General features: G+C 33.3%; 2 protein-coding genes across 2 annotated transcripts; one reads left to right on the top strand and one right to left on the bottom strand.

The window, feature by feature from the left end:
• LOC105171119 (cellulose synthase A catalytic subunit 2 [UDP-forming]) lies at positions 13276–21915 on the top strand. Its single transcript, XM_011092143.2, has 14 exons — positions 13276–14088; positions 14949–15144; positions 15274–15485; positions 15584–15683; positions 15776–15959; positions 16707–16973; positions 17269–17614; positions 17790–17927; positions 18551–18676; positions 18805–19017; positions 19101–19371; positions 19739–19935; positions 20011–20361; positions 20963–21915. Exons 1-14 carry the CDS (start codon positions 14002–14004, stop codon positions 21545–21547), a joined length of 3273 nt encoding a protein of 1090 aa, XP_011090445.1. The 5' UTR covers positions 13276–14001; the 3' UTR covers positions 21548–21915.
• On the bottom strand, positions 53986–61613 carry LOC105171120 (protein LIKE COV 2). Its single transcript, XM_011092144.2, has 7 exons — positions 61298–61613; positions 58995–59047; positions 58787–58896; positions 58030–58197; positions 56949–57046; positions 55068–55194; positions 53986–54404 (listed from the first exon to the last, which is right to left on the bottom strand). The coding sequence occupies exons 1-7, from the start codon at positions 61421–61423 to the stop codon at positions 54295–54297; spliced, it is 792 nt and encodes a 263-aa protein (XP_011090446.1). The 5' UTR covers positions 61424–61613; the 3' UTR covers positions 53986–54294.

Consider the following 72089-nt stretch of genomic DNA (forward strand, 5'->3'; position numbering starts at 1 on the left):
AAATACCCCTTATAACGGATTGTGATCTTTGTTAAACGATCTTTAATTTTAGGGGGTATTTGTATTTTTCAAACTACGATGGAGTATCTGTAAGGAATTACACTTTTCTCCCCGTGAAATTTGGTGTAATCACACGTAAATTTCCTGTGGTTTGAAAAATATATATAGTACCCCTAAGGTTTGCTTCCACTAAACAAATAGGTTCATCCGTTAGTCAAAATGTAGCACCCCCTTCGCTACGAGGGCTATATCTACCCTAAACGTCATACTTATCCCTGTATTAATATATATAATGTATATATATTAATACAGGGATAAGTATGACGTTTAGGATAGATATAGCCCTCGTAGCGAAGGGGGTGCTACACAAAACTCACTAAATTTATCAATATTAACAAAAAAAAATTGAATAGAAATTAATATTTGACCTAGATTAACTTAATGCAGGTCAAACAATTTTTTGCCCATTAAACTATCCTTATAACAATGAAGATGGACCTCCTCACATGCATTAATACGTGAAAATATATGAGGGTAATCTGAACGTAAAAGATTTATTTGACCTGCAATAAATCAGTAATAAGTTAATCAGGGGTAAGTATATATTTTATTCAATTTTTGTTAATATCAACATATTTGGTGAATTTTGACAAAGGGATGAACTTATTTGTTATACGGATGAAAACCTTAATGGTGCTGAATATAATTTTTCAAACTAAAAGCGGTTTACGTGTAATTATACCAAATCTTAAGAAATGAAAGGATAATTTTCTGTATTTGAAATTATATAAAATTTTAGGAGAGTCTGTTATAATTTATGGTAGATTATAATGATAAATCAAAAATTATTAAACAAAAAAAAAAGATAGAAAACACAACGTTGGACATCCAAATATAATTTTCAAATTCTTTTTATTATTATGCCAAGTAATATATTTTTCTATAAAAAAAATATTACTTGGCACAATTATCTTGATTTTTTTAACTAAAAAATAATCAAGAAATAATTATAAATTAGGGATAATTATACTCTCATCTCTTGATGTTTGGTATAATTACACTTAAACTCCTTTTGATTTGAAAAATTATATTCAACATTCTTGAGGTTTATTTCCGTCTAATAAACGAAACCCTCCGTTAGTAAAATCCATCGAATTTGCTGATATTTAACAAAAATATTGAAAAAAAATAATCTTCGGCCGATTAACTTATTACAGGTCAAATAAATTTTTTATGATTAAATTACCCTCATATGTGTTCATGCATTAATGCATTTGAGGAGGTATATCTTTACTGTTATGAGGGTAGTTTAGTTCGAAAAAAAATTACTTGACCTGCAATAAATCTATTGAGGGAAAATATCAATTTTTATTTAGTTATTTTGTTAATATCAACAAATTCAGTGAATTTTGACTAACATAGGGACTTGTTAAATGCAATCAAACCTTGTGTGTGCTAGATATAATTTTTCAAATCACATAGAACCTACGTATAATTATACCAAATCTCAGAAAAAAAGAGTGTAATTATCCCTAAATTATACTCAGATATCGTCCGTTGTTTTCGAATTTTTTATAATTAAAAAAGACCTATTGGTTTTTCAAAATATGTCATGTATACATCATCACAGTTTATAACGGTCTTTGTTGACCAGTATATATGAAATTATAAAGTTGGGGCGAAAAGATGGAATCTTTATGTGTTTTGTGGTGGCAAATGGCAATGCAACAAAACAAACAACACAAAATTGTTGCTTTATGTAATTAAAATGAGTTATTAATCTCACAAGCACATGGGCTGTGGTCAATTTGGCACATGGAATGAGGAATCCTTTGAACAATTTGCCTAAGAAAATGGGCCCTTGTGGAATTTGCCAAAACTTTTTAACAATTTTATTTTAATCTTGTTGCCCTACAAAAATAGATTGATCAAAACATTCCTTAGCTGTTTGATAAATTTTCACTATAATGAATGATGGGGTTGAGTTGGTAGAGAAAAATATTATATCGAATTCTGGTAAACAGATTAGAAAATGAAGGGTTTAATTAATTGTTTTGTTATGAGTTGAATGCGTATCAGATAGTTAATCGTGTTCAAGTTGCAGTTAATTATATTTTACATATGTTGCTCACTTTGTCTTGTTTGAAAGTATACTTAATGTACATATATAGGTGATGTTGGTTGTTTACTTACTGAGTTACAAGCCCATTCCTCTGCTAATATTTTTCAAAAATAGATCACGACCCACCGCGAGGACTAGGTCCAAATCTTACATTTCAATCAGGTCGGGCCAGAATGCAGCTCCTTTCTCACCTGTTACTAAAGATAGAAATTACCTTGTGGGATTGTGCAAATATGAATTAGAAATGAGGATGGTGTGTGAACTAATTACAATAGTTGTATTTTACAGTATTTGGTAGACATATGTATAATCTCGTGATTCAAATAATAAATTCGCTAGTATTGATTATGAAATTACGTGTATATATATTTCGTGGGGACTGTACTATGTTGGTATTTAACTGTATAAACAAGGTATACTTTAAGTATAATATTTAAGGAAGATATAATCATAGTGTCGTTAGAGGTTGCTACAATTAATTACCGTCCAGCACAGATCTCACAACACAAGAATTTGTTTCAGTATCGGTACCTGTAGCCACTGCAGATATAATATTTAATTGTAGTTAATTATCATGATTAAAAATAATTAGCTGTAGTAAATAGACTAGGGCGACCCAACATTTGTTACTCGTGATTTTTACGAGTATGGCTAAAACATTTAACATAATGGATAAAGTAAGTTTTTGCATTAATTTTATTTAATAACGGTTAATAATAATTATTTATTATGATTTTTAATCTGTACCCATTAAAATATAGACAATAGTAATTTTTAATATAAAACTTGAAAATCAAAATCAAGATGAAGGATTTTGCCATCTTCTCAAGATTTTCATAAAATAATTTATAAAGTCCAATACTTGGACCAATAGGAGTGAAGGGTTTTATTTTTTATTATGTGAATAATAATTAATCATTTTTGCTTGTACTAAAAGTTGTTATTTTGATTGATCCTTCACTATTACGATTTTAGGAGGTATATCTATATACAATTGGAGTGCATGACATGTTGTCAAAGCCAATCATGTTGCACCACGTGTGATTGATTAATCATTTAATTAATTTTAATTTTGACTAAAGTACAAGCACATTAATTATAATTATAGTTGGATTTGGTCTTTTCAAGAATGATTATTATTATTAGCCTCTTTGCCACTTGTCACAAGGGACAATAACCCTAACAAGAACCCACCAACCATAATAATTAATACAATACTTTATTATTATTATTATTATTATTATTATTATTATTATTATTATATATGAAAATCATAATTAACACTACACAAAAAAAGAAGATTAATTAGCATAAAAAAATATAATTAATTATATTTTGCTATCCAAACTATAACCATTATTGCACTCCAGCATTTAAATTTTTTTTTGTGTCAACTTACCATCTCAATTTTGCAAAATTTTGCACTTTGCTATTTATAACTATTTTTTATCAAAAATTTTTGTCAAAAAAATATTATGCAGTGCGCATATGATATTTAAGTATTATGTGATGTGATATTTTTCGTATATGCACAGCATGTGATATCTTTTTGCAGAAAATCAACAAAAAAATAATGGTCATATATGGTAAAGTACAAATTTCACAAAATTGAGATGGTAAGTCGACGAAAGAAAAATCAGATGCTAAAGTGTAAAAACGGGAATACTTCAAATGACAAAATATAATTTACCCAAAAAAATAAAACAAGTGATAATTTTAGTACTATCACTAATTAATTATATATATTTAGCGATTAAAAGAACTATGTTTTATCAGATAAATCAAAATTTGTAGTTTTCAATAATAGTTATGAAATTATTAACAAGAATGGGTGATAAAAAATTATGTATATACCATTAAAGATAATTACTGATACATATACGGTGACGACTTAATTGTCATCACTATAATGTTGCTACTGGAAATGTATCATTAATTATTTATAATGAAAATTTTATATATAATTATTGTCATTATTAATATATATAATAACAAAATCAAAATTATTGATATTTAATAAACGTTTATAGTGACAATAAATGATAGTTTGTTATTATCATTTTTTGTTGTAGTGGCACTGCAATAAATTATAATATTAACGCATATTAAATAATCATATTATAATTGTCATTTAAAAATATAGGGAAAAATATTATTTTAGTCCGTTAAGTATGCCTAATTTTAATTTTAGTCCAATAATTATGTTCATTTTTATTTAGGTCCAGTAACTTACGGAATTGCTTACTTTTAGTCCTCTGGCAGATTTTCGGACAATTTTACCCCTATACAACTTTTGAAAGGCAATTTTAGTCCATATGCACTCATAGGGGTAAAATTATTCGAAAATCTGCCAAAGGACTAAAAGTAAGCAATTTCGTAAGTTACTGGACCTAAAAAACTGAACATAGTTATTGGATTAAAATTAAAATTAGATATAGTTAGCGGACTAAAATAATACTTTTTCCAAAATATACAATAAATGATAATAATCTTAATATTGTTATATTATAAAATGATCAATGTATTGTAATTAAACATATGTCGATAATTGTTTATGATAATAATTTTATGCATCATTTTTTTTGGGCAGTAAAATTACTACTAATGATATTTTTACACAAATGTTATCACTATTAAAACTATAAAAAAATATAATAACAAAATAAACATTTTTATCACTTAATCACTAGAAAAAAATTTATTATTGGCTATAATATTGATGGTTATGGCTAAAAACTGTAGTAAATAACTGTTATAATAAAAGCAACGCCAAATATTTTAGGCACCTTTGCAAAAACCACGGTCAACAACTGTTGCATGCTTTTAATTAATAATTATTCATTACAGCTATTTATTATTAATCATGATGATTAAACATAATTAAATATTATATTTATTGTTGTGAATAAATATAGATAGTGACAATTCTGGTATTTTTATTTAATTTTTTTTATCACTAATAATACGTTCATATCTATACTTTTTATTGAATATTAAAAGCTCAAAATTAGCAATATCACATAATTATTTAAAATATTGAAAAATAAAAAATAATAATTTTGAGATGTATAAAATATTATTGTAAGTATAATAATTACTTTCACATAGTCCTCTTCTTTTGTAATATATTACCAAGCTCATATATAGCACCTTATGCAATCATGAACATAAAGCAAAAAGGTAGTGAAGATTTTTAATCATGAATAGTTAGACCAATTTTATTATTATTTAATAAAAAAAAGTATATAAGCTCTATTTTTCCCTCAATTATGTACTATGATTAAGATCGAACATTGCACACTCGAAATATGGAGTTTGAATTTTTGTTAACGCGTTTGATGGAATTAAAATATATATCCTAACTTATGTGATGATTCTCACGTGGTTAAATTCCGATTCTTGATGATAATAAGTCAGTTATAGGGATTCTGACTGACACGCCTGGCGTATGTGGAATCATCCACGACCGGTCCATACGGTGTCATCTCTACTTTTTCATTTTGTCACCTAAAAGTATATCACCAAAAAAAATATGACGTTTCACTATTGTTATTACCATGTTTGAAGGTAAAAAATCGTGGGCGGATACTAATTAACCAACTGCGCAACGCTATTAGCCGTTGTTTCTGGAAGCGGCGCTAAAATATTTTTATTAAGGCTTTTGATGGAACTAAATATATGTCCTAACTTATGTGATGATTCTCACGTGGTTAAATTCCGATTCTTGATGATAATAAGTTAGTTATAGGGATTCTGACCGACACGCCTGGCGTATGTGGAATCCTCCATGACAGGTCTATAGAGTGTCATCTCTACTTTTTGATTTTGTCACCTAAAAATATATCAGTAAAAGAAATATGACTTTTCACTATCGTTATTACCATGTTTGAAGGTAAAAAATCATGGCGGATACTAATTAACCAACCGCGCAATGCTATTAGCCGTTGTTTCTGGAAGCGGCGCTAAAATATTTTTGTTATGAGTAACACCATAACGAATATCGATTAACGATAACTTAAGTTTTCACACCGCTTTTTTATTAACGTGATAAATAATATTGATTTATTATGAGTTGTAAACCTTATAAATTTGTAGCACAAGGAATAATCAAATTTTTATAATGTGTGTGTATATATATACTCAACTATTTATTTGCATTAACATATTTACATTAGCTATTGTTATTACAAATAAACATACTGCCGTCCAAATTATACCTCAAGATTATTATTTTTTTTTTTTGGTAAACTATAACAATTTTGTTTAAAATTTAGCATAATTATAAATATTTTTTTATTATTTAAAAAATTATAAATACTTCCTGAAATTAACAACTGTTTCTAACAAACACCTCCTCATGACAATTCATCATAGTGGGTATTCGTTAGACGATCATTAATTCTAATAGGATATTTATAATTTTTTAAATAATTATAATAAATTTTAAAAAATTTCTTTGTAATTTATTTTTTTTGGTAGTAAAAAAGGAGCAGCACATTTAATGTGAATATCTAAATAAAGGCCCTCCCAATGAAAGAACTGAGCTTTAGTCAACTCTGCAAATTGATAGTGTCATGTCACTTTCAATTTAATATGAACACAATAATTTCTTTTCTTATCTATTTACTTAAAAAAAATAAAAGAAAATATTTTATGTGGTAATGTATATATTTTCAATTTTAAAATTAGTCTTATCATCATAGTGAGATAATTTTAGGGCACATTGAATTTTCTTTTTCCAATATTTAATTATTTCATGTTTTTCACTAATAACCTCATTTTATTGTCAGTTTATTACGGTATTTATTATAAGACAGTTGGGCTTTTAATATTCATTTTATAACCGACTTATGGTGATTTATGATTTGTTTTAATCATATTTATTCTCAATTTACAATATGTTTTAATAGCGTCATATTCAATACAACTGTCATATTTTTTCATCTATATAAAGAGGTCGTCTGAGATGATTTGAAAGGTAGAAGTTGCGAAATATTTTACACTCCCACAAGTATTTTAGTATTTCAGCAACGTGAAAAAAGATTGGTTCCTAGTCTCCTTGTGGCCGTGCACATGGGATGAGACACTGTTGGGAACTAATGGGATTTTATCCTGGAGTTATGGTTAGTAGCTGAAACCTGCACGTAGGGAGGCAATCATGACTTTAGGACAATGACAAGTATCGTGACTCTCCATCAGTGCAGCTTTTCTAGTTTGTAAGTTTATTTCATTTATTTTCTTGGTATATATAATTGTGATATTATATATATATATAATGATATTTGATTACTGAAACCGAATCCAAGAACTCTTTTTAAATTCGGTATGTGATGAGAGAGATTATTTAATTATCAAAATACCCCTGCCTTTTAAGGCATTTTTATATGTATAGTTGACTGTATTTGACCAAGTTTGACCCATCTTGACCAGGTTGAAAGTCAATTCTAGTGGTTGCCTTTGGATCAAGTGACGTGGCAGCATCCCACTAGAGCCACGTGTCACTCGCCCATACTCTACTGCTATAAATAGTTTCATTTATGATTATTCAAACACGCATTTATTACTGTTTACAGCCCTTTTCTGGTCTCCTTCGATCTCACTTTATTTTCGACCTCATATTTTTCGACCCCACATTTCTAACTTAGGTATCGGAGGGCCATCGCCGAGGACTACTCGGCTAGTCTTACGTTTGCTTTGTTCTCAGGATCCACTAACAGGTAGCTCGAAAGAAGAATCTAGCGACCCGACCTTGGAATTCCTTTCTTTGACCCGATTCTGCGACCCGATCCAAATTTTGTGCAACCTACATCAGTATGGAATTTCGGAATATCAAATTTTTGATTTATTGAAAGTTTAGTCAGTTAAATTCAATTTTGTGGAAGGAAGACCCCAAATTCTAATTTAAATGGCAAGTATGGTTATTTTACAATTTTGCCCCCACCATTCTCATTAAATTGGAACCATATTTTCAATGGACTTCAATAGAATAATAATTATCCACCATCCATAATTAATTTAAATGTGAGCTGATTTTAGCTACATCAATCACAATTACTACCTCAACTTTCATGACTTTATTATGTATATGTGATAGGGGGTATATTGTGAGTACACAATAAAAGGACGTTAATACCCCTCTACTTAAGGAAAAATACCATATGTGCATCAGGATCCGCACTCATCGGTTTGGGTCGGGTTAACCCGCTCCTGTAACCTGCAATCGAGCCCGTGGATGGCTTGACTATACTTAGCTAGAAATTATGCCACGTGGACCAGACAAGTGGATACATTTGATCTTATAAGTAAATTCATTATACTTCATTTACGATTGGACACATTTTATTGCAATTCGCCATCATTAAATATCTCAAATTTGATTATACTTTCTCGATTTTGAACTAACTTAAGTTTCGAAAGATCTTAGTTGACAACCTTCCAGCAAGCCTAACGTTTCATTCTTTTCTCAGGTTCCGTACTTTATTTGGGATACCATTGGGGCGATCTTGTCATTCAATCTGAATTAATATAATATATATGACATTTTATTTTAGAATTATAGAAAATCAAGATCATTAATATTGACATGTATGCTAAATGAAAATAAATGTAATTAAATTATTAGGAAACGAGCCTTTATCAACTTATAGTTGAAATATATATATATTTTTAAAAAAAGTATTTTTTATTTATTTTAATTTTTGAACTATTTATATTAAATTAATTTTAAGCCAAAAATTATAAACAGTCGCCAACTTTTACAACTTATTAACAAATTGTGAATTTTAACCTTCTTTTTCAAAATTATATCAAAATTATATAAAAATTATGGGGACTGACACATTTCCTAATACTTTATGTTATATTTCTAACACAAATTTTGTTTGTACGTGAAAATTTATACATATCCACAAAATATAGCAATATTTACTTTATATTTCTTAAAATAGTATGTATTGATTGAGTCGATATATTACATAATTATTTAATTTAATAAAATATTAATATAATTATGATATATGTATATTTTGAAAAGTTTATTTTATATTTGTATTAAATGAATGGTATGATTATTCTTTACTAAATTAAAGACAAAAAAGTTCTGTATAATCAGTCATGTGTTCACTTATACGTATTATCGAAATAGGATATATTCTATTAAGTATTTACTTTGACCACGTCACGTATTTTTTATAGGAAAATTATTTTTAAGCCCTTGTTTATAAAATTTAATAGACAAAATAATAATAATAATAATAATAATAATAATAATAATAATTATAATAACAATTATCATCATTATCACTAATATTATTATTGTTATTATAACTATTATTATTTATTATTATTCTATTATAATTATAATTATAATTATAATAATAATTATTATTATTTTTTTATTATTAAGTTAAATTTCAAGGGTAAAATGATCATTTATATTTGGTGCAGTCTTGGGACTAATTTTATATCACCTCCTAAGGTGGTATTAGTTATTCAAGTGGAACAATAATTAATACAAGACTTTGATTTTATACCGGGCCCTCATAGAACAACCGCAATTGCATAATTAGTTATGAAAGAATTGATTTGTATAAAAATAATAATAATGAGGTTTGAATTCGCAGTTTTATAATATTACAGAAGAATTATAATATTTAACTATAGTAAATTGTTATGGTTAATAATAAATGATTGTAGCAAATAGTTATTGATCACGACCATACAACGATTGTTGGCCTTTTTGCAAGAGTGAAAAAGTCATGACAAATATTTTGACTATGGCTTTCAGCCACGGCGAATAATTTTTTTATGGTGGAAAAGTTAGTCTTTTACTCGGTTTTATTTAATTATAATTAATAGTGGTAATTTATCATGATTTTTAGTCATAGCCACTAATATTAATAGTAGTTTTTGAAAAGCTTATAAGATCCTAAAATAAAATATTTTTCATATTATAAAGTCTTTAATTAGAAAGAAGTTACCTTCACCGATAAAAAAGCACACTCGTATTTTTGTTATCACTTTTATCCTTCACATAATTGATGTTTTTTTGCAAAATAAAATTATCTTTTCATTTTATTTTAAATTCTACTATTTTTATGATATTTTTTTTGTCATTATTGCAGTACGGAGTGCTTATTATACAAACACTCCACATCTTACAATCTCTGATATTTTATTTATTCTCAATATTTTAAGAGCTTATTTTAGAGTAAAACTCAATATATTTAAGTTTTTATAACATCTTATAAGATGTAGGAATTTATACTATATTTTAAATAAGGCTGGCAGATGCTCTAACCTTTATTTTTCAGTCCACGCCACTTGAAATTTTAAAAAATAAATCAAATTATCAGATACTTGACTTGATATCAATCGCTTTAAAATTCGTTAAACTAGGATTATTAAGTATAAAAATTATCGAGCATCTATTAATTGGCAAAATCGTCAGTAAACAAAAAGTATAAAAAAATAAATTTAATTGTTTTTCAATTAAATTAGCTTGATTTTGGTTCAAACAAATTAGTTAAAATAATAGAGTAATTAACAAAAAAATAGTTCTTTGAATTTAACCCATTAAGTTAAAATATGACCACATTTAACTTGAATATCTATACTATTTATTAAGTACGAGAAAATTAATGTAACCATCTTTGTTCGACAAAGCGTACATTAACTAAAATACCCTTCGAACATATTTTCCTAAACAAAAAATATTTTTTTTTAATTTTTTCTATCGAACCATTCATGCACATTTAAAAAAATTAAGAAAAATATTTAAGAAAATATAAGTTTGGTAAATTATTTATTTACTTTTGTTTGTGTTGGGAATTTATCGCCACAGTGAGTGCACAAAGAAATATAATTATTAAAGTGGAATACAAATCAATATAACAATGATTACAGACAGTGAGAAAAACAACAATGATATGTGATTTTGGCTCAGGGAGCTAGATTCGGTGAGAAAGTCTACAGTTACAAAGGCCGGCAACCCAACTGCCAGTTGCTGAAACCCACTAAGAAAAAACAACCACCAAGACTAACCCATACCACCAAAGCACATATCGCTACCAAAACACCATCGAACCACTCAGGTTTACCTCTATCTTTTCTACAGATTATTTCTCTTGTTTTTCTCTCATCTTCTCTTCCTCGTTTTCTTCCCCAAGGAAGTAAATAAATAAAGGGAAGTCATGGATCATGACACAAGAAACCGAGAAAGAGGGAAGAAGACGAGGAGGGTGAATATCGGCTGAGAAAAAAAAATAAGAAGGGAAGGGTTTCAGCCAATTTAAAATGGGAGCCAGGTTGGGTGTTGGGTGGATCGTGTCGGGTGAGGCCAAGTCGGGCCTTTCAGGTGGTGGTTTGGGGTTGTGGGCTTGAGCCTACCAAATTTGGTCATGGGCCAATTTTCCAACAGTCTCTCTTTTAAATAAGAATAATAAGTATTCAGATTATTTACAAGCATCAATCGTGGTTTTGCTAACTAATAAAAATAAGGGTAAATTACAATGAGTTTTCATTATATTTAATATAATTATCAATAATATTTTATTGTTTGAAAAATTATTAATACCTGAAATGATATAATCTTTTAACAGAAGTATAAAATTACCAAATTTTCCCTTACGATTATAATCAGGGTATTAATAATTTTTTAAATAATAATAAAATATTTATAATTATACCAAATATTAGAGGAACTCGTTATAATTTATCTTAAAAATAAATCCTTGCTACATAATAGTATTTCTAGTATATACATATTAACTTAAAAAAAAAAAAAAGACCCGCAATACTCACAAACAACAGTCGATAGCGTCGGCGTACTATTTTTTGTATATGACCATTGAACTCCAAATTAGATGATTTAAAAAATCAATACTATTATACCAATTATTTTGTTGTGTTGATAATATTTTAAATTAGTTTTTTTTATAATTTATTAATTTATATATTTTATTTTTATTTATAATATATTTTAAAATATAAAAAATTATTTATTATATACCCACAACAAGAATGTGCGACCAGACTTAATAATACGTATATATGCGTACACTCTACACGTGACATTCCGTAGTCTCAACGTTTTCACTTTTTGCACACAGACACACACTCACTAACCCAGTGATGTAGGACCTCTTCACGCGGTTTCCTTTGCCCATCTCTCTCTCTCATCCCACGCGTTTTCTTTTCTCCCTTTCTCTCTCTATATCTCACTTTGTATGTATATATATTTATGTAATTAAATTTAAATAAAATTTGCCGTATTTCTCGACAAAAATTACGCAGAAAATTTTGTTAATTGAAAGTGGAAAAAACAGTAGAAAATCAGAGTAAGTGCCCTCAGACAACTCAATCAAATTCAATTTTACAAGAAACAGACAATTATACCTTAATTTATAAAAATGAAATGAACTGTTTGTTTATCGACAAATCATGTCTTTAAATTTGTTCCCGTTGGTGTAAGAATTATATTTGTCCAGATTCATGATGATGTTCAGGATCGATTAATGTTTTTAAATTTTTTAAAATTTTTTATTCATCCGATCGACTTTTTTTTTAATTTTCTTAAGAAAAATATAATAGGGGTGGGATTGATAATTTCAAATTTTTATTTAATAATTATATAATTTTATTACATATCATAAAATGTTTTTAATTTTTTTATAGTAAAAAATATTCATAAATATATTAAATTTTTGAGAGGATTTGTTAGAATTTATTATATTAAGAAAAACAAAGAAATAGAGTGTGAGAGGAGCAGAGATAGAGGAGATATACGGCACAAAGACATGCCTTAGCTGGATTTGTCAAGTCGAAGGACCATCATCCTTTGTTCTTTCCGTCTCTCTCTCTTTCTCTCTTTCTCTCTTTCTCTCTTTCTCTCTCTACATATACATACAGAATAGTTATAATTAATGTGTGTGGTATATATATATATATATACATACAGCTTTTATTACTATACCAACTCCGGGGTGGGGTGGGGACAGCTCAAAGCTAGCAGCCACCACCTCCTCCACCACTACATTTTGGGCCCCATTATTCACACACACACAACACACACTCTACTTTTTTCCTCATTAATTTAGAGAGAGAGAGGGAGGGAGAGAGGGAGGGAGAGAGAGAGAGTGATTTGTTTGTTTTTTGGTTTAGCCATCTTACAGAGAATCCAAGTCCCACCCACCACTGCCTTTTCTCTCTCCTCATATCTCTATCTCTCTCTCTCTATCAAGACAACAACTTCAAAAAGTCCATCAGTCCTGTCCAGCCATATTCCAGTGCAGAGTTAGCTTGTAAAGAAAACTATATATATATATATTTCTTTAATTATTATTATATTTATCACATTGACATTTTTCAAGAAACACACACTATCTATAAACCTTTCCAGAGTATTATATTTTAGTTTCTTTTTCGTTTTTTTTTTAATTTCTTTTTCGCCAATGTTCTGCTTTTTTACAAATGCTTTTCCCAATGTGGGGATTTGGGGTCGCTGGTTTCTTCTAACGGGGTTTACATTCGGTGCTCCAACCCTCAATTTTTAGGGCAAAAGTTTCTTTTTCTCAGGCATTGTGTTTTAAGGTTGAATCTTGAGGTGGGATTTTGTGTATCTCAACTCAAATTTTGGGCAACAAAAAGCTGGATTTTTTCCAGCTGTTTTATGGGCATTGAGAGCTAAATCTTGAGTGGGTTTTTAAGTGTGATTGCAAGATTTGTTCATTTTTCTGCAAAGAATTTTGTTTGCTGTTTGGAACTGAACCAAGAAGTGTGGCTTTCCGAAGCAATCCCCAGTTGGGTTTCTTCATTGAGGAGGGATTGAGTACTAAGGTGGATAATTTGGGGTATTTCTTGTGGAGTTTTTCTTAGTGGGAATGGCGATGAATACAGGAGGGAGGCTTGTTGCTGGTTCTCACAATAGAAATGAGTTTGTGCTTATTAATGCTGATGAAATTGGAAGGGTGAGTCTCTTGATAAACCTCATTTTTGTTTCTAGTTTCATTCGTTTGGATGCTCATTATCACTTTCCGGATTTCTTGAAACCCTTTGTTTAGATTCCATTGTTAGCCTTGTAGATTGATAGGTGCGGAATTTGGTTGTGATTTTCTGAAATGGTGTATTGCTGCTTGTAGTTTAATTTTATGACTTTGAGAGATGGGCATGGATATTTGTTCTTCTTTTCAACCTTAAACTTAGTTTTTGACATACTTTAGCTCGAGATTTATGTAAGAAGGTTGTTATTTGTTCATTGGCGAATGGATGAAATTAGAATATTTTGACCCTCTGCACTTCATTCCAAATTCAGTGCTTCATCTCAGCCTGTGGATGCTTTATGAGATTTATTTGAGACTAATATGGCCGAGCAATTTCTCTCATTATGATTGCTAGATGCCTCTGAAAATGATCCTTTCTTGGGCACTAGTATCTTTTAAATTCTTCTACAGAGGTTAAGAACTTGATGCTGGGAGCTTTTGTGGACTTTTGATGCGCTGATTACTCTTGCACCTTTACATGAAAGCAAAAAAGAAAAATTTCATGATGTTTTGGTTACATATCTGCATATATGAGAACAAATGGTAAATCCAACTTGGTAGTGCGGATGAAGTTTAAGAATTCAAACTAAATAATTAATTGGTTTTTAGGAACTATATGATATGTGGGTTTGTTACGTTATTTGGGAGCAATGTTTTCACTTAGTTGTTCTTTTGAAGTTTTTGTCCTACGAATGGATAAAGAAAAGCTATATGATTTGCTTTATGCCAGCCTCGTAGCATTAGAAAAGCTAATGGATATTGAACTCCTATTTTTTGTTACTTTATAGATCAAGTCCGTACATGAACTAAGTGGGCAGACGTGCCAAATCTGCGGGGATGAAGTGGAGATAACTGTAGATGGGGAACTCTTTGTTGCGTGCAATGAATGTGCTTTCCCTGTCTGTAGAACTTGCTATGAGTATGAGAGGAAAGAGGGCACTCAGTGCTGTCCTCAGTGCAAAACCAGATACAAACGCATCAAAGGTCAGTGTCTCAGTGTTGTTATATTTGCGCATGGTCATTGTTAACTAGCTGCAACCTTGCTGTGTCGGCTTATATGAGTGTTTCTCGGTTGAGTTAAAATATGATTGACAAGTTTATTCTGTGCTCTAGGTAGCCCTAGAGTTGAGGGTGATGAGGACGAAGATGATGTTGATGATTTGGAACATGAGTTTGATTATGGGGACATTGAGGCTTCAGGCTTCACACAAAGTGCAGGTGCTGTAACATCTGGCCACGGTGGTTTGGCTGGATCAGCAAAAACGTCAAAACAGGATCCATCTGCCCAGGGTCTTGAGATCCCTCTTTTGACATATGGTGAAGAGGTAATGGAAGAGTTTCTCTCTCTCTCTTGTTGTATGTATGTGTGTGTGCTACATTGCATAGGTTTTCTGTGGCTTAATTGTCTTCTAATCACTTCTAGGATGCTGAGATTGCGTATAATCAGAATGCTATCATAGTACCCCCATTTGCCAGTCATGGGAATGGAACTCATCCAACTCCGCCTGGTACAACAGCACCTTGTAAGTTGTTTCTTCTGAACAGATTTTTGAACTAAAATAGTATTTTCAAGCTTGCTTATAATTTTTATTGGGTAAAACTTTGGTTGCACTAGTGCATCCACGACCTATGGTTCCGGAGAAAGACATTGCATTATATGGCTATGGAAGTGTTGCATGGAAGGATCGTATGGAGGAGTGGAAAAAGAGGCAAAATGACAAACTTCAAGTGGTTAAACATCAAGGGAATAATGATGGTGGGGAATTTGACGGGAGTGAGCTGGACACGGATTTGCCTATGTAAGTAATAGCTTGGCCTCAAGGGGCAAATGGTTAACTCTTCTTTGCTTTCTTATTATCTTTTTGTGAAGCCTAATCCCGTTTTCTAGTTAAATCATACATCTCCATGGGACAACTGTTTCCTATAAGATGACTTGGAATGAGGAAAAAGATAGTACACTTGCTAATATATCTGCTTTTTAGCTACTCTCTTCTAGCCTTCCTCTAACAGATTCAATGGCATCGCTTATTCTTTTTCTTTCAAGCATGAGTGACCAGTCGATTCTCTAATTAAGATATAGCAGTCAACCATCAAGAAATCATAAACTATTTAATCGGGGATGAGCTCTATGGCTAACTCGTTCAGCTATTCTATGTTGTAAGGATCGACTTAAGCTTAAGCTAGAGCAACTCCTTCTATCACAGCGGCTGGTAGTGAAAGGAACTGACGACTACTGATTTTCAATGTTAAGCAAGGGATAGTTCTAAACAACATTAGTGAAAATGATGAAACTATAATTTGTCAGAAATACACACTTAATCTTGAGATTTGATCCTGTTAGCGAATACTTAAAACTTTGAACACTGTTTCATCAATAAATAAATAAATAAATTTTTAATTTCTGTGTCCTGTCATTTATCCAGTTTGAAATAAGTTTGCTAGGGTGTGGCGTTTGTATCTTACATTCTACGCATAGGATGTTAAGATAAACGGTAAGTGCACTAATTTTTTGATCTGATGTCTCTGTCTTTGAACTATCCCTGTAGGATGGATGAGGGGAGGCAGCCACTGTCAAGGAAATTACCCATTGCTTCAAGCAAGATAAACCCCTACAGAATGATAATTTTGCTGCGACTTGTGGTTCTCGGATTATTTTTTCACTATAGGATTCTCAATCCAGTTCCTGATGCATATGGCTTGTGGATGACATCAGTTATTTGTGAAATATGGTTTGCTGTATCATGGATACTGGATCAGTTTCCAAAGTGGTACCCAATTGAGCGGGAGACATACCTTGATCGACTATCGCTTAGGTATGTAACCTTTGTAATGAACTCAACAGTTCATTTGACATTCCAAATTTGTCGAATTACTAAAGGGTGACTAGGTGTGAATTTTGATAAGTACCATCTCTCTCTCTCTCTCTCCCCCAAACTCTTTTGAAGCTGTCCTAACAGACACCATTCCACTTCATAGAGTTTCTGCTTAGTCTTATTTAACTTTTGCTTCAATTCTTGGTGTTCTCTGATTATTATAGTCATTATAATTGAAGCAGCACCATAGTTCTCTTTGCTGTTGATGTCTCTGACGTTGCTTTAACTCTTTTAGGTATGAAAAGGAAGGGAAGCCCTCAGAATTAGCGGATATAGACGTCTTCGTCAGCACAGTCGATCCCATGAAAGAACCTCCACTGATTACTGCAAACACAGTTCTCTCCATCCTTGCAGTGGATTATCCAGTCGACAAAGTAGCATGCTATGTTTCAGATGATGGTGCAGCCATGCTTACTTTTGAAGCACTTTCTGAGACATCCGAATTTGCTCGAAAATGGGTTCCCTTCTGTAAGAAGTTTAACATTGAACCACGAGCCCCAGAATGGTACTTTTCCCAGAAGATGGACTATTTGAAAAACAAAGTACATCCTGCATTTGTGAGAGAAAGGCGTGAAATGAAGGTTTGTATCTATAATATACTCTTGTTTCTTGATTGAGTTATATAAACACACAACAACAAAGGAAAAGACAATATATGAGTTCCTGCTTGCATGTGTGAATTAGCCTCCCTCTTAGACTGGCTAATGATTGTCCTTGTCTAATGAATTTGGCGACATACTTGTTTACCAACTACAGAGAGAATACGAGGAGTTCAAAGTTCGTATCAATCGTTTGGTGGCCATGGCTGAAAAGGTTCCCGAGGATGGTTGGACAATGCAAGATGGGACGCCCTGGCCTGGTAACAATGTCAGGGACCATCCTGGTATGATCCAGGTACGCTACTGATCGATAAAGTCTTACTTCAATCTGTGAATTTTCTGATGTAATGTGGTGAGTGTTATGTCTGTTATACAAGGATTGGCTTGCACTCTGAGTGCACCTATTTGAATCTGCCGGCAAAAGTTTGGAACTGATGATTCTTGTCCTGTTCCATTGCACTGTGTTTCTTATGCAATGTGTGAACATCATGCCTGTACTATGAATGTCTATGGAATTGGTTTGACAATGTTTAAACGTAACTGAAGTTTAGGACTTATACGATTTGAATAGTTTGTGGTGCTGACAGCCTTACATTTGGACTAAAGGGTTCTGTAAATGTTTAACTCAGATTGTTCTACTTCTTGTAATAACAATTACAATGTGGGGCCACAGGTGTGTGAAACATGCACTAAACAAATTCAATATGTATAGCATGGTCCATTCCTTGCCATCTCCTACCCTGATGCACAACGACACTTTTATTTATTTTTTCTACACTCCTTGTGTTGCTTGCGCTTATCTATGTTGCAACTAGGTTTCACTGTGGTGGTTCCGCATAGGTAACATTTATTTCATGCAATCTTCTTTTGTTAGTAGAGTGTTCGTAGGTTTGATTTTTTAAATTGCTCTCTCAACAGGTATTCCTTGGTCATGATGGTGTTCGTGATATTGAAGGCAATGAGCTGCCTCGGCTGGTTTATGTTTCCCGTGAAAAAAGACCTGGCTTTGAGCATCATAAGAAAGCTGGTGCTATGAATGCGCTGGTAAATAATGATTACGCATCTCAATATATTACCAAACCTAACTGCCAGTCTGCCACTACAACAAAAACAAAAAAAGAATTTTTAAAGCCTCAATTTGTAATTTATTAATTTTCTTGTATCTTCTTCAGATTCGGGTTTCGGCTGTTTTGTCCAACGCTCCTTATCTTCTGAATGTTGACTGCGATCACTACATAAACAACAGCAAAGCTCTGAGAGAGGCTATGTGTTTTATGATGGATCCAACTTCAGGAAAGAAAGTATGTTACGTGCAGTTTCCGCAAAGATTTGATGGGATTGATCGTCATGATAGATATTCCAACCGTAATGTCGTATTCTTTGATGTATGTACCTTCTTTCATCCTGTATTTGCTTGATCTATTACACGTATCATCATGCAAATGCTGACTCTTCAACTTTTATACAGATCAACATGAAGGGTTTGGATGGTTTGCAAGGGCCTATATATGTTGGAACTGGGTGTGTCTTCAGAAGGCAAGCACTGTATGGATATGATGCTCCCGCTAAGAAGAAACCACCCAGCAAGACGTGCAACTGCTGGCCAAAATGGTGCTGTTTGTGTTGTGGTTCTAGAAAGAACAAGAGAAGCAAAACAAAGAAAGATAAAAAGAAGTCAAAGCACAGAGAAGCATCAAAGCAAATACATGCTCTTGAAACTATAGAAGAAGGGATTGAAGGTAAAACTTCTGCTTTGATTAAATCAGTACATATTTTTGCTTGCATTTTTGGCATAAGTACATAGACAGCACCTAAGTTTGGACGTATTACTAAAAAATCCCTGATTTTGAAAAATTACATTGTAAACCATGTGTTAAATTTCTACATTACAGATTCCCTTGGTCATCGGTGGTCTTTATGAGTAAATATGTTATGTATAAAAGAGGACTGTTAGTTCTTTTCGTAATATATCTGAACCTCAAGATTTGTTGGTGTGTTCATCCCTTCATTTTTATACTAAATTTCCTGATCTTACGCCAAAGAACGAAACAAGAAAAGCGGAACTGCCTTATACATTCAACTAAATTTTTGTTTATTTCATTACAGAAACAAATATTGTCGCTCGACCTCCTCTGTCCCAGGAGAAACTTGAGAAGAAGTTCGGGCAATCACCAGTATTTGTGTCCTCAACGTTGCTAGAAAATGGTGGTATTCCTAAGACTGTTAGTTCACCATCCCTCTTAAAGGAGGCCATTCATGTTATCAGCTGTGGTTATGAAGATAAAACCGAATGGGGGAAGGAGGTAAGTTATTTGATCTTTAGCTTTCTGTTACGTCACATGGCTTGTTTCCTTCTAAACATTTGAATGTTAAACCAGGTTGGCTGGATTTACGGCTCCGTCACAGAAGATATCCTGACGGGGTTCAAGATGCATTGTCATGGCTGGCGTTCTGTTTACTGCATGCCTAAGAGGCCTGCGTTTAAGGGATCTGCTCCCATCAATCTTTCCGATCGTCTTCACCAGGTTCTTCGATGGGCTCTTGGATCGGTCGAGATTTTTCTGAGCAAACACTGCCCTATTTGGTATGGGTATGGAGGTGGATTGAAGTGGTTGGAACGATTTTCCTATATAAACTCTGTTGTATATCCCTGGACTTCTCTTCCATTGCTTGTCTACTGTACATTACCAGCCATCTGCCTTCTTACAGGGAAATTTATTGTCCCTGAGGTACGTACGCTTTCACATCATCTTGATTCAGTGTATTCAGTATTGTGGAAACTTTTGCGTTTGTTTGGAGTGTTTTCTGAAGGAACCATTTCTTCTTTGCCTAGATGAAAATGTATTTACCTATAGAAATGGAATTTTTTTGTTCTTCCAAGTATTCCTTACAAAAACCTCAAGTGTCTAATTATCGCTCAAATTATCACATATTTTCACAACTGTTTTTATACATACTTTAGTCTTCCAATAGTTTTCTTCAAGTACAATAGAAACGTTTAATTTGACGCCACTACCAAAAAATTCTGGCAAGTCATTATCAACACGTTTTCATTCGCTACACATTTTCAATCCCAGTACCAAAATACCAGTCCCCTCAATATAAAACTCCCACAAAGTTCAAAGAACAACTCCAAACAAAGCTTGGTTTTGAGATTTTTTTTCCGGTGTTCCTTGCATCCTGAGATGACATAGAAGATACAACAGCATTCTTGAATTTATTTGTTTTATTTGAGCACCAGAACATTATCTGCCTCGTGCTTTGTCAATCACTCAACAGTTTTTCCTTGTTTGTTCAAGAACGTTAGCTAATGCATCACTCTATTTACAGATCAGTAATTATGCCAGCATCATATTCATGGCCCTCTTCATCTCCATTGCCGCAACCGGTGTCCTTGAAATGCAATGGGGCGGCGTTCCTATCGACGACTGGTGGAGAAACGAGCAGTTCTGGGTTATCGGAGGAGTTTCGTCTCACCTCTTTGCCCTCTTCCAAGGTTTGCTCAAGGTTTTGGCTGGTGTAAGCACAAATTTCACCGTCACCTCAAAAGGAGGCGATGATGGAGAATTTGCCGAGCTATATATCTTCAAGTGGACATCATTGTTGATCCCGCCCACGACTTTGTTGATCATAAACATAGTCGGGGTCGTGGTCGGCATTGCTGATGCCGTGAATAACGGGTACGATTCTTGGGGGCCGTTGTTCGGTAAACTATTCTTCGCCATTTGGGTTATCATGCACCTCTACCCATTCCTCAAGGGGTTGACAGGCAAACAAGACAGAGTTCCTACCGTAATCGTGATATGGTCAATTCTCCTTGCATCAATACTAACCCTCGTGTGGGTTCGGGTGAACCCGTTCATTTCAAGAGAGGGGCCGATACTGGAAATTTGCGGGCTTAACTGTGATGACTAAGGAGTCATTCAGCAGCTCAAATTACACTCTTCTGCAAATCACAAGTTGTTGGAGTAGGAATCTCCTTGTGCAGCCCAGACATTCTGGAACGGTTTTGTCCGATTCGATTTGCCTAAGGTAGAATAAAAGTGTTTGTGTTGATCAAAAGTTGTGTAGATATGAGGAGGTGGGAACTGACTGATTGATATTTGTTTTTGAGATGGTTCCATTGATTCTTTTGTTGGATATACATATGTATGTGGTTGTTGTCATGGTGTCTAGTGTTTATCAGGGGATATATATACTGTAAGTTATGGCCCTCAAAGGGTTGAAATATGTAAACTGCAGAAAGGTCATATACTTGTTCAATATCATTCTTTGTTCTCTCCTTGTGTTGTGGACTTGAATTTGCTTCTATTTCAACTCTTTTAGTACTCACTTGGAAGAGAATTCTTGATTGGAAAATTTATGGTAAATTGCCCTCAGACCCCTAAAGTTTGTCTTAATTAGAATCATTATCTCCTTGTTTAGAAAAATTATTAATTTTCCATGATACAGTACCAGTTTTGTACGTCTCAAGTTGAGTTTGGGGCTTACATGATGATATCTTGATATCTAGATTAGTTGGGGAGCTAAAATTCAAGATTTAAACTTTAATCTTAAATTTTAAGGGCATTTAAGGTGTTTGGATGAGTTTATAAGCACTTTCAATTATTTTATAATTTTAGATCTCATAAGATATAATTATTTTTAATCCTTTATGTTTGTAAAAATCAAATTATTTTCCTAGAATTTTTGATAAATCACATGTGGTCCGTTCATCAAAAAAATTGATGGAAATAGACGACCATTAAAATTAGGGAGTATTTGTAATTTCTCAAATAATGAGAGGTTGTTCGTAATTATGCAAACCTCATTGTAGGTCGGTGTAATTTAAACGGTTATAGATGTTATAATTTACACAAAATAAAACATCTATGCTTTTTCTACAAAAACATCTTAAAATTGTACTCACTTAGGCTTTTTTTTTTATTATTATATTTTCATATTAGATATGTTCTCTTTTACAAATATTAATCAATAGTGATACTTTTTAATTTTTTTGTAACTTCCTAAAATGAATAAAAAAAGATATTATTTTAAGTTAAGCAATATGTAATTATATTCACAAGAAGTCAAAGTTTTCATTATTCATATAAGATAATTATGTCATATTAAAAAAAATAGAAAGTATTCTCCCCCCCAAAAAAAGGACTAATTTAACAATTTTACAAACTTAAGATCGATTTACATTGAGTATTCGACTAAATGAATAATAGGATAAATTTAAATTAAATGTGAAATAAAAAAAATCCAAGATTAATTATAGAGTGTTTTTTGAAATATTATTTCACCACGATAAAATATATTTACTTTGTTTGATAATCTATTTTTGAATGAAAAATTACATGTATGTCCTCATAATATCAATTCTTTCATACGCCAATAAGTGATATGGTGGTGGAAGAGCAATGTATGATACCCTTGGACCATTGTGGAGAGATGCCCATGTAATGGTTAGGGTGGAAGTGGGAGAGGAAGTAACTGAAAATCAGTACGGCCCGAGAACGTAGCAGAAGTGTCGATTGCAAACTCTTTGAAAGTTTTAGCGTTTGGTGTTTGTCAACAAGTATAACAATAAAATAAACATACTGGACATGTAACTCGAGGATGAAAATAAAAAGTACAGAAACTTAAATGAAACTCTATATTTTCGTTTCTTAAGTCGAACAACAACAAGTGTTGTTCCCTTTATGTTCTCTAATTCCGTTCACTTGAGAATTCAATATAAAATTCTTCTAAATTGTCCACACCACAAAATAAAATCAAAGTTCTAATCCATATCTAGATAGAAAAGAACAAGAAAATAATTCTAAACAAACACTATTATTTAGTACTTAGGGATTGTTCAAGTTCTAAACTTGAATCCAATTCAAAATAAAACACAAAGGAGCAATTTGGGAGAGCTTTTGGGACTGCAAATTTTGTGGCTTATCGTGAGAGTGAGAGCAAGAAAAATGCATTGAAGTTATATGTGTAATTTTGTACAATACACACAATAGAATTTCAAATTCAAACCACCAAATTTGCCTCCAAGACAACTTATATACACACATTCACATAACCTCCAATTATGATGAGAAAAACCACTCCATATCTCTCATCATGGCTGATCATATGCTTACATGGTATGGAGGAGTTGAAGCTCCTCCTAACTTGGTTCAACCTCTCCCAAATGGGCTTGCGCTTCAAGTTGTGGACAATTTTTGAAGTCGCCATACATTCGACTTCCGTGATGAAACCCGTTGTGGTATCCTGTTTGAAATCTTTCCAAGCCACCAAACCACCATTAAGTTGGAACATACATTTACATTGAGACTAAATATTATTCACATGAATCTCAAAGCTAGTATCACATTAGTCATCTAGAATCGACTCTTCAAAATATGCATTAAGAATACTTCTTTAATCCTTATTCAAGTATTAAAGACTGTTCTCAATAATTGTCATATGCCTCCTTGATACACACCCAATTCCCATTGTTATGCTCAAAGCCTACAACATCAGGTCTAATGCATTGAACAACATATCTATGCTTTCCACGATAAAGACGTAGGGGATGTCAAACATTTAAGCTTTCTCATTAGTTTACTGTGACTGATTATGAATAGCTTAACCCTCTATATATGAATCCAATTCTTTTCATGGAGAAATTCGTGAACAATGTTTGTATTTGAGTGCTTCCTAACAATTTAAATTCATTCCAAATAAATAAGATATTACACACTAAAAACTTGGAACACAATCAAACTCCCACTGACCTTAGAGCCTGTTGTTGACCGAGTCATACTCCGTACGAGCTTGTCAAAATGAATATTTCAATTACACGAAATTTCAAACCTAGTATGAAATTCATGATAGATCCAAGGCTCCAAGCCACTTTTCGATCTCGACGTCCAACATTGCTTCTCCTTTTACCTTTAGGATTATAATTCAATTGACTGGTTAGACGCATAAGCCTGTACCTCTTAGGTATTTAAGGTATTCTGGTCGTCTCTCGGAAAATTGAAATATAGCCAGTGGAATTAAGTAGATTTCGAATGATGTCTGCATTAAACCTGCACAAGTCAAACACCAAGTTTAATTTGTTTCCCAATAGTCTCTTGAAGTATGTAGGATTTTTCCACATGCTCAGAATTTTATAAGACACAGGCTTGTCAAGACAACACCCGATACTAGATCACGACTATCAGAAAATGTCATGAATGACAAGGGTTAAGCTAATTTAGTGAAACCCCGACCGAACTGAGTCCAACAAGATTCAATTTTTTCTTTACGAAAGATCGTTAATGATCCTTTTCAAGAAGAATTCCAGCGAGTTAGAATTCCATTCCCAACTGGATATAAAATATTACCACTAAATGCATACCCTTTCGAACTTATCGTAAAGATTTAATTTTGGAATCAGTTTGGTTCACCACTTCATGTCTAATTCTCCGAACCCACCTAAGGTTCTTAGACTTATGATTCCTCTTATGGTCCTATGTATTTAATAACCTACAATTTTTTGATTGGATCCAATTCAATAGATTATTTGACAAGCCCACTTTGTCCAACAAAGAGCTTCACTATATTTCCTTCTTCGAAGAGACTTGCAAACTACACAAATTATCTATGGCTAAACTCTTTGAGTCTTCCAACTTTCTTATCTTTACTTAGAGGGAAATTGCCTTGGCTTATGGGTCAAATCCGTAAGTTTAGCTTGATTATTCATTTTTAATCATTTGATTTTGAGCATTCACAATTCAATTATGGGATAATATTTAAGAAAAGTTATTTTGTTATCCCAGCAGACAAGAATAATCTTTATTAAATAAAATAATTTTTCTGATTAAACAATTATAATTCCAAAATTGTCTACAACAAATGAAGAACATATTTTGATCATGCTAGATTAAATAATTTTGTGTCAAACTCTATTCTAACATGATTACTACTGTGATAAGCCTAACTAGTCCTTAGTCTTTTCAACATTTGAGCTACCATTGCTAAGCCTTTAAGACCCTTCATCTTAACTTCTACTTCTTATTACTACCTGCAAACCATTCAAAGATATGAATTATTGGTATCCAATACCAAAGTAGAATAATAATCGTGTTAATACTCAATTTCAAATATACTTTCATTTAAGAGGATTTTGGGACATTCCCTCTTCTAATGCCCCTTTTCACGGCAGTTAATGCATACATCATTCAGAATATTTGACTGCCAACCCTCTGCCTATTTTTTTTACCCCCGCCTTGCCGTGTAACCGAAACAACACTCGAAGTGCTAGCAGTAATTGATTTTGTCTTTGTCTTCTTCCTCTTTCGGCGTTTGGCTTCCTTACCTTTCACTCCCATGGTCGAAGCCTCTCCCACTGGTACGGTCAACATGAATTTTCAATCGTTACTTTGTACTAGACCGTTACTTTGAATTAGACCAGCATATTTATCAACTTATGAAGGTCTTTTTCAAGTCCATTCATATTATAGTTGATAATAAATGGGTCGAATGAGGGAGGAAGAGACGGAAGGACCACGTCGATGTATGCCTTCTTTTTAAGATCTACTTGAAGATCTTTGAACTTCTCCCCAAGAGATAGCATCACCATTCCACGACTTTGTACAAACGATCCTTTTGTCATCTTAGCTTCGAAGAATACCTTTGTTGCAGCATATCTTACATGCTAGCTCGGGACAACATAGATTTGTTGCATTTGGAGCATAATTGAGACAATATCATGCAACCTTTCGTACTGCTTCTGGATCTTGTTAGTTATCGAGGCCAGGCGACGTTGCGGACCTGCTGGTGGTCAGTGTGCAACTTCTCGTAAACCCCTCCGGCAAGGTCTTAGGAAGATCCTTATCCAGAGTGTAAGTTTGGTTTTTGAATCTAAGACTATCTTGAGACTTTGCAGCCAGTCATTGTAGTTTGTTCCGTTAAATTTATTAGCCTCAAGAATTAGAGTAAGTGGACTCATAGACATCTACATCAACATATAAAGTAGAAAACAATAAGTAGATTATCTGTAATATTAAATTCACGTTAAGACTTGGTCTTTAGTTATCAACTCCTCTTACTATTACTTCAAAAACCTACCATTCTCAAGTGGAGTTTCGAAAAATTATTTTCTAGTGGATTTGGAGTCCACAAACGCAATTCTCCATGCCTTATCACACGAAAAAAAAGCTTTGTGGGAGGTAACCTTTATCATTTTCATCCAATGAGATCTCCATTTTATTTTGACTTGCTTCTTCACGTGATCCCGAGGACTGCAATGAACAATGTTACTCAGCAATAGGCCCCATCCATCAACCAAAAGAATATCTCAACTGTCGCCCTCCACAACTTGTGAGATAAAAACGAGAGCATATTCCATTCATTCACAATAATAGTGTAGCTTTCTCCCATTCCAAATGTGCCACGACTCGTGAGACCACGAATGGATAGAAATAACATCCACGCTACATTATCATGGATGGAAGGCTTGTAATTAGCAATCCATTTGATTTAATTTCATTTTAGGCATAATATTTATTTGGATCAAGTGAGTGTTTAAGTTTGTTGTGATCGAGACCTCATCATTATAATATTTTTCATCCTAAAGTTTTAATGATAGAGTATAAATGTATTCCAATACATCATACATAAAAGCTTATATTTCTAACTACACTCATAAAATTGAAAGCTTATATTTATTCAAAATAAATAAAATTTTACATTTTTAACTACACTCATTATAATTGAAATTAGAAACCAGAATCAAAACATTGGGGGAGTATATTAAGAGAGGGACAAATCAGGCCTTATTACTTCAAGACTAAAAACAAAAAAAAGAATTAAAACAAAGAGGCACGCAGTCCTCCTCTAACATAAAATTGAACCATTCATCGGTCAATGGACTTTGTGATCATCCATTGTTTATTCAATAAATAATAATTAATACATTTATATCAAATATAAACATATTAAGCAAATAAACATTCCATGTGTCTAGCAATTGATATTTGATATCAAATACCATAAACATAATTAAATGTAGAAAATATGATATTAATAATGCAATTAAAAAAATGAATATCTGCTATACATCCAATGCATCAAAATATTTTTTTGTTTGGAAATCGTTAAGGCACAATTCAAGTTAGACAAATCAAATTTAACTAAAATTAAAATTTATCAAAATTAATAATTTCAAAAAATTAGAAAAAATAAAAAAAAATCAAATTTCTCAAGAAAAATGGTTAAAACGACCCCTGTCTGGCATGCCAACCATAGTGCATTAGGATAACCTAAATCAATAAGCAAAACAAAAACTGAAAAATAGGACCATCTTTCAGGATTGATGTGCGACTAGGGCTTAATTAGGACAACAATAGAAGTGGCGTGCAACGAATTTGTAAGAGAGCTCCCCTAGCCCTAATAAAGATTACATGTCTATTTGGAGGTCTTTATTTCAATATATTCATGTTAAGAGAGATGCAAATACTATTAATCATGTAACTCCAAATTTGACTTGGGGAAGATAAAAAGGAAAGACCAAACTATTTTGGTTTTGGCCTTGGATGAAAAGTTCACCAGATGAATAGGAAAAGAAGTATAGTTCTAGACAAATTTTCATAAATCTATTGTTGAATTCAAAAGGGTTAAAAATAGGAACTAACTTATCAAAACTATCCAACTATTGGGACCAATACATTGTTCACGAAACAATGCTGGACTAGTGGATATATATTTCTTTTAAGCATGCCAGAAAGATACTTTAGATAATAAATTGTGTTCAATAAAAAAAGAAGATCTAATTTTTCTAAATGACCAAAGTAATTTCACAAATTAAATTAGTAAAGATTGAACATTAGTTTCGACAAGGACATTCTTTTTGGATCTATACCATTCGCCATTGTATTGTCAGTATTGTTGTCCACCTACCAGTCATAGGATTTGATATGCATTGTATCAAAGAGAAGCTTAATGAAAACTGTCATTCCAAGATGGTTATGAAGTGGAATGACAACACTGCGAAAGCGTGAAAATTAAAGAATTTAAAATCGATTTCAAAGGGGTGTTTTTTTTGAAATTCTTGGGCATTTGATGTTTGTCAACTAGCAAATATAAAATAAAATAAACATGTTCGACATGTGACTAGAGGATGAAAATGAAAAGTACAAGAATTTACATGAAACTCTATCTTTTCATTTCTTAAGCGAACAACAATATGTATTGTTTCCTTTACGTTCTCCCGTTCTATTCACTTAAGAATTCAATATAGAATTTCTCTAAATTTTCCACGCCATAAAATGAAATCAAAATTCTAATCTATTGCTAGATAGTAAAGAAAAAGAAGAAAACAATTCCAAACAAACACTGTAGGAGAAGCTTGGGAGAGCTTTTGGGGCTACAAATTTCGTGACTTATGGTGAGAGTGAGATCAAGAATAACACATAGAAGTTGTGTGTTTATTTTTGTATAATAACTACTGATCTTGCTCGAAATCAGCGACTTGAATGAGAGACTCACTTCGGTTAGCTAATTCCACCAAGATCAAGTGTTGGGTTCTTGAGAATAAGACAAGTAAAGTTAGCTCGACGACCCTCCGACGCTCAAGTTAGGTTGATCGAGATAAAAGTGTGCGATTAAAGGCGTGGATAAAAAAGACTTAGCATTAATGATCTCAAAATATAGCGTCTTGGGGTATTTATAGGGCTTAGCTGGATACTATTGAATGGGCCACGTGGCCTTATCTGCTAGCTTACGTCCGCGATCGGACGGTTGTCGTTGTCTGGGTCTTCAAGTGGATAATTGGGTCCGGGCCAAGTCCATTCCAACCCGACCGATAGAAAAGACGCGGATCCAGGGTGAAAAGACTGAAATGCCCTTCATTAAGGGTATTATAGGCATTTTTCATGTATACCTATCAACTACAATTGAATTCTAAATTCAAATCACAAAGTTTGCTTCCAAGGTAACCTATACTCCCACATTCAGATAACCTCCAACCATGATGAGAAACACCACTCCATATCCCTCATCATGACTTGCATCAACCTCTCTCAAATGGGTTTCAACTTGAAGTTGTGGATTGGTCTTGCTTTAATCAAATTAAATCAAGCCCAATCAAAATCATTGGATATTATATCAATATAATTATTTTTAACCCTACTAAGTCCAATAGTTTAATCCAATTAAATAAATCTAAGCCCATACACTAATTAATTAATTGATCCAATCAATTAATTAACTAAGCTAAATTCAATAAATTAGTCTAATGAATTTAAAGATGCTAATCCCAAAATCAAGTAATTCAATTAACTAATTATTGAGCTATCCATCAATTGAATTTTCCAATAAAAGATCAAATCATTTGTATTCTCCTTGAATTAATTAAATTTAATTAATTCATTTATTCTGGAATTAAATTCAAAAATAATTCCACCAATTTCATAGTGATTTATGTGTGACTCTTTAGGTTCACCCTCAGCTAGACTTGGGCAAGTATCCAATATAATAATTAATTAAATTAAATTAAATAAATTATTTTTAATTAATCATTAATTGAAAATTTTCGTCTTCATGGGTGGCCGCCTAACAACGGTTTATAGCACTAGAGACTAGGTCAATATTGGCGTGAACGTTTCAGCTCTCAAGTCCTATACGGGTACGATCCTTCCATCTTTCATCTCTCGATCTACGTGTAGGGTATGAAATTGGGCGTTGGTTCTCATCCTGGAGTAGAAAACTATGCTCAATAATTCGAGATGTGTTTGCTTTATTTGTCAACATAGAAAATCATTCCCTACTCGACCAATCGCTATGGCCACTGACTCTAAGAGCTCAAACTATCTGAGAGCGCACAGGAGATTCGACTCTCATATACTGACAGGTGACAGATTCTATTTTGAAACCCACCATTCACCCTATGTATTTTCTAACCCACTATTCACCTTATGTATTTTGTTTACACTAGACAAGACTTATATTAACCACATCTAAGATAAGGTCGTCTTTCGCCAGATCTAAGATACAACCATCACATGCATATGACTGCCATAGTTTTTCAAATATGAGGACTATTAGAGCCGAGGATTCCAGCCATACCGACCAAACTTGCCAGGCTTCCATATGATGATTCCCACGAGCCAGTTCAGTTAGTTGACAACATTGTTAACTGACCCACTAAAGTTGCATAGACGTCCCACATATATTTTCGATGAAACACAACAGTCATCCAATGAATGCAATACTTAAAGCAAGTATCTATAGGACTTTCGATACCCATCTCGAGGTCCTCCACTTGGAATATTTCAGACCAACCCTTAGAAGTTGGTTTAATAGCTGTCATTTAGTAGACAACCCAACTACATGAATTATCCAATTGGTGTGTGGGTATTTATTGTGATGTCAAAACACCATTTAACATAATCAGTAAGCAAACAAATACATAGCGCCACATATGAACGCCTAATACATTCATCACGTTAATATCACATTAATAAAGATTGCTAAATAGTTCCCAAAACTATCAATCCAATTGACTTTTTGATCACCTATTTTAACAATTTTCGACTTGACCTAAAGCCAATCACCCATGTCCCTCAGATCTATTTGAGCATGAGCAATCTGCGATACCAGCTCGATCTCATGGGTCTACCATATTTTCTATCAAAGTAACATGGTCCAACTGCCTGTCACCTCTTCCTACCATCGCTGAAAGCAGATGGCTGTGTTTATGATTTTTTTCTAAATCTATAATGAGATCTCGGCTCGTTTGTTCGCGCCACAACCTGTTATTATCCTCCAAAGTAACTACTGACTCGGCTGTACTAGACACCACATCCATCTAATAAATGCAATTTTCAATCCAAACCACTTCTCATACACGACTTCTAAAGTCGTCATACATTCAACTTTTGTGGTAAAATCCCTTGTGGTATTTTGCTTGAAACCTTCCTAAGCCACCATCCACTATTATATCCGAACGTACGTTACATTGAGGCTAAAGATTGCTCACGTGAATCTGAAAGCTAGTATAGCATTAGTCATTGAGATAAACTCTCCATAAAAACGTGCATTAAGAATACTTCTTTAATTCTTATCCAGGTATTAAAGATTGTTCTCAACAGTTGTCATCTGCCGCATCGCTACACACCTGACTCTTATTGTTATGCTCACAGCTTATACAACATCATGTCCAATGCATCAAACAACATATTTATGTTGTCTACAAAGATGTAGAGGATGTCAAAAATCTAAACTTTCTCATCAGTTTACCATGATTGATTTGGGAATATCTTAACCTTCTATGTAGGATTCCAATTCCTTTCATGAAGAATTGAGTGAACAACACTTGTATTTGAGTGTTTCCTAACATCTTAAATTCAATCTAAATAAATAAACCCTAGTTGTCCAGCCGTAGTCCATTAGGATAACCTGAATCAATAAATAAAATAAAAATTGAGAAATAGGACCACCTTTCAGGATTGATAGACAACCAGGGCTTGTTAGGAAAGTAGTAGAAGTGGCATGAAATTGTGAGAGAGGCTTAGCATAGCCCAATAAAGATTACATGTCCATCTAGGTCTTTAATTGAATATAGTTATGTTAAGAAAGATTCAAATACTATTAATTATGTGACCCAAATTTGAATTGGCGAAGATAAAATGAAAAAGACCAAACAATTTTGGTCTTAGCCTTGGATGAAAGACCACGAAATGAGGATATTATGGTAAAAAAGGTAGTTCTGGACTAATGAATATATATTTCTGCTAGGCATGCTAGAACGATATTTTAGATAATAAATTATGTTTGATAAAAAAATAAGACCTAATTTTTCCACATAGCCAAAGTGATTTCACAAATTAAATTAGTAAAGGTAGAATATCAATTTCGACCAGAAACATACTTTTTGGGTCTTTATCATTTGCCATTGTTCCGTTAGTGTTCCTATCCACCTCATTTGACCAGTCATAGGACTTGATATGCATTGTACCAATGAAAAGCTTACTGAAAACTATGATTCTAGGATGGTTATGAGGTGAATTTGACACGTGTTGGGGGCAAGTAGAAGATTTCAATCTGTAATGATTCAAGAGATAAAGATCATCATCAATATAAAGATCACGAATGGGCGTTTGGGATTGGAGAGAGTGGTTGGGTTGTCATTGGAAGAAGAAAGCAAACTATGCCAATGGGGGCACGCCAAGTAGCGCATGGGCAGTGCCTGCGCATGCCCGGCTGCACACCCTGCTGGCCAGTGATCGACCGATGGGAAGTGCTGCTGCATTTTTCAATCTTTTTTGCTAAATTTTTGCTATTAAAAACTGAAATAAGACCATGCATTTGTAGAAAATTCAATTTAAAAAAATACATATATATATATATATATGCATAGTTTAAAAGCAAAATGAATACATATTTTCTATGCACATAATCATGCTTCAAAGACATAAAATATGCTTTAAAAATTAAATTAAACATGTTGTTCATACCCAATATATAAAAGTATGTTAATCCTAAATCCATAACACCGAACCAGACTCTGTTATTAGAACCAGTGCGGCCCGAGAACACGGCGAAAACGTGAAAGTTAAAAAGTGTAAGATCAGTTTCAAATAGGTGTTTCCTTTGAAATTTTCAAACGTTTGGTGTTTGTCAACAAACATAAAAATAAAATTAACATGTTGGCATATGGCAAGGGGATGAAAATTAAAAGTAGAGAAATTTAAATGAAACTCTTCCTTTTCATTTTTTAAGTCAAACGGCAACGTGCATTTTTTCCTTTACATTCTCCCATTTTGTTCATTTGAGAATTCAATATAGAATTCCTCTAAATTGTCCATACCACAAATGGAATTGAAATTCTAATCTTTTACTAGATAGAAAAAATAAGAAGAAAACAAGTTCAAACAAATATTATTCTTTAGTGCTTCTGAATTGTTTAAATTCTAAACTTGAATCCAATTCTCGATGGAACATAACTGAGAAGTTTGGTAGAGCTTTTGGGGTGCAAATTTCGTGGCGTATGGTGAGAGTGAGAGTAAGAATAATGCATTGAAGTTGTGTGTGTAATTTTGTATAATATATACAATTGAATTCCAAGTTTAAACCACAAAATTTGCCTCCAAAGCAGCCTATACATACACATTTACATAACCTCCAACTATGGTGAGAAAAACCACTCCATATCCCTCATCATGACTGCTCATATGCTTACATGGTGTGGAGGAGTTGAAACTCCTCCTAACTTACTTCAACCTAAATCTCAAATGCGCTTGGACTTCAATTTGCGGATCGATCTTGATTTAATTAAATTAAGTCAAGTCCAACCAAGGTCCATTGCGCATTATATTAATATAATAAATTTTAACCCAACTAAGTCCAATAGTTCATTCAATCCAATTAAATAAATCTAAACCCGAATACTAATTGATTGATCCAATAAATCAACTAAGCCAAACCCAATAAATTAATTAAATTAATTTAAAGATGCTAAGCAAATCTAGTCCAATTAATTAATTTTTCAGCTATCCGTCGAATTGATTTTTCGATAAATGATCCCATCATTTATATTCTCATTGAATGAATTAAATTCAATTCAATTAAATCGTTTATTCTAAAATTAAATCCAAATTAATTCCACAAATTTCATAGTGATTTGTGTGTGACTCTTTAGGTTCCTCAATTAGACTTAGGCTTATATCCAATATAGTAATTAATTAAATAAAATATACTTAATTATTTTTTATTAACCATTAATCAAAGTTTGCGTCACCATGGGTGGCCGTCTAGCAATAGTCCATGACACTAGAGATTGTGTGAATATTGGCGTGAAAATTTAGGTTTTTCGAGTTCTATACGGGTGCAGTCCTTCCATCATCCATCTTCAAATCTAAGTCTAGGCATTAAATTGGATGTCGGTTTCCATCCTGGACTAGACAATTATGCTCAATAACTCTGGATGTGTTTGTTCGATTCGTTGATATAGGAAACCATTCCTTACTTGACCAATCGCTGTGACCATAGACTTTAAAAGCTCAAACCATCTCAGAGCACATATGAAACTCGACTATCATATACTGACAGGTGACGGTTTCTATCTTGGTATCCACCATCCTTACTACATATTCTGATTGCATTGAACAAGATACGATCATCTTTCGCTAGATCCAAGATACAACCATCATATGCATGTAACTTCCATGGTTCCTCAATATGAGGCCTAATCTTGTACTATTGGAGTCGAAAATTCTAGTCAATTAACAACCTTGTCAATGAACCCACAAAATTTGCTTAGACTTTCCACGTCTTTCGCCAATGAAACACAATGATATGTATAAAAATAGGCGGACCAAAAGAGGCCCAAGCAACCCAAAAAGAAAGAAAGGAACGGAGGCCCAGGACATCCCCCAACTCAAACCATGATCAAAACCCGCCAAAACATTCGACCAAAAAGGTCCACACACGTGCACCCCACTCTCCCATGTGGTACCTCATCAACCCAAGTGTCAGCAGCCACCTTGCTCTAGCAAGGAGGACATTCCTGATGGCTAGGACTCCTTGCAGGCGGGGGGTCAACCTAGACTGAAGATAACTCCAACTAAAGTAAACCTAGCTGCGGATAAGGACAACTTGCCCCTTATCCCAACCATTCAACCACATCCTTCAAGAATCTCAGGAGTGGGATACACCCCGACAGATGGGGCCACTCACTTTATAAATACAGGTTTACTCCTCCATACTGGGAATACCTTTCTCACTCTCTGGACGACACCCCTCACGCCCCTCACACCTCTCTTACTCTCTAAACTATCTCTTTTGCTCTCTAGATATTCTCTAAGCACTTTACAAACACATTATCATGTGCTCTTGTACTTCTTCACGCATACTTTTCATCATTTCTCGAATTTCAATCATATTTGTTTACTTTTATGGCTTTATTCAATCACATTTATTCGACTTTCCCATCTATTCGACCCGTACATTTTTTGAACGTATCGCACAATACTCATCCAATGAATGCAATACTTAGACTAAGCCTCTATAGGACTCTCGATGTCCAGTCTCGGCCAATGATTTGAAACGTTTCAGACAAACCCTCAAAATCTCTTTCATAGTTTCCATCCAATGCGCAATCCAACTATATGGATTATCTAACTAGTCTATGTGCATTTGTTGTGAAGTCAAAATGCCATTTGACATAATTAGTAAGTACAACAAACACCAAAGATGAAAGCTTACTATATTTATCAAGTTAATATCACATTAATAAAGATTATTAGTTCCCAAAATTGTCAATTCAATTGACTTTCTGATCACCTATTCTAACAATCTACCACTTGATCCAAAGACAATCACTCATGTCCCCCAGACCATCTGAGTATGAGCAATCTGTCATACCAGCTCAATCTCATGAGTCTGCCACAATTTTCTGCCAAAGTAACATGGTCCAACCGCCCGTCACCTCTTCTTACCATCGCTCCAAGCAAGTGGTTGTGTCTAAGAAATTTTCCGAGATCTATGATGAGATCTCGACTTGTTTGTTCGTGCAACAGCCTGTTGTTATCCTTCAAGATAACTACCAGTTTGACCGTGCTAGGCACCATATCCATCTAGTGGACGAGATTTTCAATCTAAACAACTTTTCATAGTCACTTCTAAAGTCGCCATACACTCGACTTTCGTGGTGAAACTCGTTATGTTATCCTGATTGAAACCTTTCCAAGCATTAAATCCAAATGTTTGTTTGCATTGAGACTAAATATTATGCATATGAACCTAAAAAACTTGTATTGTATTAACCATCCAGAATCAACTCTCCACAAAATGTGTATTAAGAGTACTTCTTTATTCCATATTTAGGTATTTAAGATTGTTCTCAATAGCTGTCATATGCCTCACCGGTATACTCCCGATTCCCATTGTTATGCTCAAAGTCTATACAACATCAGATTCAATGCATCAAACAACATATCTATAATGTCTATTAACAAGAAGTAGGGAATGTCAAACATCTAAACTTTTCATCAGTGTGACTGAGTCATGAATAGCTTAACCTTCTATATAGAAATCCAATTCCTTTCATGGAGAATTGCGTGACAACGCTTGAATTTGAGTATTTCCTAACATCTTAAATTCATTCCAAATGAAGTGAGGAAAAGAAGAAGACAGAGGGGATCACTGGTGAGGGAAAGAAAAAGGTAGAGGAGGAGGCAGGGGAAGGAAGAAAACACAGGTTGGGTGGTGAAGATAATGGACAATTTTATGATTTTACCCTTTGTCCAGTTTTACTATTTCGGGCAAGTTGAGTTATTTAGGTTGCACAATGTTTAGTATTGAGCTTTATCCCCTAATGTAAATGGTCTACTAACTTGTATAATTAATCTTATTCAACTTAATTAGCCCAAGTAAATGGGACTGTAAGGGGCTACAACGAGAAACAAATCTAAATTGACTTTTCTACCCTCTAAAAAGTTAAAATAATCTATATTTTCATCGAAAAATGATTAGAGAGACCAATTTAAGAAAAATTAAAGTTTATGGACACTAAAATCAAAACATGAACTTAAGGAACTAAAGTGATTCTAAATCTAAACTTAAGGGACCGACTATACTATTTAACCAAATTCGTAATGTAAATAGCGTCGCAAATAATGTAAATTTTGGAAATTGAAAGCAATTTTTTTTGTAATATATTTAAATTTTGTGGGTGTTAGTGTAATTATCTTTAGATTAAAGAAAAGAAATGATTTTCCTTAGTCTTTTTTTTGCTCAAGATGGGAAATTTGTGAAGTTCTCAATACCTTTCTACCAAATTGTGTGGATTATGGTTTCTTGTTTTTCTTGGCATAGGCTACATTTCGAATTTACAAGTCTTCTACTCCTTAAACAGAAAAGTCCAAAAATTGGACCAAATCTAATTAGCACGAAAAGACAAACAAAGCCTATTTATATACCAAGTCAATATTACTCAACCCAATGCAAAGTCTAAATTTTTTGGTCTACTTTAAAGTATTTTTTATTTTTAAAAATATTGAGAGAAAAATAAAAATAATGTGTGTTTTTTTTATAAAGTTATGAATATGTCCTGTTTGCATTCTACATTAATATAAAATAAATAAATATAAATTAAAATGCACTTAACAATGTGGTTTATAAAAAAATAAGCAAATATTCGAAATATATTTTTGGTTACTTTATAAGAGAGGAAAAACATGAAAACAAACAAAGCCATTGATTCTTGTCCATGAAAACATCCCCAAGCAATTTTTTAAAATAAAAATGTTATTTATCACTAAAAAGTTTTTGTATTTCGTTATACTTTGAAAAGTATTCTTCAATAAAGTTCGTTTATTTTGCCATTCGAACTGTGGTCGTTTTTATATATTTTGGCATTTACACTTTTTTCTTGTATCAATTTAATCATCATCTCAACTTTACAAATTTTGCACTTTACCATTTATAACTATTTTTTAACAAAGTTTTTCATCAAAAAAACATCACATACAGTGCACATGTGATATTTAAAGGTTATATAATATGATATTTTCACGTATGCACAACATGTGATATTTTTCCGACAGAAAAGTCAACAAAAAGACAATCATAAATGGCAAAGTCAAAATTTGTAAAGTTTAGATAGTAAGTTGACACAAAAAATGTATCGATGATAAAATGTAAAAATGGGTATATTTCGAATGATAAAATATAGTTTATCCTTGAATGGGTATGAATTTGGATATTGGTGTAATGTAAAAGTACTGCAATCATATTTGAGTAACTATTATAATTCGGGGGTGATAAAATAAAATTCAAATAGCCCAAAATCGTTCAAACCAAATCGAATCGAACTATTTTTTATGATTTATTTTTCAAATTATAATTTTAAATTTAGAGTAAAATCGCACCATATTATTAGTTTGGTTTTAATTTAAGCTTAAAAAAATCGCCAAATCGAACTGTATAGCTAAATATACAATTAATTTTTTAAATTATGTATATTTATATATATAATAATTTGATAAAATAATTAATTTTTTAAATATTTTCATATTCAAATTATATAAGCCCAAAATTCATATATTATCAAAAAATCATCTTACAAAGCCATTTTTGTAAAATTTATATTTGGATTTCATTCAAAAAAAAAAAAAAAAAGCTTAATTCTTTGAGCCCATTCAAATTTTAAACTCATTTCATGATTGTCCTAATTTTCATTCATTTTTCTCCCCTATTTTGTTTCTCCCCCTTTTCCACTTCTGTCTTTTCTCTCTTACCGTCTTCTATCTCTGTTATGTCTTTCTGTCTTTTATCTTTGTTATCACTCAACCTAGTACTAATTATCAAATATTGATTAACGATGCAATTAAATTTAATATGCTTTCTTAGTAATATATTTAATGTCCATAACCGACTATTGACCTTTGTTGAATTAAGTGTTTCCTTATTGGATTATTATATATGTTCTTATATTTTAATTTACTTAAAGTAGTGGAGAGTGTTGGTGGTCTATAGTGCATAATATTGGTCTTTCTTAATTGCTACATATCAGCACTTATTTTATTTTTTTATTTTTATTTATCTCAATGTCTCATTTTTGTTATAAGTATTAAAACTGCCAAACTGTCGAGACCGCATAATACCGAATTTTTTTCGGTATTTGATAAATATGAAAAGATATAGTACAACAATCATGAATCAGGTAGTCTTTCCCTCGACAGGCCAAGAGATACGCTACAATCTATAAAGTGCATGTATACTAACAGAGCTAGCTAAGGTAATGCTAAGTATACGCTGTCTAACATCCTCCACAATTAAGCTAGCTACAATATTCGGGTTACGCTCAGTATGCTCGAATCATCTATGATTTCTCTCTCTCCATATACAAGCACCCAGTAATGCGCAATAGGCCATATTGACGATATGTTTACCCCTCCACCTCCCGCAGCGCACTCAACATCCGTTGCCCAATCTCTGTTAGGCCAAAAGCGTACAACTCGTCTAATAGCATGAAGGGATCGGCGAATGTATTGATATTGAAAGAATAGGTGTGTGTATGTCTCCACAATATCAAATTTTTTATTTTGGTTTTAAAAATGATAATTTAAAAAATTATTTTATAAAATCACCGATGACTATTCAAATTTGATAATAATTTTAAAAAATAATAGACACCGGATCGTGAGCACCCTAATCATAATAAACTTAAATTTTCGGTGTTGCTCACTCATGGATAGCTCTAAACTCAACCAATGACATGTTATATGCCGATTGCAATTTTTTTTATCAATTTTGTACATAAAATATTTGAAATGCAATATGAATTTACAGAAAAGGGGTTTCGAAAAGATTAATTACACTACAAAAAATATTAATTATTTCTATTCTAAAATTAATTACGGCTTAAAATAATAATAAATCAATATCATTTACCACAATCGGATGAAAACTTAAATTTTGACTACGATTAATCAATTTTCGCTACGATTTATTTATGGATAAAATATTTTTCACAATTTTTTTAATTATAACAAATATTTTGACTTCATTTATAGAAATAACGAACCAATATAGTTGCGAGACCATTTTAATTAATTTCCACACAAATTTTTGTTTTTAATTATAGTAATTAGCTATAAATGCAATAAAAGTCATATTTCTTCTACTTTTATATATATATATAATTTATATATATATATATACAGTAAAACCTCTATAAATTAATATTCTATAAATTAATAAACTCTCTAAAATAAAAAAATCTTCCGGTTCCGACTTGGGCCTTTGTAAAAAATCATCAAATTCGATAAGATAATAAAATAATAATTTTTTGAAAAATTCCTTTATAAATATTAGGTTCCATTAAAACTCTAAATTAATAATTCATAAATATTGCAATTATAAATATTATTATAATTTACTAAAATGTGAAGTCTGTAATGCTTTACGCATTTGATCATTCATGGATGATTTTGCGATGCCTTTTAGATGATAAGACATGGTTGGGTGTTATGAATTATTTTATTATCATATTGAGATTTATGTAGTATATGTTTCATTCATCATGCATGAATATATTTAATTGGGTATAATAGTTATTTAAGTGCAACGAATTAATGTAAACATGTATATTTAAGTTATTCCAATGAATTGATACATGTGTCTATGAATATAATAGTTAATTGTAAATAATGAATTGATATTATACATGAATATATTTAATTAGTTATAAAAAATTAATTGATACATGAATATAATCAATGAAACATATATGAATTCATTTATTTTCAATACATATGTACTAAATTTGTTGAATTTAAAAAATCTCTCTTTTAATTAATAAAATATTAATTTATCGATAAATTAATATCTTTCTAAATTAATAAATTTTCATGGTCCCAAAGTTATTAATTTATAGAGGTTTTACTGTATTAGCTATTGATAAAGAAAAATATAGCTAGAACTACACTCGAAAATATGAAATTTCATGTCCTTTTTATATATAGCTTTTTTATCAAATTATTAAAAGATAGCGATGATGGGCTTTTAAATATTATATATAAGATATAACCTAAGTTTCGAATTAAAGCATTAATTAAATTAGAAGATGTAATTAAAGGTCAATATGAAACAGCTAATTAAAGTATAGAACAAAACTTTGGACTAAGATTTATTAATAGATTGAATGCTAAGGCATCAACAAATTAAGTCAATGACATATATTATTAATTAATTAGAATTTACGAAATTATCTTAATTGTGACATATAAAAGGATTGGTCAAATCATCATGCTATATATGTATGTCTGTCCAAATTTGACAAAGTTATACTTTTAGTCCCATATAATAGGGAGGATTAAAGGTAATTTTAGTCTCCTAACTTTAGGCTATTCTCGTTTTAATCCTGTAACTTACTAGGGTTCCATTTTAATCCCCTAAAATTGAAAAAATCTCAATTTTAGTACAAATTTTGTCGAAAAATTGCCTCACTCGCCGGAAAAAAGTCACATGCTACTCATGTGACTTTTTAAATTGAGGACTGCATTTTTATTGATTGAAAGGAATGATGTGGCAACTATCTGGCGCTAATGTGGCGACGATGTGAAAATAAAAAAAATAGGCACGACGTGGTTATGTTATCAAAATTAAAAAAAAAAACCCCACAAAACAGACGGCTACTCTCTTATGATTGCATTTTCAACAGATTATCTAAACACAAACACACATACACATAGACACCATTTTACTACTTACCATCATCCACTTACCACTCCTCTCAGACATCAGTGTCTCGTTTTCACCCACAAAAATTTAAACAAATGAAGCTTCTGTTCCTGTCTTCTTAGATTAAAGAGAAGATTATTGCACATCTCCAACTAACAGTTCAGGGCCTCAGGCCCCTAAGCACTCCCCAAACATGCTTCCAACTACAGTATTCAACAACCAACAGACCTATTTTCACAAAAACAGCACATTTCAGACTCGCAGTTCAAGAACCCAGAATTTTACCCCACCAAGAAAAGAGGGAGAAGGAAAGAATGTGAGTGGGGGATGGAAGATTAGGGCAAGGAAAAGTGCCCTTCAAGAAATAGGGTTCGTAATTTGGCCAAGAAAACCCTGATTTTTTTTCCCTCTTTGCAGAAAAGAAACCCACTCTCCATCCTCCAGAAGGGCATCAAGAACAGATGTTTAAAGGTGAAGATCCCAACTCCAACAACTGGAAAAAGTAAAAATTTATGTTTTTTTACCGTCGGGAAAGAAGTAAATTACAGAAGGGACCAGCGAGAGAGGAGAGATTTATGAATTTATTAACCGTAAATGGTGATGAGTTTCTTTCCTAAGCGCGGTGAATAGGACACGATGCGAATGGGGCCCCTCGGACGACAGCCCGTCTATTTTGTGGGGTTTTTTTTTTTTTTTTTTTTCTTAATTCTGATAACGTGGATTAAATATTCACGTCGTCGTCATGTCAGCGCTAGGTAGTCGCCACAGCATCCATTTCAATCAATAAAAATGCAACCCCCAATTTAAAAAATTACATAAATGAAATGCTATTTTTTCCGGCGAGTGAGACAATTTTTTCAGAAGAAATTTGTACCAAAATTGAGATTTTTTTCAGTTTTAGGGGACTAAAATGGAACCCTAGTAAGTTATGAGACTAAAATAAGAATGACCTGAAGTTAGGGGACTAAAATTGCCTTTAATCCTTATAGGGATGCAAAATTTTTCATCTGCTGCTTTGTGGAATTTTTAATATGGTATCAAAATTTAAAAAATTCAATGATTTTAGTTCTATATTTTACGAAATTTTTAAAATGGACCCAAAATTAAGAAAACTCGTCCCATTTATTCCTTTGTTTTATGAAATTTACTGAACTAAATGTATCGAGTTTTTTCAATTTGCAACCGTTTTGAAAATCCATAAAGTATAAGACTAAATGTGTCGAGTTATCACAATTTTGGAACCATTTTGAAAATCTCATAAAATAGATGACTAAAAATATTGAATTTTTTGTCCTATAACTTAAAAGTGTAATTTTGCCTTCCAAATTTATTAGATTATTTAATTACGATTTCATTTTTTACATTATAAAAACTATAAACACTAGAAGAAATATAATATATATAACCATGGTTGATTGTCATATGGTTAAAAAAAATAGCCATAACAAATAGTTGTTAACTATGGTTATGCAACAGTTACTGACCTTAGTTTTTACGAAGGTGGCTAAAACATTTGCAGTGGCTAAGAACCATGGCGGATGTTTTTGTAATAACTAAGAGCCACGATGAATACTTTTATCATGATGAAAAAAATAAATTTTTGTATCAATTTTATTTAATCATAATTAACAATAATCATTTATCAGCATTTTTATATATAATTTTTTTGTCTTTATATTATTACTAAAGGGTTAATTATTATAATTAAACCCATTTAAAAATGCTAAATTATATTTTTTTTATTTTTTTTTTGAAATTATACTTATATCCCTTTCGAAAACTCTCGATTTACACTTAACCTCATTTTGCTAAGATTTGGACAAAAATGTTGATGTTAGCGAAAGAACTACAAAAATTTATAATTTTATCCCTCATTAACGTTTTCATGATCATGTAATAAACTTTCACTTGTGAAGGAAAAAAAATACAATAATATTGTCCTCACTCCATATATATATTACATTTATTTCTTTATAAGTACAAAAATATATATATACATGTGAATGTTAAATGAAGAGCAAAATTACAAAATTTATATAATATCTTTTGCTTACATCAGTATCTTCCGTCCAATTCCTAACAAATAGGGCCAGGTGTAAATCGAGAATTTTCAAAGAGGGTGTAAGTATAATTTTAATTTTTTTTAAATAAAGTGTAATATAACCTTTTCAAAAGGGTCTAAATGTAATTAACCCTATTACTAAACAATTGTGTTATTATTTATCACTCTCTCTCTCTCTCTCTATATATATATATATATATATATATGTATACACACGCACGCATGCCTCGACAGCTTCCTATCATCTTCCTGGCAAGAACTCTGCTGTTTCTCCCCAAGAAAAAGACACACAAAACACACTCTAGGATAACGCGTTTCCCTCCAAACGATAGCCCATAAAGACTTCTCTATCTCTCTCTCTCTACATGTGTATATATATATATATATAAAAGCTAGCAGCATATACAAAGGTTCCAGCCAGAGTTGTTTCTTGTCGTACAGAGAAAGAATTAGACATTAATATTCATATATATATAAATGACATCTAGAAAGAGAGGTATTAATAAAAGCGAGCCTCATCTGAACATGGCGGCAGCAGAAGCTGTTCATGTTCAGCAGCTGATACGCGATCTATTCGGAGACATCGAGGATAATACTCATGATCATCATCATCAATGCGCCATCATCATCAAGAAAAGGAAACACAACATGCAAGAGATCAGACCCATGAATATCATCATCAAGAGACGAAGGTATCGTTCCATCCACAATCTCTACATGTCCACCCACCCAATCTGACTATGTTTGTGGATGACGTGGCTTGCCGTTCAATTGGTACCTTTTGCTTGAGGTATTATCTATTCTAGTTTTACAGAATCCTCACAAGATTGTTCTAAAAAGGTGTCTCGTCAGGAACACAAGAACTTTAGATAGATTACCCAAACTTCTCATTTACAACTAATATGAGATACTCGTCAACGTCTTCTCAAATTGATTCAAACACAAATTTGCTTGTGGTATTAGATTGAGACCTAATCATGGATCAATTCTGGGTTTTTTTTTTGTTGCATCGATGTATGTGCTCATCGTTTGAATTGTAACTATAACTCAAAAGCTAGCTAGGGTTGTTAGATGTCCGTCTCCCTTAGCTTTCTTGACCATATATTAAGGTTATATATATATATATATAGAGAGAGAGAGAGAGAGAGAGGATGTGTGATGTGCATGGTGATAATCAACGGTGATGAAGGCTTCAAATAGTCATGATATGATGTTCAAGAACATTCATTGTAGCAGCCAGAATGACGTGCCAGCCAAACTTATATATAATAAATGGAGGAAGAATTGCACTTTTGATTGCACTATTTTTTATTCCATAATTTATGGATTTTGTATATTTGATTATATAGGATAAAAAATTATTGTATTTTCCTGTCAGATGCTATAATTTTTTAACTTATAAAATTGAATATACTAAACTCATAAATTATAAGACCTCTACGTTACACAAACACCCTCTATTTTTTTGTAAAATTACAGCTACACCCCCTGAAGGGTGTTGGTTTGTTAGTGTAATATTTTTCTTTGTAATATTAGAGGGTGTTTGTGTAAACTGGCCTAACTTGAAGGGGTGTTACCATAATTTATCCAATCTGTTTAAAATATGTATTATGGTCAATTTTGATACATATATAGCCTCAAGTGAAAAGACACAAATGTGTGTGGAGTTGAGGAAAAAGAAGTCTATGAGAAGAAAAAATAATTGTAATTGTGGGTTTATTAAATATAGGGAAAAAAAAAATTGGTCCATTAACTTTGTCCGCGATTAATTTTAGTACACTAACTTTCGTTGTTATCACATTTTGACCAATAATTTATAGAAATTGGTCAATCAAATACAAATTAGGATTTTATTATCAACATAGTCTTTGCATTTATAATTACGGTACAAATAAAATTATATTTTATGTCAATCCACGATAAGTGTAAGTGTAGCCATGCCATGTTAATGATGGTTCTGAGTCTTATCCCCACCCGGTCCCCCTGTTAAGAATGTAATTTAAGAGACGTTAGGCATGACGCATTTTGCTAAGTTTGCCCTTCACTTGAACCCGCCTAAACATACAACCTTGACCTATTAGCAAGTTCATTTTCTCGGTTATACGAGTCTACACAGAGGGTGAAATGTTGATGATTGAAGTTGGTGACTGATGAACTCCTTGTGCATGAACTCGATGAACACTTGTTCAATCTGCATGTTCCATAAAACTATGCTTGAACATAGTCTTTGCATTTATAATTACGGTACAAATAAAATTATGTTTTATGTCAATCCACGATAAGTGTAAGTGTAGCCATGCCATGTTAATGATGGTTCTGAGTCTTATCCCCACTCGGTCCCCCTGTTAAGAATGTAATTTAAGAGACGTTAGGCATGACGCATTTTGCTAAGTTTGCCCTTCACTTGAACCCGCCTAAACATACAACCTTGACCTATTAGCAAGTTCATTTTCTCGGTTATACGAGTCTACACAGAGGGTGAAATGTTGATAATTGAAGTTGGTGACTGATGAACTCCTTGTGCATGAACTCGATGAACACTTGTTCAATCTGCATGTTCCATAAAACTATGCTTGAATTAGTGACTGATGAACTCCTTGTGCATGAACTCGATGAACACTTGTTCAATCTGCATGTTCCATAAAACTATGCTTGAACATAGTCTTTGCATTTATAATTACGGTACAAATAAAATTATGTTTTATGTCAATCCACGATAAGTGTAAGTGTAGCCATGCCATGTTAATGATGGTTCTGAGTCTTATCCCCACTCGGTCCCCCTGTTAAGAATGTAATTTAAGAGACGTTAGGCATGACGCATTTTGCTAAATTTGCCCTTCACTTGAACCCGCCTAAACATACAACCTTGACCTATTAGCAAGTTCATTTTCTCGGTTATACGAGTCTACACAGAGAGTGAAATGTTGATGATTGAAGTTGTTGACTGATGAACTCCTTGTGCATGAACTCGATGAACACTTGTTCAATCTGCATGTTCCATAAAACTATGCTTGAACATAGTCTTTGCATTTATAATTACGGTACAAATAAAATTATGTTTTATGTCAATCCACGATAAGTGTAAGTGTAGCCATGCCATGTTAATGATGGTCGTGTACCAAGCGATGCTTCCCAAAATGTAGTCCGAGGGTAATATTTTGTGTTGAACAACTGACTAACTAGAATATTTGGGAGCATGATCAACCTCCACCCTTACTTCACCAAAATACATGAGATGCTTTTAAATCACTAAATTTAAGCGCCCCTTTTTCCCTCAATTAATGTAGCTTTTGCCACTTCATCCAGTGCATTCGTCTCTCCCCATGGCTTCTCCACCAAAATTTGCCACCATTACCTCAAGCTTATGCCACACATAATCTGGTAACCGAAAGCAGGACGTAACGTATATGGGTATGGACTGCACGACTGCTTCAATGAGTATCCTTTTTCCAGCTTGTGATAACAACTTTGAGTTTCACCCTTATGTCCTCCCCCACATACAATCCCGAATTGCTTGGAACAGTTCCCTCTAGACTTACCTGCCACCACCAGCAGTCTTAAATATTTATCATGTTTACTCACCAACCGCACTCCCAAAAGTGAAGCAAACTGCTCCCGTTGAATCTCCCGGCATTCTGGTTGACTACCATACTATACTTATCTATATTAACGTTTTGACCTAAACTCAGGCCATAATCCCTCAGAATCCGCTTTTGCACTTCCATAGCTTCCTTCATCGCCTGGTTGAAGATGATGGTATTGTTTACAAAAAGCAAGTGAGAAATGTGAGGAGAATGTCTACAAATTGCTACCCTATCAAGCTCCCCTCAAAGTGTCACTGCATACAACATGCTACTCAACACCTCATCAATAAATAAAAACAAATAAGGTGATAGGGGATCAACTTGGGATGTCCCCTACTGAGGCATAAAGTAACCAAACTGGATGTCATTCAACATAAGAGAGTAAGACAGTGAAGTAATTTGACATAATAATATGCACAAACCGCTCATGTATCCTATTCTAAGTAACACCTACCTCAGAAACGTTACTCAGCTCGATCATATGCCTTTCTCATGTCCAGTTTGAGAACGGAACACTCGTCTACACCATGTCTATTTTTAATGAAGTGGCTAAGCTCAACTGCAACTAACATGTTGTCAGTGAGCAATCGATTTGGTACAAAAGCCTACTAAGCGGGGAAAATCACATGATCAAGAACAGGCTTAAGCCGATTAGCCATAAACTTATAGCGATTTTAACTATGGTTATTATAAAGAGTAATCAACCGAAATTAGGCTACAATTTTGGGTTACCATATTTTAGGATCAACATAATATGGGTAAAGTTCATTTTATACATCATGGAATCATTGTTGAGCATGCTGAAAATAGTACAAGTAACATCCGGGCTAACAATCTGCTAATATTTCTGAAAGAAAAGTGGTAGCATACCATTTGGTCTAGGGAATTTAAGGGGGAACATACCAAATAATGCAGTATGAACCTTTGTTGTTGTGAATAGTTGAACAAAGTGCTCGTTCATCTCAATCGTGATTTTGGGCTGCATACTGTTCAACGTTGTTTCGAAAACCTTACCCAATGGACTACTGCTTGCAAAGATACCTAAATAGAGCCTCCTAAATTTCTAATTCCCCACTCTGCCAAGCATCCTCGGTATCTTTAATCCTCCAAATTGCATTATGTCAGTGTCTAATACTCGCTTGCACATCGAAAAACTTAGTGTTGTGATCCCACACCAATGGACCTTACTTCGTTGGTGCCACATCATATCCTCTTATGAATGAAGCTCCTCCAACTTCCATTCAAGACCTCTCCATCCCCCTAATCCCTGTCTATGTGAATTCTTTGCTACAACTTTTCAATTTGTTGCTCGATCTACCAAATACTTCAGTTCTCTCCCATCGCAATAATGGACAACCTTTAATCTTCTCCCAAGCTGATGCACTCATCTCCAAATCTTATGACATATTTCTGTGCCTCCCGAGCAGACTTCGCACCAAGAGATCGCAACCATATAGCCTTGAAATGGAATCTTCACTTCTTCGATTGGTTGTCTGAGTCATCACTAGTACTAGGCTCTATCAGTAAAGGACAATGATCTAGGTGGACAAGCGATAAATGTGTGACTCGAGTGCCTGGAAACTTTATTTGCCACGCTGGATTACCCTAAGCCCAATTCACCTGTTCACGAATAGTATGAGGATGCTCCCGTTTATTCCACCATGTAAACTTCGAGCCAACATAACCAAGATCAGTTAAATTACTCAGGTGCAATACCTCTCTAGACGCCTGAATCTGTCACCTTAGCCAAATCGCCCCACCTAATTTGTCATGTTGGAACAACATCTCATTAAAGTCCCCAACATATACCCAAGGTGTAAAGCTGTTCCTACTCAACTAAACAAGCCATTCACACGAGTCCCACCACTGTTGCGCCACCGAATTACCATAAAACCATGTAAACCTCCATTAGTCAGAAATAGAATCCCCATAAATATCGAGATCAATGTGCTCAATAAAGAAAGATCGGAGTTGAACTATTGTCTCCGTTGTCCACAATAACATTAGTCTTCCAAACCTCCCCCTCGGGGGAACCTCTCACCCAAACATATCAAATTTATTTTTGATAAACTGAAATATTCTCCTACTATACTTCATCTTACTAAGACAAAACACCAAAGGCCTATACTGTCAGATATACTCTACGAGTTTCTGAACTGTCCAAGGGCCCCCCAACCCTTGGCAGTTCCAAGCAAAAGTACTTATGGTTCTTGGCTAGGTTGCACCATAACCTCCTCCGTTACTCAGACAAATTCATTTTTTTTTTTACGAATAGAAGCTAAGGAGACGCTAGCAATTTTTGTTTTTTGGAATTAAGAACTAATTAAGGAGAGAACCTACATGGTGGTTTGTATATGGACCCTAGTTGGGAATATCCTGGCTCAAAACTAATAGTACCCAAGGGGGAAACCGCATGGAGAGGATGGTGGGAGTTCATAGACGATGACTCAACAACAGGAAGAGACTCTGGTAATGACTTAGACGTCAAAGTTGGTTTAGTGACTCCAAGCAATTTAGGGAACCTATCTATTATGGACCTAAAAACCCACTAAAGAGTATAGGATGGATATTGGCCTGACTTGGCTTCATGGCAGAAGAAATTGGGCCCAGAAACACTATTGAGATTTATGCAATTGTGTTGTGCAAATTTACCATGGTTTAGTCTAACGAAAACACTTGATTTACCATATTTACGCCAAGCCCACTATCCATGTTGCAATGGTGAGAAGGGAACCCTAGAAGCTGAATTACCGGCCCAACTAACTCACAATCCAGCCCTTTCACATCTGACACCTGTTGTCTAGTTGGAACCTAAGATAACGTGGCTGAGGGTGACTCCTCAACATACGATTCATATCTAGAATGTGGTTAAAATTGAAAATCATCCATCCTTCCCCAATCTCAGTAATCTCCATACCCTTCACCGGGTTGATGGCTTCCATTAGAGTATTGAGAGCGAATTCAAACCAACAAACCCTAGATATGAGCACCAATCCAACCAAAAAGAGCCCCTGCCTTTCCACCCCCATCGAAGAACTCCCTTGCTCCACCATGACTCCCTCCCCCTCCTCCTCCATTAACACCCATGACTTTCCTAATCGTGCCAAAGCAGCCTCAATACCGCCAAGCCTACGAACAACGCTAACACTATACACTAAAAACTACAAGAGTAGCAAATACCTATTTCCCACCATCCTACAGAAAATCAAAGCCACTAGATTAAATATGTCACAGAAAAATGAAATATAGATTGATATATCTACGAGCGTATTCAATATCAAAAACACAAAACATATCAATGAATAAAACAATAAAGTCGCTTGTGGCACTCTGCTCTTTCCACTGAACTAGGTAGACAAAACATGGAGAGTCACGAAAAGAAACTAGTGGCTCACTGCACTCATACAACAAACCAATCACTCATGCAAGAGAACTGGGTTCCTAGAGGTACCTCCTCCTCTAATGTAGGGGATAATAAATACAATTAAATTTAATATATTATCTTATAAAATGCTAAATCTTATTTAATTAAAAAACATTATATTAAAGTGTTTAAATATACCAATCATGCAGTGTATAAATGTTATTTGATGACAAATTTATAATTAATTAAAAAAATGAATTGACTAATTAGATTTTAAAGATAAAAAGGTGTTTGGATAATTAAATTTATAATTTTTTCATAATATCTTACAAGATGTTAGTTAGAATTATCTTAATTGAATTTTATAAATTTATTTTCAAAAAATTATTAAACATTTTGTAAGGCTCTCAAACATCTTATAAACTCATCCAAAAAACCCTCTTACTCCAATTTTCTCAAAGTAACCTCAACAATGCCATCTTATAAGTCATTGAATTTTTCATTTTAAATATTATTGTATATATTTTTTATTCTATCAGCAAACCCAACACACTCGATATCTATATAATAGTACAATTTTTTTGTTTCTCATTATTGAAAAACACTCATATCCTTAATTAAATAATTTTTTAACAATAAATCGAATTATTTATATAAGAATAAAATTCTATAAAAATATAAGGCAATGATAAAATATATTCATTGCAAAAATTAAATGTGGAAATAATATTTCTACACGATTCATTTGTATAGAACAGACTTTTAAATACTTTAAGAAAAAATTAATTTACTAGGACATGATAAAATTTAAAATGAAATAGCGTCTGAGCAATATATGGAATACTAATCTAAATTTCCAAAAAAAAAAAAAGTATCATGAAATTTTAAGTAAAACTTATCAATCTATTATTAATTAGAAGTACTTTTGAAAAATTAATACGAGTAACTTCCAACTAAATGATTTATCTTAATATTAAGATTCAACAATTATTTCTAAGATTGTATTTGTAATGTACTTTTGTTTTTTACCATAATATAGTGGAGGTAAGGTAATATTAATAAGTGCAACTTATGATTATGACAAAATATATAACAGTGAGAACGTCTTAGGTATTTATTTCTATTCTGAAAAGACATACTTAAGCTTGAGTACTATTTTCAATGATATATAAGAATTAGTTATATAAAGGGTAAATATTATAATTGGTCCTTTAAATTTGTGACTAGAATCACTTTAGTCCCTAAAATTCATTTCTTGACGTTAGCATCCACCCATCTCTATATTTTAGTTTTTATTTCAAATCATCATCTGATCATTTTCTGACCAAAATGTAATTGGATGGTCATGTAACTAGCACATGACTTAACTGTAGTAGCGCGACGGTTGCTCAAAGTTCACCGTGCCGCAGTAGCCAGGTTAGGGGGCAACGTCGTCGCTCTCCTTTTTTTGACAATGATGTCCCCAACTACGTTGGGCGGCGAGAGGAAGGCGGGGTAGGTGGCAAGTGGAGGGGGAACTGGTGGCGGGGTGGGCATGGACAGCAGGACGGGGGAAGAGGGCCTAGTAGCGGGGGGGCTGGGGAGGTGGAGTATGGTTAATTTTATTATTTTTTACTTTTTATAGAGTAAATTATATTTTTTTCATCCGAACTATACTCGTTTTTATACATTAGCATCTAAATTTTTTTTGTGTCAACTTGTAATCTCAACTTTGCGAAATTTCTATTTTATCATATATAATCATTTTTTTGCTGATTTTTTTTTGTCGGAAAAACATCCAATGCTGTGCATATGACAAAAAATCACATCGCATAACCTTTAAATGTCACATGTGCATTGCATGTGATATTTTTTTACCAAAAAACTTGGTGAAAAAATAGTTATAAATGACAAAATGCAAAATTTTGTAAAGTTGAGATGGTAAATTCACAAAAAAAAAAGAAAAACAATAAAGTTTAGATGCTAAAGTGTAAAAACGGTCATAGTTTGGATGTCAAAATGTAATTAACCATTTTTTATGAATAATATTTTATAATTATAAATATAATATATATCAAAATTGATTAGACTTAACCCTTAATAATTTAGATCTAATGGTTGAGATGTATTGCTTAAATCTTACGGTTGTTATGCAATCAAAAAAATTCAACGGTCATGAAAAAAAATATATATAATTAATAAGGATATAGCAGTCTTTTGACAAAAAAAGTAACACAGTTAGTTTCAATTAAGGGTGAGGCGAGTGTGCTATATTTAAGAAAACAGATAAAGACTTTTGCCTATTTTCAAAATATAGGGAGATTTTTAGTCGATTTTTTAAAACACGGAGAGGTAATATAAAATTTAGCCTAATTTTTAATACATATGATGAATCGAATATTATCGATAAAAAAAATTAAAGAATGATCATTTTATTTTGAATAAGTATGTTTGATGCTATTTCAATCGATATACATTTTATCAATCACATATAGTTATTCTAATCGCCTCACACTTAAAAAAAAATAGTATAGATTTGACGTATACACTGTATATAAAATTACACCATCTATTTTATATAAAAATATATATATATATTTTACACATGACATGATATATTAAATGAAATAGTAGAAATTAGTTTTGAAATTTTATAAATTTAACCATCCACTAAATTAAAATATTCAAATCTGGGAGTTTGTTACCATGTATTAACAATTTGGTCCTTCAACTTCTATCAAATAAGTAAACTCGCACAACATAAGGGATTTATGATTAATTACTCACTGATAAGATACAGAAATTAAATCTTAAAACTTACTGCATTTGCCTGAAATCGGGCTATACAACTAACGACATGTTCGTCTTCTCAAATATTTGCTGTGGCTTAAAATTTATCATCAAATAATAATCCTTTTATACTAATTACATTTTTTGGTAAATTGAGAAGTAACATATGACAATTATTTGAATTTAGTAAAACAAATGCCACAGTTTGTCTGAATTTCAACCTATCTATCCCTTTGGTCCTTGAGTTTTAGTAAGGAGTAAAAAGAACTCCTCACTTCGAATAATAGCACTTTCTGCTTTATTCTTTGTACATCTAATTTTGTTCTCCTTTTCCTCATCAAAATCCGAGGTCCAAACAAAGCATTAAGGTATCAGAACAACGTTCAAAATCTAAAAACTAGCATAAAAGCTTTCAATTATAGCAACATATATATGATCTCAGTTCTCATCTCCGGCGTCGTCGCATCGAATACAGCGATATGACAAGATACAAGGTCGTCCATACAACAAAGGCATCATCAACCTTTTCTACCTAGTACAAAATGAATAATCGGTACCCTTACAAGTCCAATTCCACTATGGTTGTCTATCTCCCATTTTCTTATATAGCCTCGACCACCTTCAACTCCAAATAACGTCTAGTCTAGTCCACAAGGGTAATAAGCATACCTGAAATGGAAACTCCACATCTTTACACCAGTCTGCTCAGAGGAATTCTTTCACCTTGCCGAGCAACTCTTTCGATTGGGGAGATTGGAGTGATCTTTTGTGGCATTGTCATGCCTCCAGAAACGATAATCTCTGCAATTTCAACGGAAATTGTGACGCAGCATTCAAAATAGGAATAACACATCAAGTAACAAATGTATACATTCATGCACCAGAAATAACTCATAATCTGAAAGCATTGCGTCCGAGGTTCTTTACATGAACAAACACATTGGATAAAGTTGTAAACTTACTGCACCAATAATAACATCATGATTTAATGGACCTTATGTGGAGAAAGTTTGCCAGCCTAAAACCAAATAGAGGAAGTTTCTTTGTATTACCAACTTCATGCACTCACATGAGGACATTGCATAGTTGCCGGAAATATCCCTCTAGCAAAGGAGCTATTTTTGGCAACATATAAATCAATTTTGTTTTATAGCAAACCCCTCTCTCAATGTCCACCTTGCCCTGTTGATTATATTCACTGGTGAAGCCCAGCACTGATAAAGGGACAGCCTTAAGAGTTTCATCAGTCCATTGGTATGCTCAAAAAGATAAAGAGGAGTCTTTCGGTCACCCTCGAAACAAATAGTGAAATGGAGGAACATTCTAAACATGAGGCATCTAACAGTATCTTTTGGTGCAAAATTTCAAGTCATGGTATAATAATGTAGGTACTGAAAAATTCATAACTTAGGACATAACTGTTGCTAGTGTATATAGGAATTTAGACACAGCATAGTATCATACCTATCCCTTCACGAATGGACAGATTGGGTCTTATAATATCCTTGGAATTAACCAAGAATATGTCACCAATATATAAGTGGTTTGTTGGGACAAAAACGCTGCAGAGTTCTTCATCTCCATCGTCTCTCTGAATCAGAAGAAAAAATAAACAAACAAATGTAGAGAATATCACAATACGTGGCGAGCAGTCAACACATGGAAGCTATCATGTTAAATCCATCATACTTTCCCAGGGTAAGGATTATAGTGGATGATGTACATTATTCTAACCTCAGTCATGAATCCAACATCTTATGGCTCCTTAACACCAAAGTCAGTTCTAAATGAAAATAGTTATTGGAACATGAAGAATTTTTGTTATTTATTCAAAAACTACTTGTGTCATGGACTATAACAAGGATTATCAGCAAACACCTCTCGAAAGTTTTTGACTTTTGGTAATCTTACTCCCGTATCATTTGGATTATTGGAATGACCTCCCTGTGAGAGTCCATTAGATTTACTGAAATACTAATGTATCTCTAAGGTCATACATAAGAAAATTTGTTATTACAAACTTAATGAGTCCTTTTTACAATAAAAACAATTAGATTTCAGAAACCAAGATGAAAGTTGTAAACCCTCTCCAATGACCACACAACATATATAAACTTATAATTGGGAATGCCATTGAGAAAAGTTATACCATTAACTGGACATAAGAGAACATACAAGATGCATAAAGAGTTTTTTCAACAAGATATGATGCATAATGATTATATTCTAATTTTTATATATACCACAACAATGCATAATTTTCAGAATAACTGAACAGAAATTCGTTAATAATGAGGAGAAGAACCAAATTAAAGTATATGCCAAATTACAGCAGAGTCATATTTTAAAATGCTTACATGTGAGACCAAAACTGAAGCTATGAAATATAATTTCAATAATTTATAGAACGGAGATATGATTATCAATGAATCAATAAGACGTTTGGAAAATAACTCCAAATTTTGTGTTTTCTATAAAGTAATTATATTTTTGGTAATACCACGTATCGGATTATTAATGGTAGCCTTTGCAGTTAGGTCTCTGACACATTTAAAAATTAGATTAACTTTTACATATAAAAATTAATGACCGTAACATAAACTTGAAGGTGTTGGTACTATTGTTTTTAGTTGGATACTTGCTTATGGTCACAAATCTCAATTATTCCCAATAATTTTATCTTATTAACTAGGCATGGCAACAGACCTTCTGTAATTCCTAAATTGACAGAAGGGTCCCCCTTTAGCTCCCCTTATTCGATTTAGCTACAAGACTCCCAGGCCTTAGCTAACAACCAAAGCTCTACACCTTACACCAATAGCAACAAGACTAAAAGGCAACAGCTAGCTACTACTACTATATAGAGAGTTAGTCGCTCGTGCTCCTCACCCGAGGATCACTCACTCCCCTCGATTTTCTCTGGGAGAGTAACAGTATCATCTCAACTATGCCAGCTCCCCTCACGCTTTTTGGGCTTCCGGTTAGCTGGCTAGGGAGCGATGACACTGTTCCCCTCCCGTTACTGCCTCTATTGATTGTTGATTCGTTAATACCTCTCACCCGAGAGTCCGTCACTCGCTGCTGTAGCTCTAGTTACAACATGAAAAAACACTATTTGGTAAAGGTCCTAGCTGCCTAATATCTCTACCTAACTACCTAGCTCTTCGAAGCAGCCTAGCTTCATTAACTGCCTTCCCCTTCAGGTTTTTCACAGCGAATCAAGCTCCAAATAATTCATTTCTTCACAAATTTGATTAATTTTGGGCTTCATGTTACCTCAAAGTAGAATCTATTTGCCAATAAGCCCATGAAAGATGTTACCTATGTAATAAACTACCGTAATACCTGAAGGAGAACTGTTGAAGTGATAAATCCAAATGCATATTCACCCACGCGTGGATGACGAATAATTGCCACTTCCTTAAATGCAGTATTATTCTGATCTGCAGAGAACATGAAGTACAAAATTCAAACAGCAAATATGACCCCAAAAAAGGCACCATTTGAAAAATTAGGATAACCAAGATGTATATGGATCATTCTCAGACTCAAGGACCAAGTTAGCACCAAAATGCACCCAACCCCGTCTTGGTGGGATGGTGAATTCATAGTGTTATATCACGTTTCCCTTGGCTATAAATTCAATAGTATTCAACTGTGGAAATTACAATTGGGCTATAAGCTAAGACTAAAACTGAATTCCATCCATAAACAGTATATTGAGTAGAAGAAAGTTCCAAAAGCTTATAACATGAATCACTGGTTTCCCACAACTTTCAACTGGTCCAGAGTTTCGGGGCAGAACTAAAGGCGTCAGAAAAGAATGAATACATAGTTACACACTGGTGCATAGAAGGCTACTAGGTCATAAGTCCTTTCTCATGCTAGTTTGCAAGTTCAAATATTATAAACAAAAATAGTCATAGACAACAGACATGTGACTTTTTAAGAGAATTGAGAGGCAGCAAATATTTGTAAAATCCAAACACTTGCAAATACATATTTCCAGAAACAAAGTCAGAATATTGTTAATATACACAGGGTTATTCACAGCAGAGGAGTTTTTATCCAAAAGAGCCTCAACCAATATAGACTAACAAATCCATAGAAAAATTATTTTTCTGTGCAAGGTCAACAAGTATTTTTTGTTTGCAGTGATGAAGGTTAAAAAAATTAAAACAATTACAAAATCCCAATGTCAGAAGGACCTGAAGTGCCATGCATAACAAACTTAGTTTCTGAGTACAACTTTTCTCCACCACAGAAAGGGTGGAGACAGGTGCCAATAGAATGAAGCCCATAAAGGTATTTGAGGTGAGACAATCCCTAGCTTTTAGTGGAGTACAGCATGAAAAATATTAGCATTTTGAAACATCAAACATCTCAATACCTATAGAAAAGCTAGCACGGAAGGTTTATTATTTACCAGGAGAAATTGCAGAACTGATTTGCTTGGAGGCTGAGTAAATATGCCTGACAAATGGCATTCGCTTGATGAACCATTCTCCAATCCAGAAAACTGTAGCACCCAACCATGACGAAACAAAGACTCCAACAAGGAATACAAAAACTAATGATGTCACAAATCCAAGTCCTGCACCCAAAACAATCGACTAAGGAAGCATATCCCAGTACACTAAGGATGACAGTAGAACATAGATGAACATAAATTAAGATACAAAAGAATGAGCGAGGAATAAAACTACTACTGATAGATGAGATACTATTCATGAGACAGAAACACAGGGGGCTACAATAATCATTTCCAGTGGCATCATGAACAGAGAAGAAGACAAGATAAAATAAGAAGATATTAACTTGAAACAACCTCAAAACAACACAGGTACAGACCAATTCATAAAGGAAAGATTTGCATCAAAAACATTCATTGGGGCAAGCTGGAAAGTAATGCAATTTTTCAGAGAACAGACGTAGTACGGAAAACAACCATGCAACAATGACAATTTTCCGGTTATTTGAATTATATAACTGAAAGATATACTAACAGACACTGTCAACATAACAGGTGACCATGGTACTTCCTTTTCAGGAAGTTGCAAAATAAGCATAAGACGATTCTGATTTTGGTTTCTTGTACAGAGTGAATCATGAAATGAAAAAATTCTAAATTAGAGGAGGAAATTGCCCATTTACTAGGGAGAATTCATAGACTACAAACTCACCGAATATGTCAACACCAAGCTGAGCATATAGAGGACTAAAGAAACCATCAACAAACTGTATGAACCACCAAGTTACAAAGAATGTAACAGCAACCGGAAACAGAACAACACTGCAATTTAGATGTTTAATTACAATGTTAGTTTTAACCTGACAAATCTAGATAAACTTGAGCATTTTAAATAGCAACTTATAAAGACGGATAAGTACCATCCAGTCATGAACTTTTTTGAAACCCAACTTTGTAGTACAAAACAGCAAGCCTGGAACAGAAAATAGGATTACTTTAGACATCAAAAGAAACAGTATAACAATTCCACCAAAAAAGCATCTAGCACTATATTTAGACCAAAATAAGGTTTGAATCTGAGCATAAAACTGGGAGTTTGATATGTTGCAGTTGTTTAGTATGAATGTAAATGTTGTTTCAGTATATTGGTTCTTCAGAAATGCAATCAGATTATACGGAATTTCAGAGTCCAACAATAAAATATGTATATCAAACAGCACAAGTGAACATCTGAAAGTTAGACTGTTAAAATAGGTTATCCTTAGCATAGATACAGCGTAATGGAAACTCAAACAACCACGAAATAAGTTGAAGAGGCAATAACTTATATTTTAAGTTCAAGGTGAATATATCTGTGTTTCTATGTATACGTGTGTGTACATATATACATATAAATAAATATTTATAGGCATCTCCATCCATATGTAAAAAATATTACATATATGAATTACCACAGTATATATTACGTAACTGCACCATGTCCAATATTATTTTATATATTCAAATCAATGATCTCATAATCAAATCAAGTAAATGTGAATTTGTACTTGTATTAATGTGTATTTAATAATTAATTGACTATGTTTACATAAATACATATATATCTATATTTAGAAATTAGTCTTTATATTTATAAATAAATATAAATCTTCATAATTTTATTTTTACTCATGAGAGGTCACATTCATCCACATTGTATGTTTCTACTTCATCATACTTTTACCATGCACTTATGCATGTAAGTAATAAATACATTTATGCGCATTAAGTATAAAAATACCTGTTATATGTATACACATGCATAAGGAAATTTGTATATACATATGATATACGCCTATCATCACATCAATAAAACAACACCACATCAAATGAATGTATTTGCCCCACCCCACCCCGTCCCCAAATTTTGATACGTAAAATTATCTTCAGTCAACCACGCCAATTTCTCACAAGTTTGAAAATCAGAACTCTACACTCAACCACAATCACAATATAATCAAAATCTTGGAGAAAACAAACCAAATATTGCCCAACAGTTTCAGATCACAAGCCGGAAAAAGAAAATAAAACCATTGGCTGGATAAAGGCTGCATTTAGAGCTTTCCATACAAGGACATTCAGAGAGCTAAAAGAGAGTGACCTATATATTCAGCTCATAGAAATTTCTTAAGATACACGGACTACAACATGGGGTAAAAACACGTCGTTATCTAATACTACACATAATTTTTTCCCCTTTATTTACTTATGTGATCATCTATCCATTAGTTGTTTAGACACCAGGAGTTGCGTCATTTGCGGTAAAATTTTAGTAAGCATATGCAGCAAATGTATGAAAGTGAATCAAAATTTGAACTCTCCTTGAGTTCATGGTTGTGAAACAGGGAAACCAGTTCGGTTTATCATAAACAATCCAATTCTGTGAGGGTATCAGGCTGTTTGGTGCAAAGGCTATAACTAACATAAGGTAAAAAAAATTTGTGGGAGAAAAGGCATCACGAGATGACGATGTTCTCATTACACCTTGCCAGCACAATAAGAAAACAAAGACATCATAACCTCGCCACTGCATCATTATCTGCAGATAAGTGTTTTATGGATCAAATGTAATTTCATTTATGAGGAGTTGGCCATTGATAGGAAAAGATTAATTTTGCTACATATTAATCTCTTTTCTTTTTAACTATGCAAGATCGAATTCATGTTCTCTTTTCAACTGTAATGAATATAATGGGACCATCCTAATTTATATTGCCCATCTGGAAACAAATGAAATTCTTTGAATTTAGACCACAATTTTGACAAGCTTACAAACTCATTACAAAAAGCAAGCAATTAAGAGATAATTTACACTTGACATATTATTCAGATCCATTGCACCTCTAATTTACATCATTTTATTTCCTCAGAAGGGGACATCCAAAAATCATCACCATTTCGTTTATGGCATTGTTCAGGGCACGAATTCAGTTAACCAACACTTCATTAAGGACACATTTAATGATAATCACAACCCGTGATGCTCAATCAATTAGACCGCTTCCAAATCAACCCAAAAATTAAGCAACCCAGCAGAAATTCAACTATAAATAAGGTGCAACACCAATAATTAAATTTCAATTACATTTAAAACGTAAATATTTATATATATATATATATATGTATATGAAGAGTCTGTGCGGGCGCTTATGGAGAGAATAATTAAATGGGAAAATTCACCAACCCTACGAGTGGAAGAATCCGAAGAAGCAGGAGGAGATTTTAACGGGTCTTCGGGATCTCGCCCTTCTTCTTCTTCGCGAGCTCCTTGACTCAGCGGCACCGACGTGGGGTCCTTCTCCTCCGCCATTATAGAAATTTCACCGAATTTTCAACGTCTCTTCAATCGGGAAATTAGGGATTACAGTTGTTGAAGATTGAGGCAAGCAAGCCATTTGTTAGAACATAGGTACACTATGATTTGCCAGCAGGATGTTAGTTCACTGTAGAATTGGACAAATCGAGAAATCGAGTGAAGCTCCTTCTTTTTTAGTATTGTTGTCATGTGTGGAGTGCTGGTGAAGGAAGTACTACGAGTGAAGCAGAAGGTACTAACGCAACTAGTCATACTCTCAAACACTGATTATGATTTCTGAAAAAGATATTTGTTCCCAAGTGTTAATTTATCATGCTATATATAGTAAAATGAATAAATGCTTAAATATCTTTTTGTTTTATCCTATTTAATTATGTAAAAACTAAAAACTTTAAATTTCTTTTAAATGATTTGAGAATAATATTTCAAATTCTCTATTTGCATATGAAATTATATTAAATATTATTTACACAAATCACCCTACTTTTTGAGAAATTATACGTACATCCCCAAAAATGTCAACAACATTACCCTAATTATTTCCACTATCAGTAGTAGTATGTATAATTACACAAAAGACATAAATGATTTGACTATTTAGACCATAAACTAAAGGGTGTAAATATAGCTACCTCTTATGATTTTTATACTTGTACCGACTTAATAAATTGTCAGAGTGTGCATTTCTTTTTCTACTTTCAGTGAAATAATTATTTTTAATAGTAAAAGTTTTCTAGCTCCATTAATTTATTTATTCATATTAAATTGTAAAATAAGTTAATCTACAATACACTTCATTAGGCGCCCACAACATATTGGATTCAATCTTTCTTTGTACCCTCGAGAATGGGAATTTGCCAACTGACCTTCAGAGATGGGAATCAACTTGCCTGCTTCTCCGCGTTTGAATTAGGGCACGAAACAGAATTTTTTTTTATTACAAGCACAAAAGAAGACGAGGGCCTAAAGAGGGTTCTTAAAAGAGTTGCCTGAGAGAGCAAAGAATTCTCACCCAGGAAGGGACACGGGATACACTGGAAGGAAGTTTTCCGGGTTTGCTGCATAAAACTGGTTCTATTGAGGTGGAAACCCCGGATATCCCGACATTAAAAGGTTGGTAGTGGGGGGCCTAAAGGCAAGAGCATGGTCCAGCCATTGATCATGGGTCAACGACGGAACAAAGAGACACTTTAACAAATCACTTTATTCAGTGTCAGGCAACAAAACAACGCCGTGTGCCGACACACCTAGAACATGAGTCAGACACGACATTTCTAAAAATTAAAAAATAAAAAAAAGGAATATGGTGTGTCCGACGTGTATAAGAACACACTTCGGATTTGATTTGTGCAATTTCAAGAAGTAAGGTGTGTAGGGAGGAAAAAAAAGGGGGTGCGGGGTGATAATTGCATAAAAATCCCTTTGTAAAATTATTTATGTGCAAAAAACCCTTTATACAGTAAAACCTCTATAAATTAATACTCTATAAATTAATAAACTCTCTAAAATAATAAAATCTTCCGGTCCCGACTTGGGCCTTTGTAAAAAATCATCAAATTCGATAAGATAATAAGATAATAATTTTTCAGAAAATTCCTTTATAAATACTAGGTCCCATTAAAACTCTAAATTAATAATTTATATATATTACAATTATAAATATTATGGTAATTTACTAAAATATGAAGTCTTTAATGCTTTACGCATTTGATCATTCATGGATGATTTTGTGATGCCTTTTAAATGAGAAGACATGGTTGGGTGTTATGAATTATTTTATTTTCATATTGAGATTTATATAGTACATGTTTCATTCATCATGCATGAATATATTTAATTGACTATAATAGTTATTTAAGTGCAACGAATTAATGTATATGTATATATTTAAGTAATTTCAATGAATTGATACATGCATCTATGAATATAATAATTAATTGTATACAATGAATTCATATTATACATAAATATATTAATTAGTTACAAAGAATTGATTGATGCATGAATATAATCATTGAAACATATATAAATTCATTTATTTTCAATACATATGTACTAAATTTGCTGAATTTAAAAAGTCTCTATTTTAATTAATAAAATATTAATTTATCGATAAATTAATATCTTTTTAAATTAATAAAATTTCATGGTCCCAAGATTATTAATTTATAGAGGTTTTACTGTATTTTCAAAATATCCACAAGAAAATTCCTATGTTACTATAAAATGAGTTCACTTCCCACTTTTGTTTGTCAACATTAACAATGTTAATTTTTTTAAAATTTTCTATTAATCGAGGTAGGTGGTTGGCTTGTAGGAAGCGAGGGGCGTGCCGAAGGTGGGGTGGGCCGCGGAGGGAGGGGAAAGAGAGAGCAGACGGCTTGGGCAGTTCAAGAAGTGGAGCAGGGGTTGCAAGGGAGGGGCTTTCGATAGGTTTGCTTTAATTATTTATTTTTTTATATTTAAATATAATTATATTAAAAATAAATAAATCTTATTTACTGTAATTTATATAAATAATACAATTTCAAAATATATCCAACACAAAACTATTAGCTAATAACATTTTAAATAAAATCATGTATTTTGAATTTAAAAACTTGTAAATAATATTAGAACAGTTCTAAAAAAATTGATATACGGTATCCTAAATTTTTTAGATTTTGTGGGTCACAGTATCCGTTTGCATGCATCATAGATCAAAATATTAGAAAATAATCAAATTAGAAAATAAAAAAATTACAAATTATAGAATAATTAAAAAGTGAAAATAAGGGTGGATCCTAAAACATCAACTTTTCCTCAAGCCCGCGATTAATCCGACACCAAATGAATATCCTATTAATCCAACACTTCAAACAAACACATCAATAGAAGACACATCAACAGGCAACTAGACAAATCAATAAAGATTCCATAAATGATGGTCTACTTGGCTGAAGCAACAAACCATTTTCCTCCTAAATAAGCGTCAACTCGTTGTTGATATTGAGATACAAGAACTCGGTCCTTCGATTTTATAGTACTGAACTCTAGTGAGTATCAAATGAGATAGTGAAACACATGTCTAATAATAACAGTGAGTCAGCTATTGATTAAATGAGTAAAGTCGTATTTACTAAGTTGCTTTTTGGCCATTTTACCCATTCAATCTGCTCAATGGCTTCTTTACTTAAAAAACCGCAAGCTCAAGATAGGTGGGTTGGGCTTGGTATAAACCAAGACTAATGCTAGTAATTCCGTCGAATGAGGTAGGATAAGAAGCTATGTTGTAGACCCCATGGACAAGTGACAATCTAGGTAGGAGGTTTTACACTTGTTTCTGGAGAGAAGCATAGGTGGATCTGGGTTTTTGGGGAAATAACATTTTTTGTCCCACAAGTTAGTTCGGTTTTACTTTTGGTCCCATTCGTTATGGGATTAGCACTTTTAGTCCCCTAACTTACACAAAAAATATCATTTTTTATCCTCATACACTTTTTTGTCTACAATTCAACGGTGTAGGCCACGTGCCTAGCATGCGATCATTAAGTATTTTTGGCTGAAGAGAAAATTGGTATGTTTTTCAATTTGAGACCATTTTGGGGAAAAATATTACTACATTTGAGGGAAAAAAATAAATTCTAAAAGAAATTAGGGCAAAAAATATAGCGATTTCTCTCATCTCTCACAAAAACTGAATCCTATCATTTCCATATTTCTATAAGTTGAAGTCAAGTAGAAGCAAAACAAAGAATCATGTTTCCACAAGTGAATCAAGTAGGCCAAGTGAAACACATCACATGCAACTATTAGAAAAAGGACCAATTTTTCCTCCAACCAAAAATACTTAACAGCAACGTGCTAGGCATGTGACCTACATTGTTAAATTATACATGAAAAAATTTATGAGAACCAAAAGTGCTAATTTTTATATGTTATGGGATTAAAAGTGCTAATCCTATATTAATGGGACCAAAAGTGACATGGATCTAACTTATGGGACTAAAAATACTATTTTTTCTGGATTTTTTATGCGGTTAGATACACTAATGTACACGAGAACTGCCGTAAAAATTCTTGGTTTGTTGATTCGATTGAATTCGCAAGAAAAAGAAATTCAAAAATTGCATAGAAGAAATCAATTTTTGGTTTCTACAATGATCGGGCTTTTCGTGTTGTTGATGTATGTTGGTAGTTTGATCAATTCAGTTGTTATATGTTATCTTCTTTATTTTTTTTTAATAGTTGTTATGTATTACTAAATGGCCTTTTAGTAATGATAAAATTAGATGTAAATGGTTATTTGATGCCCTTTTGTAACTGGATTGAATTAATTAAGTTGTTAAATGCGCTATTTAGATGATCTCCTTAAATTTATAAGCATAAGTCCTATATTGTTAAAAAGATTATAAACAATCTGCTAAAATGCTAAAATTTGTTAAAACAAGAAATTTAAAAAAAAAGTAACACTAACATAAAACAAAGGTATCATCATTTAATAGTACTTTGAGCAGTAAATGCACCAACTTACATACTAAAAATGTGCCAAAAAGTGCACCATATTGAGCATACTTACAAAAATATCATACCAAGATAAATGTGTTGCCAACATACTAAGCATAGTTACAAAAAGATCATGCCAACCGAAATGTGCTGCCAAAAACCAAGCATCTAGCCATAATTGTTTTTCCTTTCCAAAACACAACCAAACAAATCACAACTCATCCCTCATTTCTTGCTCTTATCTACTTTCTTCTTCTTTTTAGTTGCAACAGTTGATGCACTTAAGTTTGTCATTGCTTCAAACTTCTTTCCCCCTTTTGTTAGATAGGGGACTCCATTCCCAAGAAGATTGGCTCATAATGAAGCATTATATAATGACTAACCTTCAAAAAATACATTTTAAATGAAATTGACACATGTTTGGACAAAAGATGCAGAGCAACAAATGTTGCAGCAAGTAATTTTTACCCCTGCAGTGGTTGTAGACTAAGTAGGATGAACATTTCCTTGAGATGATGATGCAATACATTTGGATATTGTATTTCTCCCTAACTGTACATAAATTAATGTCAATTTCATACTTATAATTCATTTTTGCACCATTAAATTTAAACTTACATCAGAATTTGCAAGAAGTTATTCCTTCTAGGGTTGTTGCATTGATTTTCTTATGCTTTTTCCTGCTTATAGAAAACATTAAAGTCAGCAGAAAATAGTGAAATAATCTATGTCAAAGACTTATAATTTTTTTGAGGGCCTTGAGCAAGGGTTAATGTCTGCTGCATCCTAGATTATGTCATTTTCCTTGCCTGTACTGAAGGGGAATTTATTTAATAAATGCCAAAAAAAAAATAGTAAAGGCATACTGTTTTGAAACCTTCAGAAAAGTGAGTGACAGACCGCGGTGCCTCATTTTTTTAAAAAAAAACAAAATTCTTTTCTGTGGCACCGCGGTGCCACAAAGAAGTATTATTTTAATTGCCACCGCGGTCTCTCAATGATAGAAGAGCAGGTTTTTCAACCACCGCGGTGGCATTGTTGTGCTAAAAAAAAATTTTTTTTTCAGCCACTGACACCGCGCTTTGTAAGCACGGTGTCAGTGAAATTTTTTTTTTTCCGTATCTGACACCGCGCTATGTTAACACGGTGTCAGTTAATTTTTCTTTTTCAGTATCTGACACCGCGCTTTGTTAGCGCGGTGACAATCAATTTTTCTGCATTAGCGTCTGTGGCACCGCGGTTGCTTACCGCAGTTTTATTACCTATATAAATCGGACGCTATTCCTACATTCATACACACTGAAAAATCAGGAGAAGCCGCTTCCAAAAACTATCCTTCAGATTGTTATCCCTTACACTCTCAAAAAAAAGTTGTTCGAAAATTCATACACCACCATCTCGCAATTCTTGTAAAATTTCTTCACTTGTTATTTGAAGATTTACAATTGAAAAGGGGTAAGTTATTTATTAAATTTTCATGTTATTTGTTCTTTTTTTAAATATCTTATTATAGTATGAAAAAAATTTATATTGATGTGTATTTTATTTTGTTCTGAAGATATGGTGGATCAAAACACTATTGATATTGTTATATATTTTGGAGGTCAACAAATCAATTCGAATGGTTCTGTAAGTTATGATCGACCTCCACTCGGATTCATGCAAATTTCTCGTAGTACTACATTTGCTGAGTTAGAGTTAATTTTGTATGAAGAGATTGGTATGGATAGGAATAATTTTAAATTGCATATATCTTTTAAATACATAACTTTTAATTTTGGCCAAAGGAATGAGATGTTGTTGGCAATTAAGAAGGATCGTGATATGCAATTCTTTTTAAATCCGATGAATGGATATGTATCGATTGATATTTTTGTCGAAGCGGAGAAAGTTTTGCAAAATGTTGTACCAGATGACTCAACTGTTGGTGATTGGGGAACGTATATGTCTATGATAACCCAAGATTTGCCGAGCTTACCAGCGTATATGTCTATGATAACCCAAGATTTGCCGAGCTTACCAGTAGTAACTCAAGAAATGGGGCGGTTTGGTCTTAATGAAGATTATGCAGGTCCATCATCGTATGCAGACCCCTCATCATATGCAGGCCCATTGTCGTATGCAGGCCCATCACCATATGCAGGGACAAATGCATATTCTGGCTCATCGGATTATGCGGGTTCATCTGAATACAATAATGAAGATGACGAGCTTGAAGCTGATAGCTTGTTGAACACTGAGCAAGCTGACTTAGAACCAGATGAGGTCGAATTAGAAGACCAGATTGAACAGAATAATGACGATGATGGTGATGTAAGTATACCTGTTATGACGGAAGTTCTTGGTGAGAATGCTCAAGAGCATTTTGATTTGAACATGCCTGTTGTGCCCGACAGAATGAACCTATATCCAGAAGTTCCATTTTTCAGCACAACACACCCAGAAGTCCCTGCAGACTCGATTGATATCCCTACTGGCAGGGGGGGGAATTTTTGGAGAGCTCGCCCTCGGAATGCTGTTTAAAAGTAAGGACCATTTGAAAGGAAGTGTACAAGATTACTCGGTCCGATTTGCACGACGAGAATACCGAGTGGTGGAGAGCAACAAAAAATTATGGAAAGTCGCCTGTAGATACGAAGCACAGACTGGGTGCTGTTGGATACTGAGGGCCATATTCAAATCCAACATGGGATTATTTAAAGTTACCAGGTATGTCGGACCACATACATGTCTGATGAATGAGATTTCTATTGACCACGGTAACTTAGGAAAGAGCATGATCGCAACACATCTGCTGGGTATGGTTCGTCAAGACCCATCCTGTGATATAAAACATGTCCAGCGGATTGTGAAAGATAAATTTGGTTTTGAAGTCCCATACCATAAGGCCTGGTTTGCTTTGAAAGCTGCTAGAGAACAAGTGTATGGCACTTGGGAGAGTTCTGTTCAGAAGCTGCCCAAATATATGGCGGCATTGCAGAAATAAAATACTGGAGCCGTTGTGGAGTGGATGCATTTGGAAACAGACAGCCCGGGATATCATTATTGCCGTGACGTTATAAGCGTGGATGGAACACATTTGTATATGAAGTACAAGCATAAAATGCTGGTAGCAGTAACTTTAGATGCAAATCAGCAGGTGCTGCCGTTAGCGTTTGCACTCGTGGACGAAGAGTCGCTTGCGTCATGGCGTTGGTTCCTCTGAATGCTTTCCAAATATTTGTTGCCGTCAGAGGATGATCGAGTCTGTTTGATTTCAGACAGGCGTGCTGGCTTGATCAATGCTATAAATTATGTACCGGCATTCAAATTTCCTCGTGGAGTACATCGATTTTGTTTACGGCATGTGTGCTCGAATTTTAACACCAAATTCAAGAACATCCAATTGAAGGATTTGTGCTGGAGAGCAGGGGCTGAAGACAAGCCTCGAAAATTTGATAGAATAATGGAAGAGATCAAATCATTGAACGAGGAAGCATACGACTGGCTGGGGAGAATTGACAAGGATCAGTGGACGTTGGCGCATGATAGTGGTTGGAGAACGGGTATCCTAACTACAAACATATCTGAGTGCATAAATAGAGTATTAAAAGGTACGAGACGCTTACCAATTGTGGCTATTGTGCAAATAACGTTATCCCGCTCTGTGCAGTATTTCTTGCAGCGCTCTACACGGTGTAATCGTATGATCAATGCAAATTAACAATGGGCTGATTTTGCGTTCAAGTTGTTCGAAGCGCGACAGACAGAGGTAGTACGTCACATTGTTCAGAAATTTGACTATAACCAACAATCTGCCTCAGTGGTAACATTGAGCTTGACCAGGCAGGGCTCCCGTACTTATGTCGTCAAATTGAAGCATCGTATGTGTTCTTGTAGCAAGTGGGGTGCAAATGGAATTCCATGTTCACATGCCATTCAGGCATGCCGGCATTTTGGGGTTAATGCGTCAAATTTTATTTCTAACTATTACAGTGTACAATCATACAAGAAGACATATCAAGGGAGGTTTGAGCCTGTGTACGGTGAAAAATATTGGGATCCGGTGGATTTTGAGCTTGTGCATAATCCCGCGGTGCGAGCTCGTCGAGGCCCGGGTAGACAAATATCTACTAGAATACCGAACGAAATGGATAGACCACAAGTACGTGCTCGCCAACAATATCAGAGTCGTCAAGACCGGGGATGATTCTATATTGTTACAATAACTTTGTATCATGCTATATATGGTGAAATACAACTTTGTAATTGCAATCTTGGACAATTTTAATAGATATTTCTGTTTTTTATTTATAATTTGGTCCCTCACACACAAATTTATTTATACTTTGCAATTAATTATTAACATTAAATAATCAACATTAAACATTTTGTATTATATTTTTGTAAGCAATCTTGGACAATTAATAATTTGCACAACGTTTTTTAATTATTAAGCAATCTTATTTTGTATTTAATAAACAATCTTGGACAATTAATATATTTTATATTAATAATGAAGAACGGTTATATTTTATATCCTCAATTGAACATATTTTAAATTAAATTTAATATATTCACTATATACACATAAATTTAATAACTATGAATCTAGATTAAAGTTAAATATTGAAACTATGTACATAACGTATACATATTAAATTTAACTTAAATCTAAATTGCTATTGTGAAAATTAAAATAAAATAACATTAAATAAAATAGAAATTTTATACACATCTCAATTTACATATGCAATAATCATCATGCTTTCCGTATGTAATACACAAATCTAATAATGCCCTCCGGTGCCACAACGTGGACGTCTTCTGTTTCTTCGAGGAGGATTATCATCTCTTTGGTTACCGGGTGTGTTCACATCGGTGTTTTCGAATGGAACCGGTGATGCATAATATTGTCTTCGAATTTTCGGGTTCATGTTATGTGTAAATGTAGAATCAAATGATGACATGTATGGAGCATATGGAGTGTAAACAGTCGATGGACCTGTTTTCGGGTAAAAGCTCGACGAACCAGCCTCCGTGCAAACAGTAGATGGCCCGGCCTCGGCATAAACGCTCGACGGACCAGCCTCTCCGAATGCGTTGCCACGAGCTGTGTCAGCCGGTCTAACTCGAACACTTGGATACCGTGAACTAGAAAAGTTCATAATTTCACGCCCGATCGTACGCGCTCTTGCTCGAGTATCTCTTAATGACTGTTGATCATCTCCGGAATTTTCACAATCAATCACTAGCTGCTCCATTCTATTGTACCGGTAAACAAAATCAAATGATTAGCATAATCGAAAAGCTAAATTAAATGAATATTAAAAAATATAAGATGCTTACCATATATTCCCAATCACGGGTGTCAGTTGGTCGATAGCCCGGCGTGTTCGTAGACAATATGTTATGTGAATTTTGAACCCGAGTAATTTGATGATACCAGTTCATGTAGTCAGGAACGGTATCAAGACCACCTTGAATACCGGGTCCTTCCACCCTCAGTGATTGCACATCATTCCATTTTGCAACGTAGTCTGCGTGAAACGTTGCCCAATTCATGTCTTGACGTCCCCGCCTATCTATTGTGTGTAAACGACACTCACTGATTAATGGGTTTGGGGGGATGTCTTGCACAAAGCCAAATTGGCGGAGAACCCTCTCCGGGTGCTGCATCTCCACGATCGAATAATTGATCAATGGACAGCGTATATGCCACGGTGTGCGCGTTGCATAAAAGGACAATGAATCAAGATGGAGTGCTATATCATCATACGGAGTCCAAATAAACTATAATACGAAATATAGCGCCAGCCAATATATTTGAACAAATGCATCAGAAATACACTAAACGTAAAAAATAAATCACAACAATATACCTCATTTAATTGCATACGATCCAAAACGTTCCTTATTATACGAAGAGCGTTGTGTGCCGTATGAGTACGGGATATATGATAAGACCACCTAAAATCAAAATTAAGAAAAATAAGTGAAATCAAAATTATTTATAACTGTATAAATAAATAAAAATGTTCATACCATGCAGTATATGGAGGATTAGGCAGAACATTGTCAGGGTCTATAATGGTCGGCATCAGAGTCGAAGATTTACTCGAGGGAATGGGGGCAAGTGTTATGATGCGAGACCATGCCCATATCTGTAATAATTGCATGGCACCGCCAATATTAT

Source organism: Sesamum indicum, linkage group LG9 (assembly GCF_000512975.1).
Source record: "Sesamum indicum cultivar Zhongzhi No. 13 linkage group LG9, S_indicum_v1.0, whole genome shotgun sequence".
NCBI classification, from domain to species: domain Eukaryota; kingdom Viridiplantae; phylum Streptophyta; class Magnoliopsida; order Lamiales; family Pedaliaceae; genus Sesamum; species Sesamum indicum.

What these genes read in the sequence shown, in the direction of transcription:
- LOC105171120 (XM_011092144.2), bottom strand. Translation starts at nt 61,423, where the DNA reads ATGGCGGAGGAGAAGGACCCCACGTCGGTGCCGCTGAGTCAAGGAGCT. An exon ending in GCTTGGTGTTGACATATTCG is followed by an intron (nt 58,198 to 58,786) that starts GTGAGTTTGTAG and finishes TTTTGGGTGCAG; the next exon opens with GACTTGGATTTGTGACATCA. An exon ending in CTTCAACAGTTCTCCTTCAG is followed by an intron (nt 55,195 to 56,948) that starts GTATTACGGTAG and finishes CTTCTGATTCAG; the next exon opens with AGAGACGATGGAGATGAAGA.
- LOC105171119 (XM_011092143.2), top strand. Translation starts at nt 14,002, where the DNA reads ATGGCGATGAATACAGGAGGGAGGCTTGTTGCTGGTTCTCACAATAGA. An exon ending in CTTGATCGACTATCGCTTAG is followed by an intron (nt 16,974 to 17,268) that starts GTATGTAACCTT and finishes TAACTCTTTTAG; the next exon opens with GTATGAAAAGGAAGGGAAGC. An exon ending in GAGAAAGGCGTGAAATGAAG is followed by an intron (nt 17,615 to 17,789) that starts GTTTGTATCTAT and finishes TACCAACTACAG; the next exon opens with AGAGAATACGAGGAGTTCAA.